The sequence below is a fragment of the Cariama cristata genome, unplaced genomic scaffold (assembly GCF_000690535.1).
Source record: "Cariama cristata isolate BGI_N322 unplaced genomic scaffold, ASM69053v1 scaffold367, whole genome shotgun sequence".
NCBI classification, from domain to species: domain Eukaryota; kingdom Metazoa; phylum Chordata; class Aves; order Cariamiformes; family Cariamidae; genus Cariama; species Cariama cristata.
Window position 1 is genome coordinate 116,352 of NW_009625912.1, and position 55,399 is coordinate 171,750.

The 55,399-nt window shown below is 38.8% G+C and overlaps 1 protein-coding gene across 4 annotated transcripts; it reads left to right on the plus strand.

Annotated features, from left to right (window-relative positions):
- Window positions 1-11,547: 11,547 nt before the first annotated feature.
- On the plus strand, window positions 11,548-44,071 carry ITGB6 (integrin, beta 6). 4 transcript variants are annotated; one of them, XM_009703783.1, is made up of 16 exons: window positions 11,548-11,614; window positions 12,065-12,141; window positions 12,890-12,969; window positions 15,726-15,930; window positions 16,826-17,072; window positions 17,933-18,098; window positions 18,653-18,814; window positions 19,574-19,669; window positions 25,077-25,166; window positions 30,149-30,283; window positions 30,502-30,919; window positions 31,861-32,083; window positions 34,626-34,723; window positions 39,491-39,610; window positions 41,708-41,874; window positions 43,762-44,071. In XM_009703783.1, the coding sequence occupies exons 2-16, from the start codon at window positions 12,081-12,083 to the stop codon at window positions 43,861-43,863; spliced, it is 2,370 nt and encodes a 789-aa protein (XP_009702085.1). In that variant the 5' UTR covers window positions 11,548-11,614; window positions 12,065-12,080; the 3' UTR covers window positions 43,864-44,071. The 4 variants fall into 4 exon arrangements, with proteins under 4 accessions (XP_009702085.1, XP_009702084.1, XP_009702087.1 ...); XM_009703782.1 differs by lacking the exon at window positions 11,548-11,614 and having other exon boundaries at window positions 11,955-12,141; XM_009703785.1 differs by lacking the exons at window positions 11,548-11,614; window positions 31,861-32,083; window positions 34,626-34,723 and having other exon boundaries at window positions 11,955-12,141.
- The last annotated feature ends 11,328 nt before the right edge of the window (window positions 44,072-55,399 follow it).

The window sequence follows — 55,399 nt, forward strand, 5'->3', positions numbered from 1 at the left end:
AAAGTTCCCACACTACAAAGTAAGAGAGGAACTTCCCTAGCTTCAAAGTCCGGAAAGACAGCTGAAAAATAAAACGAACAAATGATTTTTTGGATTGACTTTGTTCTGGCCCAGAGTTCTTCTGTGTAGCAGTAAGCGTCTGATGTGCCCAAGTTAGGAACCAGTTTGCTCTTGACTGTGTCTATAGAAAATGGGGAGGGAGGCACCTCCTGTGTGTTAGCCCAAAAGTCGTGTTTGCTGTTCCCTGGCATTTGCTTATAACCACATTCATGGCTTGGCATGGTCCTCAGGTGCAACCACAGCACCAGTGTTTCACCTGTTTGAATTATTTCTTGGTCTCTCCTGTTGCTTTCTGACATTACTGAGCACAGCTATCATCCTCTGATGTAAAAGGGCATTCAGATGCCTCTTCCAAACTAACGTTAACTCGTTAACCTCTTTACGCTTATGTATATTTTTCATGCAGTTGTAAAATTTTGTAGTGACCTTATGGTAGTTAGACACCCAAACGTCTCTCCTGATTAGGGTCGGCAGGGTCTTGCTCTAATTGAATCTCATCTATCAGATCAGTATCTTACTGTAAATCAAAAGCAAGAATAATGTTGGAAAGAAACGCATCATAACTGACTGAAGTATATTAAATAACTCACGGCTATGACTCAATGTCTGCGTTTCTTCCCTAACACAACACTGTATTGTAGACTGGCTTTGAATAGATTTTTCACATAATTTCAGGTAATGATTAACTCCCAGTGACTAAAATATCTCCAGAACTGATGAGACATCTCACATAGTTATTCAAGTTCAAAAGTGTATTCAAGCTTCCGCTGTACCTCTTTTGTTCAAAAATACATTTATTTTAACTGAAGCTATTTTAAAACTGCCCCATAAATGTAAAGTCAGCAGTACTATTACAGCATAATTTCAAGCTAAAATGATTGTTTTCCAGGCAGGTGCACGCACAGTATGTGCATGCAGTTTTATTATTTATTCCATTTATAAAACAGAAGCCATTTTAGCGTCTGTGGCAATGCAATCATCTCTGGAATGAAATACAACTTTGTACCAGCTCACATTGCAGGATAAAAGACTATAAAGGAGGGAGCACTGAGAAGAACACAAACCAGGGGAAATCTATGTGAGCAGGTTTGTCCTGAAGGAAAAGCTCACGCTGCAGTGTTTCATTCCTGAAGAGGGTGTGCTAAAGCATGCAAGATAATAAAGAGCAGCAGATGTCTTAAGAATTGATGTTATGAGGAGTGTTGCAAGGCATTTAACTTTTGGGAAGAAAGAGGATTTTTCACACAAACTAGATGAACTCCATCGGAGGAAACGTGGTATTAATTTTCTGGAACCAAGATTGCTATAACTGATATCAATATAGTATAGCATGATTACATCATGTGGCATACTACAAAATAATACAGGATAACAATATATATATATATTGGTATGATCAGTAAAAGGATTGTAAGCTAGGAAATAGGAGAGAAGGTTGGGGGCACTTGTAACTTCCATGCCTGGTTCTGAAAGGAGAAAGTGGTGAATATATGAGGGAGACAGAAATATCAGATGGGTGCAAAATGGACAGGAAAAATCAGTACTGACACGGGTGGGATGTGATGTTGATAACAATATATATATATATCGGTATGATCAGTAAAAGGATTGTAAGCTAGGAAATAGGAGAGAAGGTTGGGGGCACTTGTAACTTCCATGCCTGGTTCTGAAAGGAGAAAGTGGTGAATATATGAGGGAGACAGAAATATCAGATGGGTGCAAAATGGACAGGAAAAATCAGTACTGACACGGGTGGGATGTGATGTGAATGGCCTGGATGTGAGGAATAAAAGGGATGTGAGCAACGTAATTAAAAAAGCACATTATCACAGAAGATGAGCTGAGATGTTTGTGTACAAAAATTGTGTGCAAACAGACACAGGCTACAACTGCAGCACATGGTATGACCCTGAATCTCCAAGAATAGCAAAGGATGGTGGCTGGGTAATCTATGGCTGAAATGCACTTAAACAATGTGTGGGCTGTTAAGAAAACTAGAAATAAAAACAGAGGTACAGAGACATCACTCGATAACAAAGAAGTCACCTACAGAGGCAGAGAGAGGTGGTGTAGGCAAAATGGAATTTGTCAAACTAAAGGTCCTCTAAAGGACCACTAAGGAACTGATACCCATATATCTAATGCAGATGACAGCAAGCATGAAAGAGAAACTTCTAAGCATTGTCTCATTGCAGGAGAGTTTATCTGCTCAGAAATAGAGTATAAAGCAAATGTTACTGATAACGGTTGAGCCAGTTATTCCAGGGTGTAATAGCTGGCAGACTTCATCACTAAGCAGTCACTGGACTACCATGATGCTATTCTAGGTGGTCTTTGTTAAGTAGTGATGACATAAAGCAGCTGGTTGTAGAAAATAACCTCACTAAAGTTATCCCAACTTGATTAAATTGAAAATAAGTGGAAGAATAAACAAGAATAGGCCTGTTACTTTCTCGGAAGTTGTCCTTCTGAAGTGTTGTACCTAAAGAAACTAGGTAGCGGTCAAGTGGATGAAGGTTCTGAATCTGAATATTAGGATTTCTTTAATTTAAATAATATTTTAAAAATCTGCACTTTGCACTGTAAGTAGAGTGAAGGGTGTTAGCACCTTATTGGATGAATAAATGTTTCCAAAAAAATATGCTTACTATCTGTAAACAAAACTTAAAAGACTGAAAGTTTCTTCTGCCACACAAATAAAAGGGGGTCTGGCATGTGGCAATGATGGGGTAGAGGTTAAAGATTGTGTAGATACTGCCCAAACCAAATAAATTATTTTTCTTTTTTTCTGTGAAGAGGCTCATGTAGATCATGGAGAAAAATAGAATCAGGATGGTAAGAATCTGTAGAAATAAAATCTAGCATATACAAATTTGAAAAGTAAATCCAGAGTACAGTAGGCCCATAGTGGAACAATGTCTGTTATCCATCCTAAAATGCTGAAAGAATGAGCAAATTAAATTTCAATTACAGGAGCAAGTTTTTCTTAAAAGATCAGCCAAATCAAAGGCGAGAGAAGAGCAGAGGAAAAGTGACCTCACATCTACAGCCTCAATAACCTGACCTTAGTAGTATGGAAATTTTGTACATGTTTTTGAAAGAAAGAATAAATAAGGGTGTGGAAATAAAATGGAGAAAGTGGGATGAAAGCAATAAATGTTTAATACAATGTATTAGGGCTGAGGAAATGTGCATATGATACCATCTACTCTGGAAAGAGGATTACTGGGCTACCTAGAGATTAGGTAGAGATTTTCAAGCGTCACAGTTTCGGCTAGTCTCTGAAAGTATTAATACTTTCATTGCTGCTAAAAGTGGCATGGTCAGATGAAAAAAATATCCGTATCATTATATACACATTGTGGGGGAACTTGAGAGCTGGAGGTGTGGGGTAGAATTTAATAGCACAGGTGCCACAAACTGAGGTGGAAATGACTTCTGTTACAAATTGTGGCTTGTCAGTTGGGCAAAGAAAGACCATAATGTCTTGGTCAGTTGTGGAAGGATGCTGGGAGAGCTGGAATGGAGCCATGGGAAGGGAAAAATTATCCTCCTTAGATACGATGCAGGAGACTTAAGGAGGGATAGGTGCGGACATCATTGTAGGAGGCACTGGTCAAAGCTCTTCTGGAGTACTGTGAACAGTCTGTCACCCATGATTAGGAAAGAGCATTGAAAGAAATGCAGAGTAGTAGTACTGGATGAAACAAAGAATGAGGGATATACAATTGCTGTCTATAAATACATCAAGGGGAGGGGAAAGAAGGGCAGGGCAAGTACTAGGAAAGGAAAGAAGTTATTTAAGTTACCAGACAATGTTGTCATTAAAATAAATGGATATAAATTGACAGTTAGCCCATCCAGGCTGGAGCTGAGGAGGTTTCCAGCCATGAGAAGAGTGAATTCTCAGAGACAGTCTTCTAGTAAGAGTGACAGGAACAAACCACTGTAGGTGAGGGTATCACAGTAAAATGGAACTTACTTGCTTGCAAATTGGATAATACCGAATTCGCCTAGTTCTTGCATATACCATAAAGGTGAGTAGAGCCACTTTCTATTTGCCTCTCTGCCAGAGAGTTAGAGTCCCAGTGGTCTTCTGATGGATTTTTCATAAGTTTATTAACACAGCGGTGTAAGGTGAAAGGATGTATCTTCAGTATCTATGAGATCCTTTGCAGCGTTGTGCCCTCTGCTTTGTACTATTGAGACAACAGTATTTTTTTAAATTTCTGTTAATTTGTTGGTTCAGATAGACAACATGACTCTATGGCCTCCTGTGACATATTGACATGCTACAAAATGTTAAGATTTTTTTTTTTTTAAATTGGTTTAAAATTATGGTAATTCTGTGTGCCAACTGTCCGACCGAAGCACAGCAATGTGTTTGCAAACGTATAAGAAGCATAAGGTAACAGTGGATCAAATATTATTGATAGTATTTACATGATCAATAATTTTTAACTCCTGGAAACATTGTTAGAGAAAATCTGCCCTGCCTTATCCTTTTGATATTACTTAGCCAAAATACTTGGAATTGATTTAGTTTATTTTATGTTTATTTAGAGATGGTTCTATTTACATGTTCTTACTCTTGCATGGTTTTAGTTAGATATATAATATTGACTGTTCTTACCAGTTCTTTAGGAAGAAGTGTAGAAGCACTAATAAGGTTGTTTTTCAAATGTTTCTGTTTACATGTGAGTGAGCACTGTTGTTTAAATTTCCTTCCTATTTCCATAAGAAACACATACAAAACAGTAAGGCGATGTTTTAAAAATACAGTAATAATTTATACTGACAAGGATATTGGAAACAATTGCTGACATTTCAGAATCATGTAACTGAGCTTATAACAAATACACTAGAAGTAATGTTCTGTTTGCTGTGACAGGAATTTGAAAAAAGCATGTTAACAAAAAATTATAACTCTGATATAACACAAATGACCAAATTGTTTAGCAAAGATATGAACTTCTCCAAAGGTTCTTACACGTGTAGCAAGGCAAAATACTGCTAAAAGGTAGCAGGGCTGTTTGTTAGTATCCGAACACCTTTTTCCATGTAAGTTTTAAGGTAATCGCCTCTCCGCTCCAGAGCAGCAAAGCAGCCATAAGATGGCAGCACTCTGCACGCGAGGCTCCCGACCCCTCCGTCCCGCTCTGTCCCCAGCAGGAGCCGGCACCCGGGGCGGGGGCGAGCGGCCTGCAGCCGGACCCTCTGTGAACACCGGCCCTGCGGCCCGCCTTCAGAACAGCTCCTGGAAAACGTGGCTGGTTTCAGGCAGTGCCCAAGCCCATTTTCCTCAGTTTTTAAGCAGCTGTTTGGGTGCTCAGCTAAACATGCTTCGCTGTTTTGCTGGTTCTAGATTAACCTTCTTCAAACCCTGTGTTTCAGCAAAGCGCTGGACTTCTGTAGGCCTAAGTACAGCAAAGTCAGCTATGAGACAAAGGTATTTTCTGTGTGTAAGACCAGAGTGGAATCACTTTTTACAAGTAATTTAATCCCAGCTCAGCAGTTCAGCATTTCCATCTGTATGAATCAGGCCTGAATACACTGTGTTTACACAACCCAACCAGCTTTTTCAAAAGCAAGTCCTCCCTCCGCGTTGCTGCCCAGCCCAGCGTGCTGCAGGACCGTGCTAAAGCTTCGTGTTTCTCTTGGTGCCGCTGCAACCCGCCTGCCTCAGGGCTCACTTTGGGCCTTCTGTAACCGGGACAGCAGGTCCAGTTTGCCCTTAGCATTAGTCTGAATGGAGTAAGTTACAGGAAAGCTCTTCAGCTAAAGTGCAGGTCTGAGGCGGTGTGGAGTCAGCGTGGTTCCCGCCACCAGCATGCTCAGCCTCACACCCCCACTCAACGGAGGTGCTTGCTGTGGTGCCCCGGTGCCAGGCTTTTATAGCATGGGGAAGAAAATGTGTACCATGCAACTGCGAAAAGCAAACAGAAACTGAGGCCAGATTTGCTAGGTTATGTGGAAATCCCTGGCATGTTTTGAGTGCCGTGGGCTGGCTGGCTGGCAGTCTTGCTCAAATGCCATGTGATTTTCCTACCAGTTCCACTTGAGCCCTTCTGCAGTTCGGAGCTTTGATTTATTTTGCTTTGAGTGTGAAAGTGTATTCAAATCTGAAACGCAAACAAATCTTTCAGGGTGCTCACCCATGTGAAGGAAACCGAGGACAAAGGTTTGCTCACACCCTTGGCTGGAACCAGCCAGGTCAGAGCTGTGGGCAAGGTAAATACGAGTTGAAAACTCCCTGGCTTGCCTGCCTGCTGTTCATCGCACAGTTTGTGAGCAATTCCTCCTTCTTCCTCCTCTTCCTCTCTATTTGTTCAGAAGCAGGTTGTTGACTTCACTCTCTGCCCTCAACTAACAGCAGCGCGCTGCTCCGGAAACAAAAGGAGACCAGAGCATGAATCATGGCCTGAGTCATGGATCCCCAACACCTCGCTTTGCTCAGAGCTGGAGGGGAAAAATTCTTTTCCTCTGTGTGGTTCTTCAGCTCCTGCGACCTGCTGGAAGGAGCTACAGACGCCTCTCATCTTCTTGTAAAGCTGCTCTCCATCCTGCGTAGCCATGCTTGCTAACAACACCTGGAGACTAAGAGAGGCCTTTGCCTTTCCACGCATCTGCCCACATCTTGGGTGGGCTCTGTGGCTTATCCTACACAGCAGTGTTTTGGTCCTAGGCCCCTAATGGGGTATGATGTTAGTACACCCCAAAACATGGGGGCTGGAGTGAAGCAGCTCAGTCGCCATACGTTCAGATCTTCGCTTACCACAGGCTCCATGTCATTTGTACAGGACCCGAATGCTTACAGCGGTTTCTTTGGATTGATGCCATTTTCTGTTGGAGCAATACCCATCTCTCACCGTGCTGATTAACCAAGAAAGAGATAGCAAATAGTGTCAATTGGCATTTCAAATGTATAAATCCAGATGCATTTATTTATTTTACATAGTGATTTGATAGGTAATACTATTGGTTTATATCTAGAAAAAATTTCAAGTTAAAAAAAAAGTAAAAATTGCTGATTAGTCGCATTCACCACCACTGTGAATTTCCCCATTAAACGCAACTGTTTGTTAGGGATTGTTGCTACCTCTGCAAATGTTTTTGCCAGCTCTCTCTAAAGTATTGCCAGGACCCATGCTGCAGCAAAGGTAGACACAAGGCACTCCCAGTGTCATTGCTGTATTTGTGTGTGGTTTCTATCTGTGCCGGATTGGTCTGTTTGCAAGGCGTTCATACTGCTATGTGGCTACTCGTGTCACCTCTAGGTTCCTAGAGATGAATCTAAGTTTCAAGCTTAGAAACTTTTTTCAGGCTTTGTTGCTTGGCTAGTTGACAGGCGTCTTCTGAAACATCTGTCATTGCTCTTCTTTGGAACTGGGTCTATCAGGCTGCTGAGAAATATACTTCTGGGTAGACTTTTTCTGAAGAAAATGTCATCCATTTCTGCTGGCCCAAAAGTCCGGAAGCACTTGACTGTGCAGCTACAGAACATATGTTTTCTTTGGGAGAAAAGTACTTTAACCGCTCATTCTGTAGACTTTTGCATATTCTTCAGTTACTATCTTTTGGGTTAAAAAGTTTGACTGAAACTTTTAAAGTCTACTTTGATTCCCCATTAGAGATCATCAGAAGCTTTCTAGACAGATTTGATTTTTGAAGCCAACCAGGGAGAGAATAAAGTCACCAGACGTTTCAAATGCAAAGCAACCTGCCTCTGACCGAAGGAGTGTAGCCCTTTGTCTCGTACAGATGCATTGAGGAGGTGAATGTCACTGTATATGAAGGAGAGAAGGGAGACCCCACCTCACTGCTTCCAGTCCCACAAAACTGTCTGATGAAGGGCAAGAAGAGAGAAATGTTTTCTGAAGTGCAGGAGACGCTTCCCCCCACCTTTGTAAATATTCAGAGAACTGTCTCAGCCTGTGGGACATTCAGACTTCAAATTGCTCCATATTTTTCCAGGCTTTCAGAGTGAGAGTGTGTATGAGAAGAGCATTGGGAATTAACAGCTGGGTTGTGTGTGAGGCTGAGAGATCGCTTACAAGAATTTCTCCTCCATATGGATAGCTCTCCAGCTTCTAATTAAAAGAGATTTTCCTTGCTCTGATGAGCTTGGGGCATACTGATCTCTTATGTTGACTGATAAGCTTTCACTGGAGCTAACATACCTCCTCTTCCACGTTTTGTCTAGCACAAAAGGAACTAATTGTTGTTTTCTCTTGGGCTGGTCTCCCTCTATATGTAAGTATGCTACATCAGTTCATGCCCTAATTGCAGGAGAGGCTGGTATTTTTTCTAAAATGAAGTAAATTTTAGATTTGAATGAGCCAATGGTGAGGCATGCTTCTGTAGGCAAACACTTCCCATTCTGGAACCTTTACAGACCCATCATGAGGCTGACATGTGGATTCAGCTCAGTATGCCAGAAAAGATACACCGTTGTTCTAGAGAAAAAAAAAGCCACTACTATTAATGAAATGCAACTTGAGTCTAATGTTTTTTAGTTTGTTTGTTCTTCCCTGTCCCCAACATTAGCTTGCTTGCTTTCTGTACCTCGATACTCAATGTTAGTTACTTGCCAGTGAATTTGTTAAAGGTTGATTGAATGAACGGAGTATCTTTCTGTGCAATCTTCATGTATTACAAGTGCCATGTATGGCGGAAAATGCACTAAAGATTTTATCCTATACCAGTTTTATCTTTTAAAGAACCACAGACTTGCATTGTTCAGCATTGCCCATGCTGAAAGATAAACAGCTGTTTTCTGTTCTGATGTGTCATTATAAAACCATGACTCTGATTTAAATGAGATCAGAATTTGTTGCAAAATGAATACGTGTAGTGGCTGACGCAAACAATAATAATGGTGCTCTGTCTGTACTATAAACTACCTTTTTGAAATATCTCATTGAATTGATGCCTCTAATTTGGGTGAACGAAACAAGACTCTGTCTTACAAACATTACAAAGGAGAAACTTGCTGTCAAACCGAGCAATACCAGGACCTCAAAGGCTTTTACGTATCCTCCATGTGGCTACTCTGGGTTGCGATTCTGCTCTTCTAGCACGTGTGATGGTTAAAGCCAATACAACATTAAATTAGTAGTGGAATTTCCTGGTCAACTTACCTTTAGATATTACACAAGATACTCGGTGGTGTTTCAAAACAAGAATCATCTGTCAGCTTCCTGCCTACGTTTCCTTGCCTTGCCCAAGATCTACTCTTGGTACATGCTGTCTCCCTTCCTGGACCTCTCTTAACCCCCTGTGCCCCCTATCAGTGAGGTTTTTATTCCCACTCTGTCCAGTCTTGTGAGTTTCTCATTGTGTGAGTTTTTAAAAATCAAAACTGACCTTGATTTTTCTCTCTGCCCCGCACCGCCTCCTCGCCGTGTGTTTTTGTTGTTGTTTGTTCTGCTACTTTCTTTTCCTTGTCTGCTCTCTCCAGACAATCTGGGGAGGTCTGTTCTTAATAATTTGCAGAAACTTAGTTATTTTATTCAGGCAAGACTTATTCAGATAGTCTCTGGCAGCCATCGCATTCAGAGGCAGGCACTTAGCCTCCAGTCATGCTGTCCTTGCCAAGACCTATATGAAATATTACCACACAAATAAATGGGCAACTGATAATATCAAACAAAATTTATAAGTTTTATGTAGGCTGTATTATTCATTCTCTTTACACTAAAAAGTTTGATATCTTGAATCTAAGAATAAGCATTTGCTAATTGCTAATTGTCAGCCGTTCAGCTGGCTGGTCCTTAGTCTGGGACACTGCTGGTATCTGGTACCTTTTGGGGCTGAAGGACTGCCACCAAGTCCTTTGAGCACATGCTTTGAAGTGTTGTTATATTATCAGGGGCTAGTAAGAGCTACAAAGTGACCTTCTACTTCGAAAGGGAGAGCACTGGGGTTTTGAGCTCCGCAAGGCTGTAGACGCAGCAAGAATATAAAGGACACGTACACAATGTGAATTAAAAAACCAGGACATAAGATGTTTTGATGGCACTTACAGGACGATTTTTTTCTTACTATGAGCAAACATTTTCAGTTGACTCCACTTCTTTTTGACCTTACCTAGTTACAGTGTCCTCGCAGCGTTGCCTCTTCACCAGCTGAGGGAACATAATCTAATCAATGCTTTACAAAGTGCCTTACAAAGGACACTCCAAGGTGTAGAAAGCAGTTGAAGGAGACTTAGGAGTGTTGTTGTAAACAGAAATGTTAAGATACGGTTCCATAACAGCCTAAGCTAGGCTAAATTCAGCCTAATGTATTCCCACCTTTCCTGCCAACTCTGCCTGTCTTTCCTGCTCCCTCCCTTGACCTGGGCACTCGCTCTGGACTGGGTTCAGAGGACCCACCCAGGTGAAAAGTAGACCCCACCTTCCCCACGTAAGGTGACTGGATTTTAATTGGATCAGTCTGACTCAGCTCACTGTTTGTTTGGGCATGAGTACTGGCAGGAGCAAAGGGGTGGGAACACAAGGGCAGAGCAAAGGTAGGCCTGGCGTAATCCAGTTTGAGCTGCTATGAAACTACCCACAGACTGTGTAAATACTAGTAAAATCGGATGTGCCTGGGACTATTTCCAGGCACTAGAATGAGATTATCTATGCTATTAAACTGTTAAAATGCTCCCTGGCATGAATTTTTGACCTCTTCCAATTAACACTCTCTGCAAACAATTTCTGGGCGCAAGTTGGTTGCTAGAATGGTCCCAATAGGCAATTTGCAAGTATAAACTCAGGTCTTTCTGTGCCAGCTGGCCTCAGTGCCCAGGAATGTTTCCAGGCATGTTGAGTGTAACCAGCATAGACCCATTCCCACTGTCACATCTTGCCCCAAGACTGCAGCTACTACCAGTCTGAAAAGGGAGGTCTGATCCTGCCACTTCTCTTGGTGAGAGCAACCTAGTCCTTATGAGTTAACTTTGGTACGATTTCTGACTGTAGAAAAAGAGGATACATGTTTTCAGGCCAGCAACACAACTGATGAAATATAATTTTATGCTGCACTGTGTAGAGTCTGTTGCAAACCCTTATGATAAGAGAGCGCTTGTCCTGAACAAATGATTTTCAAAACAGACAATAGCAGAGGATAAAAGATGGGAAGAGATGAAATCTGCAAATAAGAAATTTTATTTCCTTTAATAAGGTTGTAAGAAATGCATATTTTGCTTTCATTCCAGATTGGGGGAGGAGGAAAGAGAGAGCAATATCTTGTTATATTGTTGTAGCTGTGCTGTAGAATATTTGGCCACTTATGCAGTTAAAGCTGGCATGATTTTTTTTTTCCAAGTCAGCTGCAGAACTAGTAATGCAATTATTCCTCCTTCTACGCATTAAAAAAAATCCACAACCGCAGCATTTCCTTTTCAGTTTGCAATGTTAATAAAATAAATGTACTCTGTATCTTGAATTACTGAAGCCAGGTCCTCAATTATAGTAAGTGAATGCTTTTTTTTTTTTCCACAGTTGCCTTTACAAGTTTCCCTCCACATCAGGAAATCTGAAAAAATGGGATTTTTACATCTCTCCAGGTATACTCACTTGGCAATCGTAATGATTCGTCTACCTAACGCACTCCCTCAGGGAACAATTAAAGGCATTATTTTAGAGAAGCCTTTTAAGAGTTGCTGTACACACGAAAACCTGCTCTCTTGGCTGGGCTGCTCTAGGACCCAGAGTGACGGGGATTGACAGAAATCTTCACCTGAATGAATTTTCCCCTTATACCTTATAAGGAGTCCAGGAAAACAAGGAAGTGATAACCGTGTTCACGTTACTTTATGCACAGCTTATCCTCTTTACCTGCCCAGGTAGCCCTTGTTTTCACTTTTATTCATGGTCTCTTCTGGTAGGCTTGAAGTTTCCTCGCGATCCGGTGTAGGTGACATCTGAAAACATACCCTCCAGGAATGTATGATTTTTACGACATTCTAGCTTTATATGGACAATAATTAACACACTAATATTTTTTTGTCACGCAGCCAGCACTGAAAACGAATGGGGATTGAATTGCTTTGCCTCTGTTTCCTATTTCTGCAAAGAAATAACTATGCGCAAGGTAAGGCTCAGGGGTAGGGAGATCCTTTTCAAAACCATTTTTGCATTGCTTTTTGCTTGAAGTTGACACAAAATATATTTCTGTCTCCTGTATTTAATCACTGCTTTCTGTTTAATGACTTCTGGTTTTTGGGGTTTTTTTGACAGACTGCTGTAGGGCTACCCTGCAAATTCATCTAAGATTTATGTGGTCATTACTTAGTACAATATGTATGAGAGAGATGGGCTTTGAGCAATTTGGGTTATACTAATCACTGTTTGATCCACTGAGAAACTTAATACCATGCATGTGACTGTTTCACTGGTACTTGCACAATAAATTAAAATCATATCAAGTATCTACACACCTGAGTGAAGCAATTTTAAGCATATAGAGTGAACATAAATCTGTTCTTTTAATATCCTTGGTTATGTTGGAAATGTCTTACCTGCACCGTACCAGAAACACACATAGCACCTTATCAGGTGTGCTGGAAAAACCAAGTGGCATGTTCTTAGTGAATGCGATCCGTAAAGCATGCAACAGTAAGTATGTAAATTGCCAGCAATTGTGGGTTTTTAATTTTTATTAGAGAGTTAATCTTCTACCAATAGAAGTACCATTATGAAGGAATTTTATCAGTAATCCTAAATATGGCTAAATGTGTGTATTTTTCACCTCCCACATTCTCTAAATGACAGGATTCTTCATAAATTGAATGATTAAACACATCATTAATAGGCTTTTATCTTCTTGGATTTAAATTTAGGGATCTGTTCTCAGGAAAGTGCAGTGACTTGTGAAGATTGTTTGCTTTCCGGACCACACTGCGCTTGGTGTTTTCAAGAGGTAGAGTAAATGATACAAAAAAATTTCAAAGTAAGACTTGAACTGTTTGTAGTAGCTCTGAGTGATGAAGTATTGACTTAATTGGGTCAGCCCGTGGTTTTGTAATGCATGCAGCGCTTACTGAAGCCTTCATGGGGATCAAAAGTGGAATTCAATCTAGCCTTTATGGTCTATTATTCATTGTTGTTGTTTGTTTTTTTTTTTTTAAAAAACCCAACCTTCCTCATCTAAGGCAGAAATAAAAGTGCTGTTAGAGGGGCTCAGGTCATCAGCCTCAGGGCTGGCTCACCCACGGCGTGGATGATGAAGCTCCAGACATCAAGTCAGAGACCAGACTGCATCTTACATGTTACATGCCAAGCCAGACAGTGTAAACAGAAGGTGCTCCAGTCAGTTTGCGTATACACATGATTAATCTGTGGTTGATTTTAAGTATGATGATAGTGTCAGTTTTATAATTAATATGTTATAGGTGTAAGTGTTTTGGCTAAAACATTGGGCTTAAAAAAAAAATCTGGATTTGTTTGCTATATATCTGTTGTAGACTTGCATACTTTCTGTGTAACCCTGGGCAAGTCACTTAACATCTCTGCTTTTAAAACTTTCACCTGCAAATGATGCTAAATTATATCTCCCAACTTCACAGTAAACATTATAGGTCTTAGTTCATTAATGTTGGCAAGATAGTCAGCTATCACAATTAAAAACTTGCCAGAAATAATAGAGAAATAAAATAAGTATTTTTCATGATAGTTTCTAATTTACACCTTTGCTGTTAAAAGTATTTCTTGCTTTTTTGAATAGCAAAATGATACCTAGGATGGGACTAACATACTGCTTTATGAAATAGCTGACAAAGACCAAACAGCACTTTTTAAAAAAATAAATTTTCTAAAAATAATATAGCCATCTGAAAAAAATGTTACCATGAGAAAAAACTCCACCCACATTAGTGTGTTTGCAGTAGATTTTATGTTTGTACTTAACAACCAAACCAGGATTTTCTTGAAATGAAATCTGATCACATCATTTTGACTAATGCCCTGTATTTTCAGAAAACAAGAATGAAACACAATTTATTGATTTGAAAAACCAAAACAAAACAAAACTGTGGAACTATTGAAAACTTCAGAGTAGTAAACATGATTTTTTTCTTTTTTCATAGGCTCATTCACTTGTTTCTTAGAGAATGACACATCAAGCGTGCAAATTTCTAGGAGCTTTAGTGTCAGAGTAAACACAAGTGCCTCCAAAGAAACCACTGTTTTCTGTAGGATAAAACCATACCTTGTAATTGTATTTGAAATATGACTTTGCCTCTTCACACGTTTTGAAAAGTTATAAAGCATGTAACTAAAGGAGATGATATGGATGTCCCTGTGAAAGTTTTGAAAGGGTACATGATCTTTATGCACACCGTATTCAAGAAACTTGTTGGCAAGAGTTTTGCCTGAGCAAAGACAACAGATTTGATCTGAGGATAATAAACCACTGTTCCCATCAGGTGTCTCAACATTGCTTCCACCAAAATACGTAAGATCCCTGATAATTTTCAGGCATGAGGCGTGATATTTTGGTGGAAAGAGGGGTCCTAGTTCTGGTTTTAATAGGTTTAAAGTTTATTTGTTTTGCTTTGGATGGAAAGTTTTTCACCGAATGAATTCAGAGAATATTTATGACTTAATGACTGAACCCCAGGTTTATTGCCCAAATTCAGGAGAAAACAGTGGCCCCATGGTATAGGCCCATGACCATCAGCCAAGAATTTAATGTTTCAGTGCCGGTTCTGCCAGGTATTGCCCTGGTTATGGTCAAAAGGTCTTGCAGGCCAGAGCAGTTTCCAGTTCAGGAGGCAGCTGACCAATTTTGAGGATCTAAACTCTACACATATCTCTGGGAAAAAGAAGCCTCTTTGTAAAACTAACCATTAACTTCACTGCTACACAGGGATACTACCTACCCTGCAGCGGTGTGGTGGAAAGGAATGCATGTCAAGTGCTTTGAAATGAGTAACAAAAGTAAAGTTCAAGCTGTCCAACTGGTATTGATAAGCTTGTGATTTCCTCCAGACTGGAGAAGGTCAAGTAGGAAGCTGGGCCAAACGTAACCAGATAGACACGGGCACGCCGGGAGCCCCGCCGGCACTGGGGAGCGAGGGAGGGAGACTGTGGTGCTTTTGGGGCACCAGGCAGTGTAACAAGGACTTGGTACCTGCTTCAGTGAACATGTTAAATGAGTGTGGAGGAGAGAGTAGGTCAGAAAAAAAGCAGTGAACACTGGGTACCCCACTGTCAGTTTGTCACAAGATTTGTAGGAGTTTTTTATCTGCGAGACCTCTTCTGTTATTAAATGATGTTTTTCCATCAGCAGTTCAAAACTGTTTAGGAAAGGTTGATAAATTTGCGGCATAATCCTGTAACAGAAAAAACGGGGGCTTGTAGGGGCTTTGTGTTATCATTCCCAGTACTGCGAGAAGCCAAATGCAATGTGGCACAATTCCCATTCCCCAACAATAGAGCAGTTTCTCCCAGGATACCAAATCGGTGTAAGTTACATTAATTATACACCTGTGTGACATGATCCATGAAGGGCAGATTTAGATTTCTGTGCCACCTAGATCTCTTTCTACACTAGTTTGCGCTAACTTGCACCTTTGCTTCTATTCCCTGCATTGGATTGACCTTTCATCAGCCAGGTGCTGGTGGCTGGTCAATAAATATATTTAACTCATCCCTTCCTTCTCCTGTTTGCTTTAGAATTACACAGACTCGGCTGGAATTCACAGGAGGTGTGATACCCCAGAAAACCTTTTGTCAAAAGGATGCCAGTTGAATTTGATTGAATTTCCTGTTTCAGAAGTAGAAATTCACAGAAACAAGCCCCTAACTGTAGCAACCCAGAAGAACAATTCTGATATCACACAGATTTCTCCTCAAAAATTAACTCTCAGGCTGCGACCAGGTAAGTCAGTTCATAGACGTGGGATTTTTTTTCAGCCAATGTGATATACTGAAGCTTCTCAGACTGAATGGTCTAAAAAAAATCTTGATAGAATAAAGGTAAAAAACCTATGTTGAGTTCAAAATTATCAGCAGATGAAAACTAGGTTCGACTGAGTTCAAAATACTTCCAGAAGTGCTGGGTACATCATAAAAGTAAGGATATGGTTTTTTAGTTCTTCTATTCTCTTGCCATTGAGGTGGCAGGGAGAGAATGGACCCCCCCCCCCCCCAAGCCCTGCTCCTGTGCCTCTCCCCCGCAGGTCTCGCAAACAGCATATCTCAGAGGCAGCATAAAATCTTGCTTTGAGGATTTACAAGGTACCAGTGACATTTATGGAAATGCTCCAGACCTACTTTGGGGTCCCTGAGATGTGAATTTTTCCTGGAGAAAATTTGGAATAAAGAAACGTAAGAGACACCCAGTTAGGTCATATCATAGTGTTGTAAGCGAGAATAAAATCTGTGTTTTCTTTACATTTCTAAAGTACATAGTATGTCCCATAAGTGCTACCTTTAGTTTCAATTAGCTTCATATCTACATTTTCTAAAGCTGCGTACTGCTGAAATGATGTTCTCGTATTTTTTCAAATTATAGCAACCAGTTGTAAATCTATGCTTATGGCTTTACTGAAGAACAGTTTAGAAAAACAACACTAGAACTGCTTTTAATTTTTCAGACCTCCGTTTGAGATTTTTGTTGAAAGAGGATTTTTGAAGTTATTTTGTTAATTCTACTGGTGATTTAAAAATACTAGATTTTCACCATATATGTAAGTTTATGAAGAAACTGGCATTGCTCATAACTGCTGTGTAGAAGTGCTAATATGTATCCCATTTTCCCATGACCTTAATAGGACATGAAGAAACAATACAGATCAAAGTCCGCCAAACTGAAGATTATCCAATTGATCTCTATTACCTCATGGATCTTTCAGCCTCCATGGATGATGATCTGAATACAATCAAAGAACTGGGTTCAACTCTTTCTAAAGAAATGTCAAAACTGACAAGCAACTTCAGACTGGGGTTTGGATCTTTTGTTGAAAAACCGGTTTCACCATTTATCAAAACTACAGCTGCAGAAATAAACAACCCTTGCAGGTAGGCAGGGAGAATACCTACATCTGCATGCCAACATTAAGTCATAATATTAATCTTTAGGATAAAATTCAATTCAACAGCCTCACTGGCATCTCTACCCTCTTCCAGCTGTAAATGAGTCAGTTTGGGAAACAAGATCTGTTTCTTTTACTTTCACACTCTAATCATTATTCTGCTGAGTCTTATGCTATTTGGAGAGAGGAATCTGGGAGTCATTCTGCTTTAGCTTTTGCTGCTAGTTACAGATGTGCTTAATGGGTTAACACACAGGTATGCAGAATAATTATGTATTTTTCTTTAATTTGCTATAATATATGTATATAGATAAGAATTTTATTACATTGCTATACTAAGAAGATGCAAACTCAAACCCAACACAGAATAGCAGTTTCATTTACCCATCAATGTTGTTTTCCTCATTTTTTTTCTCCTTAAAGTCTAGCAGTATCCCCCAAAACCAGGCCGCCTAGCCCTTTGCTAACCTACGTGGAGGAGCAGCTGTGCTCTGCAGCCTGAAGCAGGACTGCAGCAGCTTGGTGGTACTCTCTGAGTGTCATTGAGGGACTACAGATCCTTCTGAGTATGGAAACAAGGTGCAGCAGGGAGCATGGCAAGGACTGCATGTTGTTAACTGGCTGAATTACTCTGCTCTAGGAGGCATTTCCCAGACTTTATGCAGACCTGTTTGCATTGCCCACCTCACTGGATGCTCTTTGATTGTCTTACGTTTTTCACTAGGTCTATCTCAGACACAGAAAAGAGATACATGACCAAAAACTAATCCAGACAAGCCTGTGAAGTAGCCATTGTAGTGATTTTTTACTCTGTATTATCCATAAGCTGTCTCATTTATCTTGTAGAAGTGTACCATATGAGTGCTTACCCACCTTTGGATACAAACATGTTTTGCCACTAACAAATGATGCTGAAAAATTCAATGAAATTGTGAAAGGACAGCAAATCTCTGCTAATATAGACACTCCAGAGGGAGGATTCGATGCAATTATGCAGGCAGCTGTTTGCAAGGTAATTGAAACTTCTAGGTATAATATTAATCATTCTGTATATTACCACTTCTAGTATTATACGGTTGTATTTCAAAGCAGCAGATCGTTATTTTTCAAGCTTTTTTAATGCAATCCAAGAGCATCATTAGATTTGTGTAAAAATACTTCTAGCTGTATCAAGTAAAACATGCATATTGTAATATTTGAGTGTTTCTTTTTAATTGCCAGGGATAAAAAAAAAACCAACCAAACAACAAAACACCACAAGTGTATAATTACTGGGTCTGTTTTCTTGATTGTTTTTTTCTTTAATTTGATTAACTACATTTAGAGTAGTAAGCAGATTGACATGAACATGGCCAGCCATGTTATTAAACACAGGAATGGGGAGACAAAATGTTAGCCAAAGACAATGGAATGAACATCATCTGTTAAGAGATGCTGTGATGTTTTTGACATTCCCTTGAAAATGAATCCCTTCATTTATTGAGGTGCCATTCTCTAAATCTTTTGCTGCTTTTCTTTATTGTAAGTGCAATACAGCTTGCTAAACTAATGTATTTTAAATGACAGGAAAAAATTGGATGGAGGAATGATTCTCTACATTTGCTGGTGTTTGTGAGTGATGCTGATTCCCATTTTGGGATGGACAGTAAACTGGCAGGGATTGTTATTCCTAATGATGGGAACTGTCATTTGGACCACAATAATGAATATTCCATGTCAACTGTTCTGGTAATTTACTATGAATTTTGTACAACTATTGCATTCTGGAAATTTAAAGACTAACATGAGCAACTTAGAAAAGTAATGAAAGTATACCTTTATTACTGAAACGTGTAAAAATTGGGGAATCCAGATATCATGTAATCTATTTTATTTGTAATTGCACATGTCAGTAAAATAGAAAAATGTGTTTGTATAGAGTTAGGATAGATTATAACTAGGAAGAAAGAAAGCACAAATCTTATTCCTGCTAACCTGGAAAACACAGGGAATGGAGCTGACTAATATTTCCTTCTGCAGGGAAGGCAAAATTTTTATTAATCATGTTCCCTGTAAGGGTGTGAATTCAGGAGGAGTTCAGGGATTTGTAGGACACTGTTCATGTAGGAGAACATACCAGCTTAAGATTCAGTGTTCAGAAATGCTGAATATACACACTATGGTGGTCAGTGTGCAACAAATACCCAGTTGCTCTGGTGCTGTGCTATTCTTTGGATTATATATGTGTATCAGAGATGCTACTGAGCCTAGTGTCCCAGTATGGAGACTGGCACTGTACTTTTCTCAAAGGGGTTTCCTTAAAAACAATGTGAGGAAATTATATACACTATCTTTTTTTTTGTATACATGTAGTGCATAATTATAGTTTATACTATACAGAGAATACAGTGTTAATTATGATCATTTGAATGTGTGTTTCATGGGAGATAATTAGCAACTGGATGCACATGAAAAACATTTATGTGGCTCTCTTCTGTTTGTTTGCAGGAGTATCCCACAATTGGACAATTAATTGACAAACTTGTGCAAAACAATGTTCTATTAATTTTTGCTGTAACAAACGAGCAAGTTCACACATACGAGGTGAGCCAACTAAAATGTTCAGTTTGCCAGTATTTGTTTTAAAGTTCACCCTTTTTCACAGCTGATACAGTAATTCTAGTGCTAAGGACTGAATTCTGCAAGATATTTACGTAATAAAAATAGCTAGGAAATTATATATCAGAGGAAGCTCTTTTACTTAGGAAGTGCTTCTTCATGCATTGATTTTGATGTTCTTAGGTAAGTTAAATTGGATTTCAAGTTGAATCACACTTATTTTTTAAGTCAACGATTGTCAAACTAAGCATTTCAGTGTAAACAAACTATTCAGTGTAATCATTATGATTAGCCTTTTGTATTTTATAAGGCTAGAGAAGAGCAGTTGAGCCTTTTCTTACCTTGATAAGACAAGAATACACTCTGAAAAAGACAGTTGTCTTCATGCTCAACTCTGAGATCATGTTTGGGGTTTTTTTTCAGCTGAGCTGAGAGTTTTATCCATTTTTCTTTGTTTCTTTGTCTCTTTCCAATGAGACAAATAAGAAACTAGCGGCAAGGTTAAAAATACAAAACATGATGGACAAAGTCCTCTTCCCTCATGTATTATTCCTCATGTCTACTGAGGGAAAACACTTCATTACAGAAATTTTTGACATTAGGACTCACAGAATCCTGTTCTGTGAAGTAATTTCCTGCTCTGTGAAGTCATGTCATAGGAAATGGGAGCCAGGAGAGAGGGGAGAGCAGAGGAGCAGTGGTTACAGATATGCGAAATTCATATTTTTAATAAATTGAGTATCATTCATACCTGCAGCTCCATCAGTCATCTGTGCAGGTACCTGTTTTCAGCCTTGACAGATATAAGCCCTCCTGAAGCCCTGTGCTGCTTTTGGCCTTTTGGTTATTCTAGCTGTGAGCTGAGGCAAAGCCACCAACAGCTGCTTAACTGTTTTTTGCAGTGAATGTGAGCAAAAGCCCTCTAAAATAAAATAAGAAGGATACTGGCAATTCTCATTTCCTTTTCTGTCCAGTCCTGCTGCTAGGAAGAAATCTTCACATGCAAAAAGAAATTCTAGATAAGAATCAGTCAGGATAATATGGGGTTTTGCAGCCTGAGCTTGGCTGCCTGGTCACATAAAGCTGCATGAAAAGGGACAAGGGGAGAGGAATTGTGCATCCAAATTTATTCAGGTTAGTTGAGAGGGAGCCAATAAGGGTGATCCTCCTGATACAATAAGCTTGGCTTTCCAAAAGAAAAACCTTTGCACAACATTCCTCATTGAAAGCCAAAAGTAAAGGAGAAAGAAGAAAGGTGCTCCTCTGGTGTGATAACCACATGGAAAATAGGAAAGAAGTGGTAGGGGAAAAAGTCCTATGTTACAGCAGAGAGGGCAGATGAGTCCTTGAGGTACTCACCAGTACGACGGTTTTCTATTTCTGCTCTCTGTGTAACCCAGGGAAGACCTCCCAGTGCTTCTGCAACTGATTCCAGTTGTAGAGTTGTCTTGAGTAAGACTATTACTCCAGGTGTTTGAAAAGAGTTGCAAGAGTCACATCTTTCATAAACTGATTCTCAGATTACAGTCCTGACAAGGGAGGAGACACTCGGCATCTTGGAGGACTGACTGCCTGGCTTTTTTAAAGACTGTATTGAATACTGAGCCAAAGGGTGAAAATTTAGATCGACAATAGTAGAAGTCAAGCATTTACAAATGCAGTGGGATTTTATAGTCATAGCATAGATTAGTTAAAATTTGTACATCAAAAAACTTTTACTAGATCTCATTATTGCTCAACAATTTCTTAATAGGGGCCCAATTAATGACAAGTGAAAATTTTTCCCTGATTTTAATAGGAGCTGCATGAATAAGGGCTGTTCTAGGAGGTAGTTTGGAAGTATCTCTTTGATTTGCAGAACGTTATTTTGTCCAAAGAAACTTTTCTCTTACTTGATAGCATTATATTTTCCGTTGGAAATTGCTGGTGGCCACCTTCAGGTTAGCCAACAGTGTTCTTATCAGGGTGTTTCTATTTCAGTATCCCTGTGTCAGTGTTAAACCAGTATCAAAGTTATCAAGTGGCACCCTTTGTTCACTAGGAACACAAAACGAAGTTTTATAGCTAACAAAAAATGCAAGCCATTGTTAACCCAGCTGGTGAATAGTTTGTTCTTGTTACTTTCTTTGTCAGGAAAAAAAAAGTGCGACTATCTTCTATCTTGATGGTATATAGTAATTCCGTTCAATATGTTCTATCTGCTGCTTTCATCCTTTAATACTGCTTTTTGTCACTTATTTGGATAGCTATAGTCATTATGGTCTGTTTTCTGTCCTGTAGATGATGTGGAAAATTGGTGAAAGCAAGTACAAAAATCATATATAAGTCTTACAGTGCAGTTTTTCCACACTACAGTATACTTTCAAGGGTATATGTAGCACCTGCAAACAGGATGATAGTGTCATGTTTTCATCTGCGTGATTCAAATTTGTAATATAAATGTAAATAACCAGGTATCCATGCTTAAGAATGTAAAAAGAACAAAGCAAGACAATGAGAGGTATTCTTGTGTTAAGGCCACTGCTCAGGTAGCCTGGAAGAGCTGGGAGAGGACCCAAAACTGGCACTTGGGCACCACTTTCAAACCACTCTTGGTGTTTTACTTCTTTTTAAAAGCCTCAGTGATGGAGATTCTGCAATCTCCCTCAGAAAACCTTCTCAAACTTAATTATCCTTTGAGGTGGAAGGCCTCTCCCCAAATGTCTCATCTCAAATCTACTTGAATTCAGCATCTCATTATATCAGACCCCTAAATTGACCATTGCTATTTATAATTCAGTTCTTAGGGACAAACGTACGTCAAAATGACTGTGAGGACCTGGAAAGCATGTCTTTAAATAGACTTGATAGATTCCATTAGTCTTAAGTGCAGTGTTCAGACTGTCAAATATATATTTTATATTTCTAGCCCTGTGTAATCCCCAACAATTTAGCCCAAAATAATTCAGTCATTTAATATTCTTGATCCTCTTCAACTGAATTTTCAGTTTATCCACTTACATATATGTATATTATTATCTAACACACAAACATTACGGATTGCACAAGCACAGAATATGTATGCTTGTAATACAGCTGCTGTTAGTTTTGATCCATCCATGCAACCAAACAGCTACTGCGCAGCAATCTGAAAGAGGGGGAAGGTTTAGGTCTGATGCTCTCCCTGACCACAAGAACTTAAAAAGCAGTCACGTGGAAACATTTATAAGGCCACTCAAAATTAAATGCAAGAGCGGGAAGGAAGTTCCTTACACTAAGACCTGATAATTTGAGATTTCTTATAAAGAGGATTTTTTTTTCCCTAAAAAAGGTCTTTTAAAATATATTCATATATGGTCTAACTTTTTGCGTCACTAGTCTCAGCTGTGTCTTATCAAAGCAGCAGAGAATGTTTTTATTCTACAAAACCTATTCACTCAAAAACATCTGTGAATACTACAATAATAATGATATTTTGACAAACTGTGTAAATTCTATTTCAGTACAAAAGAAAACACCAGCCTTTAAGGTTTCATGAAGTAGTTGTTATTATTGATGATATTATTTGTTTTCAAGCAGAATTCTTTGAAAATTTATTCAAACTTAGATAAGGGAAAAGCCTCCCTCTTTAATCCTAACTAAGCAGCACTTCTTTCCAAACAGAAATTGCTCTTTTTTGGAAAAATTATTTCTTTTTATATCACAGGAGAATACAGCTTGAAAAATGGGTTTTCAGACTGCATTTCACTGCTGAAAATTGAACAAAAGATACTCCAGTCTCTACACTTGTACAGAATTTCAAATTATTTTTATAAATTTGGCACGACACTGTATTTATGATGAAAATTCTTCTATCATTTACACTGCTAAAAGTTAGACATAATCCCACTGAACTCAAATAAATAATTGTCAAATTTCACTAACATGAATCAGAGTATCTCTATAAAATGGCAGTTCAGCTTTTAATGAACATTTGCTAAAAGACTAAATTGCATTACATCTTTTGGATGTTTTACAATAGTAGCACTCCAAAAGCATTGGTCTGCCTCACCTTGTTAATGGTTAAACAGAAATATTTACTAAAAAGTAGGATTTAACCAATGGACTGGAGATACACACTTAGACTGAGCTTGCAACGTCATCCTTGTATCACCATGCAGAACATTTTTGTTCAAAGAGGAAAGATAAAATGAAGTCTTCAGAACAGTATATCCCTGCTGTTTGTTTTGCATACCACAGATTAAAGGGTGCTATACTTTAAATTCCAGGGTTATCGTCTTTTCTTATAATTATCTCCCGAAAGGTCCATGTGTACAAAATGCAGAGTTTCAATATTCTAAGAATCCTTGAGAGAGCACTAATCATAGGAGGAGTCAGGAATGCAAAGTCACCAGCTGTAACATAAAATGCAGTTAATCCCACTGATTTACAATAGCACTTTAGAAATCTAGTGAATGATGAGTATTCCATACATAATATATAAAGTAATCACAGGGCTTTTAGAGATGTGAAGTATAAGAGGAATAGAAGGGTATCAAATAATCCGTGTTTATTAATAGGTCTCTGGAATTTTTTAAATTAAAATAACAGCATTGATATGATAAATTGCAAAAGAAAATGAATGGTTTTTTTAATAAGGAACATTTACATTTTCCAAAGGCATGGGTACAAGCAAGAGAAGTTCATGTAGTTAACAATTAGGTGAGATAAATTTTAATTGAGCATATTTAAAATCTAACTGCTGGATTCATGTTAGTGTCACAATGCAATTTAATGCAAAAAGAAAAGAAAACTTATCACTGAAATAAATTGTTAAATTGGCACTATATTATTAACATAAAGACAACATACAATCAATCATAGCCACAGACCACTGCGATACATGTAGGGTGACATCAAACATAAACCAGCAGCAGTTTTTTAAGGGCCTTTGTTCAAGTTCTTGTAGCCCTTAGTCTAAACTTCTTAACTTCTGTGCTCAAGCCGCTCAGTTGCTTGCAAAGACAAAAAAGTGCCTGCTCTTACTGAATGTAGGGTCCAAGACTCTGGAATAGTACAGCAACAGTAGAGCAGCTGAATCTGGTTTTGGTTATTTTTATTAGAGAAAAACACAACTGTTAATAGAATATATCTTCCTTCTAATTTTGAAATATTAGAGCTGAAAAATACTACAGTATCAAACTTCCAAGCACACAGAGGTGATTTAGCAATATATGTCTCATTAATCTTCAGTGAAATTAGCACTTCTCCATAGGATTTTTTCAGTAGGATGTGTTACTAAGTCTGCAAGGGTCCTTGAAAATGTCACTATTATTTATTTTAGTTGGCTTCAATATATTTTGGGTTTTTTTCCAGATAGTACCTCCTTGTCACCTAGTCTTTTTTGTGCTTTAAATCCTTTTTATATTTTCAGAACTATGCAAAGCTTATTCCTGGAGCTACTGTTGGACAACTACAGAAGGATTCTGGAAATATTCTCCAGTTGATCATTGCTGCATATCAGGTAAGATGGTTATAATGTGTTTTCTTCCTTCATGTCTGTATTTTCAAAATTAGATTGCAATTTGGCAAAAACAAGTGTCTTTTTGATTCTTTTTATGCACTGATTACAAGAACATCATTTTTATGCTTAGATGCTGACCTTAACAGGAAAAGTTTTGTTCACTCTGAGGATTCAGTGAGCACAGAAAGAAAATTCCTACAACCTTCTGTCATTCCTTAGTTATACTGGAATGCTAAATTCACATCAGTGTCTCATCTGTCTTGCCTTCCTCATAGTCCTGTATTTCACACCTATTCTTAAGCCTTCTTTAATAGAGGTATTTAGGTCTCCCAGTTCAATACCTCGACAGGGACTCAAGTCTCTTCCAATCAGTAGCTGTCACCAGAGCAGATGTACAATCGCTCTGCAGGAATATCTGGGGAAGAAGGCACTACCCTGTGCTCAGTGCTCCTCTGTGCTTTAGCAATTTGATGCTGCCCCTGTGAGGCTGTTCCGTGGTTTTTAAAAAGCAGAACGCAGGAGCCAAAATGGGTTTGTTTAGATAATACCAAGAAATACTGTAAAGATGACAGGAACATAAACACAGCTCTGCTCTTCAGAGCTTTGTTTGTAAAATGCATCCTGGCTGCCTGGTTCTCTTCTGTCAGGGGAATGTTTTTAGACAGTTTTAAATGTCTTTACACAGATATATTAATTTACATATGTGCTGGTATACCATAGATTTCTGTCTCCCATCTGAGCCCCTTTCTATTAAAAACCTGCTCTACCAGTCAGCTACAATGCCAAATAACTCTTTGCAAATAGCTTCTGTCTCTTTCCTCATTTTTTTTTCTGCTCTTCCTGCTATCACCTGAATGAGATGATCATCAATTATGCCCAAAATTATTTTGGTCTTGATGATAGGAAGGCAAACCAAACTCTTCTAACTCTCATAACTCTTATAAAAGCAATGCAATTGGTGAGTTACGATTTTTAAAATTAAATGCAAAATACCAGAAGTTTCTCTTTCCTATGGAAAATTAAATAAGCAAAGAAATTTAACCTTAATCTTGTGGTCTAAAAATTGTAATAAATATGGGGGAAATCTTTACATGAGCAAAACTATTACTAAACATCCAGTGGCATCAGGATTTCACTTCTGGAGTCCAACCTGTTGTTAGTCACATCTGGTTCCTACCAGGATTTCTTGAGGCTGGCACTTTAATGTATAGACAGAGATTCCCACATTTAACAGCTGAAATACCATTTTGTTGTCCAGTAAGTAATGGAAAAACATAAAATAATTGTCCCAGTGCTGTGTCCTGCTGCTTTCGCTGTAACATTGTGTTAAGTTCAGAATGATGCTTCCTCTAATTGCAGTGTCATGGCACCTTCGGCCATGCTGGAATATTGGAAAGGTGCAGAGTGCATCCTTGCCTCTTCCTCTTAGTGTCTCCTTATGTACCTATTGTCCGTGATTTTTTTTTCCTAGTTTCCATTTTGAACCTGCTGATACTTGCAGTCTCCTTTGCCTTCTGTGGCACAAAGTTCAGTTGCACTGTGCTACATTTTTCTTTTTCCCATTTTAAACTACTCCCTGTGTTTTAAAGTTTCACTGAGTGCGCTTTAATTCTGGTATTGCAGAGTTTGGTGAATAACAGCTCTGCATTCACCTTATCTTCCTGTCTTCATGATATCATAATATTTTATTACTAAGACACCTTCCACCCCTCCAATCTTCTCTCCAGATTGGACAATCCCAGCCTTTTAAGTCTCTCCTTGGCTGCTCCATCCCCTTGGTGACTTCAGCTGACCTTCTCTTTACCGTCCCTGACTCCAATGAGTCCTTCCTGAGATGTGGAGACCAGAAAAGCTTGCAGTATGCAAGACAGAGCACACTAAGGTTTATACAGAGGCAAAATGATGCCCTCTGTCTCGTTCTCAGCGTCCTTACTTGTTGACACCCAGGACATTGTTGGCTTTTTAGCTGCTGCATGCTTTGAGCAGATCATCTCCCAGAGCTGTCAGTGGTGACCTTGGTGCAGCTCCTGAGTTGTTTCAGCTGGTCCTGCTTTCAGCCGTTCTGTGGGCAGGTTTGGAGGGGGCTCTGAGCTCGATGCTCGGTCCCCTCCCGTAGTGGCAGGAAGGCAGCTGCAGGAGCGGTGCTCCTGCCTTTGGGCCATAACTCCTTGTGTCCTCATTCAGCTACGGCATGTCTGGACCATGTGCCAGAGTTACTCATAGGTTCTTAAAATCCCACATACATTTCAAGATGTACAAATTGTACGAGTAGCAACATGTCACACTCAAAATTTCCTGCAGCCCATTTTATTACACTTAACCTTCAAGGTTAACAATCTTATTGCTTCATGACTGAAAATCTTCCAAGCAGGAAACACTGAAAACCACCTTATTTGACATAAGTGAAGACATATGAATTTTTTTGGACTGTGAAGGGGGAAATGACTGTAGACCTATAGTTAAAAATCACATGCAAAACAGAAGATCTAATTCCATTTTTGTCCCAAACTTTTCATGATACTCTCAGCAGTGCAATTCAATGCCCAGTGTCTCTGTTTCTTTACCCATAAAAAAGGAATAAATAACTATTTCCCCCCCAAGAGTACAGTTAGGCTAAATCTTTTAACACTTTTCAAGTGCTTTTGGGTCTTTGTTTGCTGTACAAACACAAGGTTTTCTAATACCACTTACCCTGTGTTGCTATCTAAAAGCTTCAGAGAGGAAGTAAGCAAGTTAGAAAGTCTGAGCTGTCAAAATATTTGTTACAAGTTCTCGTGTCCTTTCCAAGTATGATTCATTTTCTTCTGTAAGCATATTTCTGCCTGCTTTGTTTAACACTGAATTCTGCATAATTTTGTATTGCAGAGCTATAGGCTAAAATGCATTGCGACAGATACCAGGCCATTTGCTAAAGTCATTTCAGGATTTTAAAATTCAGAAAAATTCCACTCTTTTTTTTTTTTTCTTCCAGTGCTTGGTCCTTCCACTTACAGGGAAATTAGACCAAAGAAATAATATATTAAAAAAGGACAAGTAACACAAAGGCACAAGTTGGTAACACTGTTTTGTCTGTTGTTTCATTCAGAAAAATTTTTGAACCACAATGTTTCTCTGTGAATGGCCTAAAGCTCACTAAACTGTCTGCTGTTTGTCCCTAATCTATGGCCAGGCAGCTTAGTAGATTTAAAACACCATTAGAAGTCCTCACAGATATTAAGATCTAAGAAACTGGAGTTTTTTGCAGTTTATGTGTTCATTTTCAGCGGCGTAAAGTGTGCCACGCTGTGAGAGCCGTTTGACCTCGCACAACCGCAAGGCATGTTCAAATGGCCCAGTAAAGACAGCAGGATTCAAAGTATTACGACCTCGTGTTGAGCGGCATTTAATTTTCTCACACAGTTGCACTCTATTTGAGCCTTGTAGTTTTGCAGCTGGTGGAAGAGGGACTATTTGGTGATATTTCCTGTAACGTTAGCACATACCAACATTCATAGTTTTATCTAGAGGTTTGCTAGATTTGGTCCTTTTGTGAGAGCCCAGCTATTGCAAACAAATTGTTATCTACAACTCTTTGTATTGCTTCAATAGCAACATAACCACCTAACTCTAAAACAAACATGAAGGGAAAGTTGGACATATCCAGAGCTATCAACATTACTAACCCGATGCCCAGGGCACCATTTTACTGCTCTGGCTGTGTGCTGGAAAGAGCTCTGGGTACTACTTGAATGTGTCTTGCACGACATGTGTTGCTTTGGTTTCCTGACAAGGTTTTCCAAATGAAGACAGTTAAAAAAAACCCACCAAACACAAGCCTAAGACAATTTTCCGGGGAATCCAGGACATATACAAAGGACAGGGATTTGTTTATGCAGGTTTGTACCTATTCTACTTTTAGTTTGGTTTACCCCACCAGACCTTTACTCCAGTGAGTCATCCTGATGCCTTTGCTAGAATGATTCACTGAAGTAAGGTCGGCAAGCTCCTCATGCTCTGATTGAAGTGCAGGGGCTGTTTTGTAAAGCAATTAAGCTGGCAAGAGCACAAAGCCAAGTCAGTGAGACTTTTGCTCAGCAATTGATGAGGTACCTTTGAAAAATTTCCATTTACTGGATTCACAGTCCAATGAAGTCATAGGGAATTTCCTCGTGGTCTGTCATAGGCTTTGGATTAAGGTTGTGTAAGCAAAGTTACTACAAAATATTTTAAAGAGCTAAATATAAAAAACAGGTATGAGATAGTTCAGGAAGTAAGTTTTTCACTTAATAAATGAAAGTTTGGTCAAACAAATGGATTTAAGAAATGAGAAAGTTGTTGAATACAACTTGAAATAGTACTGACAGCTCATGAAATGAATTTCCATCAGGAGAAGAAAGGAAGGGAGCGAGCCCTGTGGCTGCGGGAGCTCACCGTGGGGCTCAACCCTGGCTCTGGCCCTGGAAACATCGGGCTAACTCATGGAGGCCCCGCACCAAGGCAAAACTGAGCTTGGAGCCTGCCCTGCCGTGAGAGAGACTGTGAGGTTTGATTCTAGCAGGAGAGATAAAGAGGGAGCAATATTGACATAGGCTGGCTAATCAGGAAAAGCCCAGTGCTAGCAATGCAATCAGAGACACAAATCCATTCCTCAGTAAGAGCAGAGCTAAGGGAAAACTGTATCAGTCAGCAGAGCACTTAGTGATGAAAGATGATTTAATAAAGCATTGAATTTATTGTCCTGCAAGGGCAGGAAACAAGCCCCATGACAGCGGATATTAAACTGGTACCACCATTGCTTTCCACTGAAAGCCGGCTCTGTCGGCACTTGCTTTGTTTTGCTCGTTCCCCATTTTTCTTGCAATAGAGAAGTCTGTAAATAGAGTGCCAAACCCACGAATTTACTCCTGTGTGAATCTGGCTAAGTTATAGGTCACGTTACACAGACATGGAGCATTAGCAGCGCTTGGCAGTGCTATTGTCATCTCATGCCTTTTTTCTTTAAGGAGCTGAGGTCCGAGGTGGAGCTGGAGATCTTAGGAGAGACAGAAGGGCTCAATCTTTCTTTCACGGCCATCTGTAACAATGGGACCTTTTTTCCACATCAGAGGAAATGCTCTCATGTGAAAGTGGGAGACACAGTAAGTAAAGAACAAATTCTCAAAAGACATGTAGTCCAGAGAATTTAGGACACCAAGGTAGGGAGTTTGCTCTTTATTAAACAATCTTTCTCCAAATAAATTACAAAAAAGTAGGTGGTATCTACAGCCCTCATGTTCTGTCCTCTACATGTGCTTCCAGAGCACCCTGCAGAGTCACCTGTGCTGCAGCTCTGAGCAGCCACCATCTTCTCTTCCAGGTCTCTTTCAATGTGACTGTAAGTCTCTCCTCTTCTGAAAAAAACAGAAGGCATATTGTGATAAAACCAGTGGGGCTCAGTGATACGCTGGAAATGGAAATTCAGCCCCAATGCAGCTGTAACTGTCAGGCAAAGGCCGAGATGAACAGCCCAAAATGCAATGAAGGGAAAGGATCGTTCGAGTGCGGGGTGTGCGTCTGCAGCCCCGGGTATGTGGGGCCACGCTGCGAATGTGACGAGAGCTCCCTCGGTGCCAGCTCTTGCAAGGGCTCGGCAGAGCAGAGCTCCTGCAGCGGGAGAGGCGACTGCTACTGCGGGCAGTGCCTCTGCCACCCATCCCTATACGGAAAGGTGTACGGGCCACACTGTGAATGTGATGACTTCTCGTGTGGGAGACACAGAGGACTCCAGTGTGCAGGTATGGTCCCGTGATGCTATTTTTAGTGTCTGTATTTTAGAGCTTTATTATCTTGCTCTTAGCTATGAGCTTGTGAATCTATATTTTCATCATATATTCAGTTGCAATCAAGTCTGTATAAAGCGTAATTTACCATTTCTGAATGATCTTTAGACTTAAAACAAGAAACAATTTTTAACCCTGTTTTCAAATTTAAAAATGAGACACCTTTAATCACTCCATAGCTAGTCCGAAGTTGGCATGGCTTTATCGGAGCATATCAGCTACCATCACACTAGGTCAGACTTTTAATGGCTGGAGATGATTGTAGCTCTAAGGAAGCTTAAGTAAGTATATTGGCATACATCGGTGTTAGCCAGTGTACAATTTCACTCTGACATCATTATCGAAGCATAGCAATCTTAATTAATTAGCCTTGATTAATCACTTTTAGGATAATTCTGATATTTTTATAATTTTAAGCCAGTAACCTCAATGATTCTTGGTTTATCTTAGTAAGATACAATCAGAATTTGAGAACTTGTATTTATAATTTTTTTCCTGGGCTATATCGTTATAAATCAGAAGTGACCCTATTGAAACACTGGGAATAGCACTGAACTGGCAGGAACGAGCAATGAGATTGTGCTGAGTAGACAGGCTGAAATTATGCTGCTATAAATGAGAGGGGATTTACCCATTAGGTTGTGCACTGTCAAGAGATAAGATCTGTGTGGAGGACTCCAGTGAAGAGAATGGAGCTGCACTGGCTTACAGCCAGTCTAAACGAAAATTTGATCCTCTGACTTAAGACTGAAAATGCTGGGGGAGGAAGAAAGATGTTTAAGAGTGAGAAGAGTTGGAGAGGGGAAAATATCTGCTGTTAAGGAGAATGATTTTAAAGGCTGTTATTCAGATTCTTCTTAAGAGAATGATTTGAAGTATAATAAATGTTTTTCCAGGCAATGGTGACTGTGATTGTGGGGAATGCATGTGCCACAGTGGATGGACTGGTGAATACTGCAATTGCACAACTGACACCAGCGCCTGCATTGCTGAGGATGGGACGCTGTGCAGTGGGAGAGGCGAATGCGTCTGTGGGTCGTGTGCTTGCACCCATCCGGGGGCTTCAGGCCAAACATGTGAAAAATGCCCTCTCTGCGGTGACCCTTGCAGTTCCAGGCGGTAATGTGCTGGTTTTACATCTCTGATGTTTGTATCATCCAGGTATCTATTTCCTATACTGCCTCAGCGGTGTCCTTACTGCCGCTACTGTAAAGTGAATTTACAGCCCAGAACCCGAGAGCTTTTTTGTCCTTTGAGAGGGGTAGTCGTAACTCGTACATCAACCCTTTATCAGCATTACTCTGGTACAAAAGAATTTTATGGAAAACAATTTAATCACCTTCAGGCAGCACAAGTAAAACTTCACACTTCCACTGCTGTCCCTGGCTGTACAGCTAATCAGACAGGTGGCCTTATACGATAACATCAGACAAAACCAGATGAACTTCCTTCCAGTCCACAGTATAGAATGAAAACATCCCAGCATAGGTGCTAAAGCAAAAATGAGGACTCACAGAAAAAAATTGGCATTTGTATTACCATTCTCAGGCATATGAATTAATAAGGTCATGCTGTCTGCTCAAGCTTTACACATGTGCAAATTCATGGTCCAAATTCAGTTAAGCTTAGCTGAATTAAAGAGGCCTGACTATGATAAACTAGGTCATGGACTGGGGATTAAATCAGTGGGTAGCTGTATGTCATGTATAAGTTAATGATAAATTGATTGTAAAAGGTGAAGTGTCTTCTGTTCACTGAGCATACAAAATTTATGCAGCTTTCCTGCTGTGATGCGTGGTGTATGCTACGGTGGCATGATAGGAAAAGCAACCAAAAATATGTGTGACATAAAGCTGACCACTCTAAGTACACCCATGCTTATGCTTGTATTACGTGAGCTCTTGCAGGGCTAAAGTCAGACCAAAATGAGCAGTCTTCAGTAGAAATTTAAGCTAGAAGTTGAATTAGGCTTCACAGAGTATATGTTATTAATGACCCTGGTTTTGCTTGCTGAGCGCCGAGTCAGTGTGAGTCACATTAATGTTTCATGACGATGTCATGTCTACTTATTTAGAGTTGAGGCCCATTTCTCTTCTATACTAGCTCTCTACCACTGTATTTTCATATCTGCCATTGCAGTCTACACTACATCTGAGATGAGAAGCTATTCTATGGCATGTGATTAAATCATCATTTGTTAGTGCTAAATTTGACCTACAAAAGCAAGCCTATCAGTTTATTCAAAGCTTTAAGTAAAAAGAACTTCTGCATGCAACTGCTCTAAAGACGAAGGACAATGCTGCTGCTTTGCTTTGCCCAATTTGGCAGAGAATAAGAAATATAAAGTTACACGATGGGCATTAAGTTAGCCTATTTAAACATTTATATTGTATGCAGCGTTAGATCTTTTTGCTCTGTTTCACTGTCTTCCCTTGCAGAAACACAAAAGCCAAAAGAGAGAGAACATTGGGAATACCTGGGTAGAGTAACCAAGAGAGCTGAAAGACCAGGTCAGAGGGGATGGAGATCAATGGCTAGGCAGCTGAGAAAAAGAGTGGTAGTATAAGAAACATTGCAAATATGACAAAAACACCAACAACACTGAACTTGTCTCCATGAGATAGAGGCTATCCCATTACCCGCTCACTTTTACTATTCGCCATCTCCAGAGTGAGTGAGAAGGTCGTCTTCGTCCCGTGAAGATAATCTCAGCAGCCTCAGCATATTCCCATGGATATATGTAACTCAATGCAACAGGAGATTGCCAGGGGGGGATGTTTTGTTGCAGTTCTTTTCTTTAAGCAGTCAGTTCTTCAGGCTGCTTCTCAGAGTCTCGGCCTCTCAATCTGGCTGAAGCTATTCGTGACGAATCAGCAAGATACATTTTGCATCAAAAATTTTCATATCTGAATTCTGTTTGTTGTTTCTTTTTTCCATGAATAAACTCTGGATTTACTGAAATCCTCATTGAATTTCTGGGACGATTTTCAGAGTCTTCTAAAGGAATTGGTTTAGACTTCGTGTTTTTAAATAATATTTCAGTTATTCTGCCATTAAATAAAGTCAATAATTTTCCAATAAATTGCATTAGTATAGTTGGGATCTAAGTAAGCGGTTCCTGAGACAAGTAATCACATTCAAGAGACATCTGTTGAGATACCTGAATACTGTTTTAATACATTAATCAATAGACTTTCAACAAAGGAAGGTATGTAGTAGGTGCCCCAGCTTGATCTCTCTGAAGTCCATTTCAGATATTGTTCATCTGATAGGCATTCCTTCAGCTAGTATTTAGTGCAAGCTTAGTTCAGAGTATTTATTTTTGAAAACGAATGTTATGTGTGAGTAACCCCATGTCTTTGATAGACCTACATGACTAATGTTGCCTGGGGTTCTGTCTGGTAGCTAATAAGCTAGGAAAGAAAAGAGGACAAGAGGGAGCTTATCCACAATACCTTTATTCAGGTGGGGTTGGGTTTTTTTTTTGGTTGGGTTTTTTTTTTTGGTGGCAATACCTATCATATTTCTGAGAACTACTGTATCCATAGCACAGGACCTTTTGTTTAGCTTCTTTTTAAAATGCAGATGCATACGTACTGGCTTTTATATTGTTGCTTTGTGACAGGCAGAGATTGATGAGCTGCTGAATTATTTTCCACAGGAGCTGTGTGGAATGTCACTTGGCTTCTGATGACAAGTCACTGGGAGAATGCAGTGAAAAATGCAAATTCGTTGATGCAACTGTCAGCACCACAAAGGGTTTGTCTACTCAGTCTTCCTTTCCTGTGTGTGCGTGATTAGTGACAGTTTCCACTTTCAGTAATTTTATATTTGAAAGTTGCCTTGTTTTTCTGCCATGGAATTGTATTAAGGCTCATAAGACAATTCCTGTCCATCTACAGTTCTTCGGTGGTAAGTAGGAAATGAAGATCAGGGCTGCTATTACACTTCCAGGTTAATTAACTCATTGGATCATGCCTACTTTCTAAGCAGTTTATGTAAGAAAGTATAGAATTTAATAAATACCAGTCCTGCGAATCAGTGGCTGATGAAAGCCCCTGAGTTTAAGTCATGCCTGTACCATGAGTTCCAGTGCGGCTTCTTTTACCAAACAAATGCTAAACCTGATTCCAGTCCTTATGCAGACGCGTGATTACAGTTGGCAACTAGACACAGCCCTTTAACCTGTGGCAAAGATATTTCTAGTATTCTAAACACTAAGCACATCTTTCAGTTGCTCGCTTTAATTCAAAACTGTCCTCCATCAATGGGAATGTCTGGAATAGGAATTATTCTTGAATGAAATAGTACCCTCAGAAAAAAAAAAAAAAAAACAACTTAAAATGAAATAGTGCATCTTTTTCTTTCCTGTAGAGGAAGGTGCTTGCCTGTTCAGTAGACAGTCCGTATTTATTCTAACAGCAATTCTAGTCCCAATCCTATGGCAAAATGCAATTGTTAGATGAGGCAGGACATAGGTATGTTATATCCACATCACAGATGTACAATAAGCATTAAATAAGACAAATCTAAGAATTAGGATGACAATGCAGAATGCTGTATGCACATCTAAGGTTTGTGTCTGCAAACTGTTGGAAGCCCATCCAGAACTGCATGCATGCAGAAATTTCACCGATGTACATCTTTACAACAAAGCTACACCTTTTGTTTTTGATGACATTACTCCATAATACAGAGCTCAAAAGTTCCAAATATTGCCCTTGTCAGGAAAACTAATTATAATTTTGCATTTTTATTAAAATTATTATCATGCTTTGCCTTTCTAGACATCAATATTTGTTTATAAATATAAAAATGTTTTTACAAGCTTCAAAAACATATAAGCACTTTTATTGCATCATCTCTTCAGTTAGTAAAGTTTTCAGGTTGCTATTGCCAGATGACAGATATTTCTAGCTAGGAATATATAAGACATTCTACTTTCAAATATAATGAATACTAATCAAGAGCAGAAACAGTCATTTATATGGCTCTGTTCACATAGACAGAGGTCACAGGAATGTGAGCATGACAACATCATCTCCTGTTCCTGCTTATTTCCTTTTTTTCATGTCCTGTGCTTCCCTGATTGGGACTGTCAGCTGCTTCTTTAGATTTAAAATTTATTTGCAGCAGTTACAGCAACTGCTGTAGTGAAGGCTGGGTAACTGTTCCCATCCTAACCTCTCTCTCTAAAAAAAAAAAAAAAAAAAGAGAAGCTGTTCCAAACTGTGTTTCATCTTAAATGCTTGTGTAATATCTCTAAGGATTTGTTTTGACATGGAGGTAGATACATTAAGAAGTCCTCAGTGGAATAAAATAATCTTCAAAATAATAACAAAAAAATAGCCCTAAAATCAGATCTGTATTACCTAAACAACAAAAAAATTAATTACAAAGTGTTATAACTAGACCACCACATAATATTTAAGACAGATTATTGAGCAACTTCATAAGCATAATGCTTCTTTCTGGTTTATATTTCAGTTTGTTTAATGCTAGAAATAGCTCTAGGTTAAATAAAATAGCACTTTAAAGATTTACTTTCTCTTTCACATATGTACGTTGCAACACAATGACTGAAACTGTGGAGCAATAAGAAAAGTGTAGGCTTTACGTTCTCCTGTTTCCTGGGAATACCTGTTTTAGGCTCTGAGCCGTGCCCTTCACATCCTCTGCTTCGATTCTGTGGGTGCCGGGGGTTTCTCGCCCTGGGCCCCACAGCAGGGTCACCGGCAGCCACTCCGCTGGGGATTCAGCAGGGCACAGGATGGCAGGTGCTTATGGCTTCACAGTTACTGGCCTTATCTCCACGTCAGGCATTGCTTTTGAATATTTATTTTCACCCATTTCTAATATTTGAATATTAAATCAGGCTAATCCCCCCTTTGCCAGATGGGTGCAAGAGTAGCCCTTGTTGCTCTACTCACTACCCAGGAGGAACACCAATTTCTAAAAAGTGGCTCCTGTCATCACCCCGGCCACAGGGCACCAGGCTGCTCCTGCCACAAGCCCAACAGGGACAGTTACACTTTCCTTGGAGAAATGGACTTTTTCCGACCCCATAGTGTTGACACTGCACAAATTCCCAGTGCAGCAGCAAAGTGAATGCTGGAGCCTGAATTAAACCTCTGTATCAGTGCCGCTCTGTTGTTCTGACTCAAAGTGAAATGAAACTGTTCAACAAAAGCATTTCATTGAGCAAAAGACAAACAAGAAAGGGCATAATGACATTTAAATTTACAGTATTTTATTTTTTGTTGAATCTTTTCTCTAAGTATCTGTTAGGAGTCTTTTGCACTTCAAGGCTTCAGCTTGCCACTGTTACCCAATTCTTCTTCCAGTATGATTCCAGTGATTTCAAATACCGTTGAAATTAATGGAATCAGGCTGCAGGCAGAAGTGGGAAAAGTATGATGATTCATTGCAGAATGGGTAAAATTACACAGCTGTAAATTACAGAATTTTACCTACCTAGGCAAATTTTTGTGCTGATGAACTGAAAACAATCTATGCAATAGTCTCTCTTAGTGATCCCTCATCCTAAAAATAACATCAGAGAAATAAAAATACTAAGCATAAGCTGAATTCTGAATAGCTTAAACTGGAATCTTTGCTTTCATTTCTACATCCTTGCACGTAATCAGATTTCTGCTCCCCTTTGTCTCAAATAATGACATTAAATTAAAAGGTAAGATTTAAAAATAACTAATATATTTGCAGTTACTGCCTGCTGGATGATATTTGAATATGCCTGCAAGTTTTTCTCTGCCTTCAGGATAGCTAACAATGACCCTTTTCTTCTTCTTCTTCTTTTTTTTTTTTTAAAAAAAAAAAAAAAGCAAGGTAATATTCTTTGGATCTGCTTGCTTAAAAGAGTTGGGAAACAACAAATATTGCAAAACATGTGACAGTGTTACTGGAATTGTGACCTGGCAATGAGTGCTGTTAATTCAGTACACTCAGTCTGCAGTTTGTGGCTCTTCTAACAAAACCAAATCTTGTTAAATCAGCAACTCTTGTCTGCCTGTCGCCTTCATAGATAACAAACACATTGCTCTGCCACCAAGGACAGGCAACAGGTTAAATACAAGATTATCACAAATCAAGAGCATGTTTAATGTTTCCATTAAAATCCAAGCACATATGATTCTCTGTTTATAACAAGCAGAGAAAAGGACTGCAGGGTAGTCAATTATTTATACTTTCATAATTTCCATGGTGTTTAATATTCTATAAGAGCAAACCTTATGATAATAAGCAATATAAAAAAAAAGTGAGCACTTAATTCTTTATGTACAGTAGATTTCTTTAAAATCTATATTCCTGTCTGATTCCTACTTTATATTTCATTACTCTTCATATTAAAGTTTGAGGACTTAAGAATTTTAGCACAGTTTCTAATGAAATTTCAGTAAGGGTTTTGAATGGGTAAGAAATAATGGAGAGTGACAATTATTTTTAAAGAAATGTTTGAGAAGCTTACTGTTTTTTCTCAGCTCTAAAAACCAAACCCAAGAAGTTTTTCTAAAAATGTTTTGGAAAACATACCTAGATTTCCAATGCTATTCAAATAATGGGTTATATGGAAACATAGTAAGTGTTCAGCTCCAGAGGCATTATTGCACACAGTTATAAGGTCAGATATTTTTGCTTTGTAAAAATATTGTATAATGGTTATGCTCCAAATTACAGCATTTCTGGCTCTGGACCTGTAGTCTCAATTTTCAATTGTCTTATTTGCTTTGTATCATCCCTGCCAGCTTCCTGCTGTCTCCCTGTTCCCTTTGAATGAACTTTTCTCAGCAGAAAAATTTTCCCGGTTAAGAATCATCTGGAAAAAAAGAAAAATTGATTAAGTTTTGTGCAAATCTGCATTAACTAGAGAGACAAATAAATGGGGGCAGACTCTCATCTCAGGTCACTTTTTATCTGCTTCCTCTGGAATCACATTAAAAAGATCCCAGAATCGCAGTTTTCTGTTATTAATCTATATTTAGTGTTGTGACAGTACTAGATGCACTAATCTTTGAGAGGGCTATTGTAGAAGAAATAAATGGCAGCCCTTTTAACAGTATCCATTGCTGTTTGATGTATGTATATCTACTTCTGAAACATAATCTAGACGCAGTAGGAGTAGCTGTGAACCCAAGAGAACATACTGTTTACTTTGTTCTATAATTGGGGACTATTACATTTCCTAGACAGCTGGTGGTTAAGCATCCTGGAAGCACTTTGAATTCATTGAAATTCACCGTATGCTAGATTAATGAGGTGCACTAGATGGCCAGTGCAGATTGACAACACCTGCATCAGTTCTTCAGAAACATAAGTGAAAAATCAGAAACAAAACAAAGCTTGGGTTGGAAGAAAAGTAATTAAATTTAGTATAAATTCTGAGGGTATTTCTGCTTTCGTCTTTCACTCTTTACCATCCAGATGAGGTTGTACAAACATGATGCCAGCAGTCTTTCTTGTTAAATTTCATTTGATCTGATGAATGACTTTTTTCCACTCCCTCTGCAGATTATTCAGAGGATAAATCCATTCCCTGCTCTTTGCAGGGGGAAAATGAATGTATAACCACATTTCTACTGGCTATGGATGAACAGGGAAGGACAGTCATTCATAGCATAGAACAGAAAGGTAAGCAGTGAATATTGCTTTTTGTACATGAAATCTGTTTTTAAAACACAGGCATGGTGAGCTGTCTAGAAACTGAGCTCTTGTAAGCTGCACTGCACCTCCTTGTGTTTGTAGCTCGCCTCTGCCCAGCCAAAAGAGCACCTCCTCAAGTACTTATTTAATGCAGTAGTAAAATAAATACTTGGCCTTTCATGAAAGATGGGCAGAATGATCCCTGGGCTGTAAGAGTAAGTTAATTCTTCTAAAGTCCTGTGCAATTCTAAGACGATGATAGCAAATATCATTTGCATTATATGAGAAAACTATAATTCACTTTGAAATGACATATCTTTAATAGATGGACAAATATCCAAAAGACTATCTGATTGAGTATACCTGATGAAATGCTGAAATATATTTATAATTACATTTAGTGTTGCAGTATCATTAATTTTTGAATATTTTGCATAACTGACAGATATCCAACAGATCTGTTTACATTCTTTCATTTCAAATTATTTATTTATTTACTGTTTCACCACTGATTTTTCATTAAAGGACAGGACAAGACACGACAGGAGAGAACACAGACACCACTTATCAGCTGCCAAACAGTTTAGCTTCCAGGCAACAAAAATGCTGATTTTTTGGACTCTCCCAGTGCCTCAGTGCTAAATGTTGGTTATGTTTTAGGGAAAGCCACACACATTTGAACTTCCTTCTGTTGGCACAAATGGCGTTTATTTTGTAAACACTTTGTGTAGCCTTTCTCTAGCATACCTGTGAGAATGAAAGTGATTTCATTGTGCAAAAAAGCAGCTTCTACCCTAAGAAGAGTAGTCTGGTTTTGTATAGGTTACTATTACAGCAAAGATGGTTGTAAAAAAGCTAGTACTAAAGAAGCACATCCTTGTGTAAACTACAACCCTCAGACTCAAGAACTTAAGGGTAAGATTTTCTCTTTATTAAATACATTTACTATGCATTTGAAGTAGATCTGGAAAAAAAAAAAAAAGTGAAATAAATATCTTAAGGAAAGCACAGTTCATTAAACGCTGTGTAGTGGCCCTCCCATAACTCCACAATAACCAGCTTCGCTGTCATCTGCTCTTCTGCTCCTGGGCCTTGAAACTACTGTGCAGCAGCAGCTGTGATACATGTGAACATAAACCGGGATGAGACCTCCAGAAATGCTCTAGAAATTGCTTTAATTTATGGAACCGAAGTCAAGATGGCACCAGTAGCCAGAGCGTTACCCCACTGCTCAAACCAGACCCCTCAGAATTAGTTAAACGATGACATCAAGCAAAAAAGTAATGTGAAATACAATCATGTAAGCCAAATAAGACTGAAATTAATTTTTGAATGTCCTTAAACCATGGTTCCGCAGAAAATTCTGTAAAATAGTAATGCTCACCAACTTCCATGAACAATACTTTTTAATATTAAAATAATCAAACTTCTTTGTGTTTTGGCGAAGCAAAACCTTCGTTTTTAATTTTGACTGTCTCAAATTTTGTAGGATAAAATTTATTGCAGAACTTGAAATGCAAAGTTCCTTCAAATTGTTCAGTCCAGCATTTTCAGCAAGTCTAATGGACTTTTTCCTCATTGTTTTCGTGAGTGAAATGCAGTCTTCTCTATTTTCTCAATATGCTTGGTGACTTTACCCTGGATTCCAGATCTCACTGGAATCTTTTCCTCTGTAACACACTGAATATCAGTTAATCAAAGTACAGCCTCAGCTGTAACATTGTAAAATTCATAATCTTGTCAGCTCAGCCCTGTTTTTTAGAATTATATTGACACAGATCTGAAAATAATTTTCTAGCTTTTCTCTTCAGAATCTGGGTCTGTATCCAGCAGCTGCTAATCAACACAGTAAAAGAGCAGTGGAAGAAGTTCACAATTAATTTTTTTAACGTATTAATGCAATATTTTTCAGCCAGTTTCACGAACGCTTTAGCAAGATAGCAGGAGGAAAATAACATGGACTTGAAGGAAAAGGCATGCACAGCTTGCAGCAAATGAGAAGCCCAGCATGCCTCTTGGCTGCTTTTAATTGCTTAAAATGTATTGATTGGATATCCACAGTCATAATTGGTTTTGTTTCCACAGATTGCCCACAGCTTCCAAATATCCCGATGATAATGGTGGGTGTCACCCTTGCTATCCTTCTCATTGGCATCGTTTTACTTTGTATATGGAAATTACTGGTGTCAGTTCAAGACCGAAAAGAGGTGGCCAAGTTTGAAGCAGAAAAATCAAAAGTTAAATGGCAAACGGTACGTTAAATGCATTGATTATACATGAGGTTCTTTAATTTGGTTGCATGATCCACAACTGCCTTTAAAATTCTGTATCTAGGTTTTGTTCTTTTAAACTGATAGATTTTACTGGTAGGTTTTCACTACATTTAATATTCTATAAAGTAAAATTATGATTTTTTTTTAGGGATGAAAAATAGCTTGAGGTCCTTCTCCTGGTTTAATTTCTTCCACATGTAAAATGTGTAGATGACTTTTTTTAATTAGTTGTTTTTTAATTAGTACCTCGCCCTTGATTAATCTTAGCAAAGTTGTTTGCTGCCTATGTAATTATCAGAGGTGTACCCCCTTCCCAGAAACAGAGCCTTTTCTAGGAAAGAGGGATTATTGATGGCCACTGTCATGATGAGAGCCCACTCACACAGAGGAGCAATGAATGTAAGCTGTCCAAAATGTAGGTAAAAGGACAGAGAAATTCAGGCCTTATCTTCTATTTATAGCTTGCAGATGTCTAATGCAAGCTTATGCCACATGTTCCCTTTTCTTCTTTCCTTTCTGCCCTTGACTTTTTTGCTATTCTGCAAAAGCTTTAAGACTTCTGAGGCTCCTTGAAAAAAAGCATGTTGAGTAAGCATTTCTGGTGGGTGTCAGGAGGACAGGCAATACGCTGCCGTTCACCCCGCTCCATTCTCGTACAAAGCCCTGTGATTGCAACATTTCTGCAAGAATGGACACTGCTGGCCTTTCAGCTTTTGAGATAGGAAAAACCCGTTACTTATAGGCAAGGTCACTTCAGAATGTTTTCTTAATCCTTTGGGAGAGCTACATATGGTAAGAAGGAAGGGAAGGATACACTTGATAGAAACATCTTAATTTTCTTTTCTGTCGCAAGAGGAAATGGTAGGAAGTGAATGATGAGAGGCCAGGATTAAAAGCCTGGGTGGGATTTACCCTTCTGCCAAAGCGTGGTAATCTGTGTGGCTCAAGCGAGATGACCGTGACAAGTCACACCTCACCGCTGAGACCCTATCTGTGCTTTTAGAATGGTCCAACAACAACATTTGATACACAAGTTATGTTGAACTTGATAAAGCATTGCTTGATGATGTGCATTATTTTAATCTGGGAGGCAGATGCGAAGGGAAACATGTTCCTGACCATAGACTGGTTTGTGCTGCCTCACACAGACCAATCTGAATTTCAGTGGCTTGGAATATAAGTGAGCTGCTGAAGGCTATTCTAAATTGATCAAAGGTACAAAATGACGTCTGTACAAGAATAGGCCAGAAGTCCTCACTAGGGAAAAGAAACAGTGGGAGGAGGGTGTGTTACTGGTCTGTAAAATGATAACTGGGGAAACTGAAGATGGGATGCTTGTTCACTGGCTTTTCCCATACAAGTACAGTGAGATAGCAGGCTCCAAAGAACCCAAAAGACATCATTACACAACACCTGCTTAGAGCGTATGATTTATTTCCAAAGATATTTGGGATGATAAAGGTTTGCATGGATTCAAAATGTCTGTAGACAAATCCATAGAAGGAGGACATCCCCTCTGACCCAGGAGGTTTGTGAAACGTGTCAGCTTTTCCATGGGCAGCCTGCATCGCCCGCTGTTGGGAACACGTTATGGGGTCAGGCAGATGTCTGGCCCAAGTTTCTCAATAAGTACACTACAAATCATCTTCTTCTGCACATTGGGAAGCAGAGTGGTACTAGCTGGTGCATATATGGCCTTCATCATAACGCTGGATCAGGAATCATGGACCAAAATGATCTCTTTGCTGAACAGCTATGCTCAAGGCAGTGGCGTGCAGCTACATCTGCTTGCAGCTGAAGCAGTGGCAAGATGAGTTAAACATTGCATGACTCCCATTTCTTCTGTTTCTGTTTGATTTTTTTCAGGAAACAAATCCACTGTACAGAGGCTCAACAACCACTTTTAAAAATGTGACTTACAAGAACCAAGAAAAGCAAAAAGGGGCCATGGCTGCAGATTTCTATTAGCACCTCTGACACTACAAACTTAGATTTACTGGCAGGAAATCTAAAACCACTTGTTTCCTCTCAGCTGATTATGTGATATTTGTTTGCATGTTGCAGTGGTATAATCATTCTGTTAGAGAAAAAATATCTTGTGTTGGGAAAACTATAGGTAATGTATTAGTGGTAAAGGTTAGTAGAAATATTTTCTAAAAATACCTTTAATATTAAAGCCCCCCCCATCTTAAAAAAAATAGCATCACAAATATTTTTAATTTTCTCATTAATACTGAGGATTAAAAATTATCATATGTAAGCCTATTTTTGTGAAATTAGGTATATACAATAAGCTGTATACTACTTTGTTCATACACACAATCCCATATATTTGTGTTTAGGAATGTATTTGTACCAGTCGATTTGGGGGGCTGGTTTAAATTTAAAAAGATAATATTTTTCATGAATGCTGCTTAAAATACTGAGGTTAGAGGTTCCTCAATTACCTGTATGACTGAATAGTTTTTCATCAGAAACAAGTAGTGTTATTGTTATTATATATAGTGCATACAGAAACATCTCCTCTCTAATTCTTTCTTTTCCCGTTTCCCTCTTTCCTTGTCCTTGTTGCTGTTTGATGTTCTTGAAGAAACCAGTCCCTGGGGTTGTCTCAGGGAAAGCTAGATCAAGCCCTATTCACTTGCAGAGTTGTTTTCTGTTCCAGGCATAGACTACCTTTTTTTCCTAAATTCTAGTAGAGAGGATCCAGAGCAAAAGATAAATATTTGTAAATTAGAGACCTCAGTAGAGAACCTTTAAACCATAGGATTACCAAAACTCCTTTTCACCATTTACATCCTGTTTAGGCACTCAAAATAAATCCCACTGGACCATTACATGAACCGTTGCAGGAGCCCTTTACATGTGGGGAAAGTTCACACACAAAGACTCAGTATCACACACAAAGACAGTACTCTTTTGTTGATATATCCAAAAAGGTGAGGTTTTTTTTCAATGCCCAGCAGCCAAACCATTTATTCATGTGTGAAATTATGTATTCAGCTCTTTTGGGCTGTTTAATTTTGGTTTTGATTTTTTTTTTTCAAACTCAGCAACAAATAGATCTATGGATTCCACTTCATATTTATTTCCATGACATTAATGAGGATTTTTAAATCTCAGTTTGAGCTAGTTTCTAATAACTTGCCATAAATTCTTAAATTGTAATACTGTTACCATGTATAGCATTAGGGAAAAAAAAGCCCCAACAAAATCAGCTAACATGCTGGCATAAATAATTACGACACTGGGCTATTTTGAGGTAACAATAATGTACTTTACTTTTTAATATCACTTTTCCTCTGCATTTTTTAGTACTCTGGAACAGATGGTCAAAATGTACATATGAATGTACTTTCAAAAGAAGACTTAGAAATCAAAAATACATCTACACAGTCACAGACAAACAATTACATACATTCCCTATGGTAAATCATAGATTTGATCTAAAAAACTCGATGTCCATTTTGTAATAAATATTTACAAAGTATGTGCAAGTTCAGTCTCTATATCCTCTACAAATCCTGGATGTGAGACTGATATATTATCTAGCTCTGACCCATGCCTGTTTTAGGGCCTGATCCAAAGCCTACTGGAGTAAAGGTTACAGATCAGGATATAGTTTCAGTGAAACTATTAGTTTTGGTTTACAAAGATTGTTTCGTTTAAACAAACTGGTTAATACTATATATTAGCGGATGAGAACCTATGGTATACATTTCTGTGCAAAGAGAAATAAACAGTATCGGATGCCTTTGGAAATAAGGTGGTGCTATAAGCACATATTAAATACGAAATTATTGCAGTGTGAAGGAAATGATGGCTGTCATTAAACTGGAACAGATTAATTACAGGTTCACATCTGTATTCTTCAGTATTCCTGCATATCTCATAGTGGAAACTGTGCACAGACAAAGACTTGCATCTGGGGCCATTCCAACCGCTAGACTCACAATGTCTGTGCAAGTTACACGTGGGACCAAATCCTGTTTCCCTGGCACATGGGTAAACTTGTGGGAGGCAAAGCTGGCCCCTGGATTCTGTCTCAGATTCCACTTGGGTCAGGATTGCCTAAGGGACTAGGGAAATCTGGATTTAGCCCATGCAAATTATCTGTTACTCTTTTGTTTCTCATGTAGGAGTCATCAAATGACAAACTTTCTCTGAAAGAAATGAAAGCATTTTTATTACTTTTAAAGTAATAAAAATATATACTGTTTATTAAATACCTTTTAAGTTGTGTTTCTAAGAAGGCTGATTCTGCTGCTCAAAATTAGGGTTGAAATCCCTTCTTCTGTAGATCACCCATTTCAATATTGAAATACATTTCAGTATTCAAACGTTATTAACCAAGTGATGTTCGCATTTCATATCAAATGCTTGGTGGTCTACATTCCCTGTTCCTACAGGAGATCTCTTTCACAAAGCTACTTACTCTCTTCCCATCACTTGCATCTTCTGATCATCAGCAAAGATCCAATTTGGTTTGTAGACAATGTTTACAGTCCAATTACTCCTCCTAGCAATCTCTCTCCAAATTATCAAAGATGTATAGAAATCTGGCGGTATGCTTTGCAGTTTCCCTGCTGTGACTGACTGTACTATAAATGTTCTGTACACTTTCAAAATCATCAGGATGGAAATTACTCAAATAATTAAGAATTCATCAAAGAAAATAGAAGAGCTTGGCAAGGAAGGTCTCTATTATTGAGGGATATCAAAGAACTAGGCTCATTCATATGAGCCATCCTTTTAACAGCATTAATTTAGAACATAAATTTTGACTAAACCCCCAGATTTCAAGAACTGTCAAGATCTTACTTGGCATTCACCCTAGAAACAAGAGTAGTGTTCATCTTTTTTTATTAACTATATTATTTTTATCTTGTAGCATTTGTACCAAAGTTCATCTTTTTCTTTTTTTTTCTCCACCAAATGATGAGTGGGTTTGTGTGTGGTGAGTGGGATGAAAAAGTCTTTCTGCTGTTTTCATCAATATTGTTTTGACCTGAGGCTGGACCTTGAGAGTGGCCAAAACATTTTTTAATAATAATACTTCTATTCACTGAAGAGTTAAACTGAATAAAAGAATAATCATTAGCGATTTTATGGTATTTGTGTATCTTTTACATTCTGTAGAATGGTAATTTCAGTAATGTGTGTTAAATGGATAATTTTTCATTTGATTTATAAAAGTTGCATGTTAACATGTATTCTATATGTCCAGGTTGCATTCAACTTCGTTTTGTAATATAACTAGTGGGTAATGAGTCTGGGATACAAGACTCAGATGTCAAGTGCAATACTCTCCATGTCTTGTCTGCCTTTATACAGAAGTTCAAGTTTGTTTTGCAGTGGGCATAAGGGAGTTATTGCCCTGCAAAACTTATCACACACAATCTAAAAGTAAAAAAAGAGACGTTTTTTATCTTAGTCTCTTTGAATGAAACACGTAAATGCCTGAACTTGTTTCTGTAAAAAAGGTGTTATTTAACCTTGAATAAAGATTGTAAAATTGAACACACTTTTATTATACTTTTATTATTCTTTCTTAATTTTCCATTTTGGCACACGTCTTTATTGTTGTTTTCACACAATTTTTGAAGAAACTTAGCAAATTTCTCATGCTTTGGTATACCCTAGAGCTTATTTTATAACTCCTCTCCCCTCCCCCCCTTTTTAAGACACCACATGAGATTTAAGGTCTGGATTTTCTTCTATTTGTGATCCTTTTACTTTTCAAGGAAATGAATTAGTGGATGAATGCTGTAAGCAACCTATTTCTGGAACTCTGATTGATTACATATGGCATTCTCTTATACAGAGATCCCTGAATTGCACAACTTACTTGAAGTTAAAGATCCATCCTTTCTGTAAGTGTAACAGCAGTAATATCTTTTTGGAACTACACGGCAAAGTGCGTATTCTCTCTTTAATCAATCCTTTTTTCCCTCTAATGAAAAGTCATGTATTTTGATGTCTGCTAACTTCCTGCTCTGGGGAAAAGAACATTCCTCTGCACCCTTGACAGAAATGTATTTAAAGTCTATTGTATTCTCCAGGCACACAGTAAGATCATGTTCTGTTGCGTTTTGCAGTGGATTGTGAAAACTGAAACTGATACAATTGCATAATGTGTACTCATGGCATGTAACTTAGAATGCATTCTACCCCCCAGAAGTCTATACTTTTTCTGGTTTTGTTTGTTTTCAGGAATAGTTCATGCTTAGAAACTTTTCTTCTGTGTTTTCACCAATGTACATATCAGCTAATATTGACAGATAGCAACAAAAGCACAATAATGACAGGTAGTGTAGATAAATATAAAGGCTTTGGCTTTTTGAAGATCTTGGTGGATGAGAACTTTGTTTCTTGAAGCTGGCTCAGTCTCTCTCTTCTACCAGTCATCATGCAAAAGCAAAGAGAACCAAAAACTGATCTTCACTGCAACCTCTCCCTTCCTCATGCTATTTGCACTACAGTTTAGATTTATTTTTAATCAAATCGGACAATTTAAAACAGTTTCAAGATATTTCTGTATTCAGATATATGAAGTTCTCAAGGCATGATGTATTTTTTTTTAAAAAGCCGTTTTTTCCACAGGGTAACTTTTCTCAACAGTGGGCTTTTTCATTACTGTTTCCACATTTAGAATAGGTGGGAGTGTAAATAAAACCAAGGTCTTTATGTATGAAGAAACAGGAAATTTCTGTTTGGCGTTCAGCAGTTGGATGTTACCTGTGTTCGGAGAAGCATGTACCACCAAGTTTAGGCTTCAAAGTTAATAACTCCAGTTCAAAGGCAAATTGTATCTCCTGTTGATCTTCTTAGGTGAGAGGTTAAAACTTGCTTTCTCTAAAGCTCTCAAGTGACTTAAAAATCAGACCTATAATTATAGTATAATTACCACGTAACAAACTCTCATTTGCTTCTATTTTAGGTTACAGTAGATTTGAAATAGGATAGATTTAAAAAAAAAAAAAAAAAGAAAAAAGGAAAACACACCTCCCCCAAACCAGACAGGGAAAAAACAAACAAAAAACAATGACAAAAAAATCCCCAATAGTCTCAAAGGTGGTAGAGAAATTAAGCCTGAAAATTTATCAAACCAGGAAAAGAACAGTTCAGGCTAACAGTCCTAGAAATCCTTAAAATCATAGAATCATAGAATCGTTATGGTTGGAAGAGACCTCAAAGATCATGAAGTCCAACCGTATACCCACCACCACCATGCCCACTAAAATCACTGAATTGTTACAAAAACTTTTGACACCCCACCAGTGTCTGCAGGGAGAGAAAGTCCTCTGGGGTAACGTGTCGTGAGCCAACACACAAGGTGACAATCAACTGAACCGCAGTCAAGCAAGAGAATTTGACTTTTTACAGACAAGTGGTCTGTACCTCTCGTATTCATCCTACAGTACTTGCAGCTACTGCTTCAAGCTGTCTGCAACAGCAGCTGCAAGAAACCAGTTCAACATCTTCTTCCCATACACTACAGGTTTGGGATTCCTGTTCTGATGCTCTCTGAGTCTGGCAGATAAAGAGCTTTATCAGAGAGAGAGGCTTCTCACCGAACATAGTATTTACTGTGGGTGATTAGTCAGCATCCCAAAAGAGCTTGTGGAAAGGCTGTCCCTTAGGGCCTGTCCACTAGTGGCACTCAGGAAATTCATTCCCAAATACATCTAGGCGTTTATTGTGGGCTGCGTAATCCATGTGAAAACTGTGTAGACAATGTTCACTTTGAATTGGACTGGTCTTAATCTAGTTAATCTTTATTCCAAAATAAGAACAAGAGTGTCTGAACATGTTTAATTCAGTTTATGTGATTGGCTGTACAGTGACCGATTTAATTAATTTAGATTAAATTTTGAGTTCTTCCATGTTGACATTCTAAGGAGATAAAGGAGGAGAAAGATGAATAGCTGGGAATTTTCCTGCCATTCTCCATATCAAAGGCCATGATACCTGGCCTGACTGGTTTAATAGCTTTTGTGGCAAGTCCTTCCCACTGGTTAGAAGGTCATTAGAGCCTTTCAGTGACTTATAGTCGGAGCATCTACTCTACTGCAATTAAAGCATTTAAGTTTTTTGACCGCACATTTGCATCTGATGATAAACTCAGCCTCATGATAGTAAAGAGAATTTCCCTGCAGAAAAATGATGCTATTCTCCCAAAGGTGTCTAGCTCTTTCACAGGAACAATTCACCAGCAAATGTTATTCTCCTCCTACCCGAAATAAGCCATGACTAGAGATCATTGGGTTTTATCAGTCTAATTTCATTTCTCATGTTTGTTAACAAATTTTCAATTTGGGCATGAAAGGATGGAAAAAAAAAATATTTTTCCTTTTTTTTATTGTCTTACCAGCATAAAATTCAGAGAAGAGAGCAGAAATTTTAACAATTCATTCCCTGGCTCCTACCCGTATGTGCGTGAATGAAGACAGATTCTACCACTGTGTGAAGCCAATGGGAGCTCTGGCTTCCAGACTTTCTTAAATCCTGGTTCTTAAATCCTCAAATATGAGACCAACTGTATATCTGATTTACCACAAAACAAAATATTGATGGTAACAAACCCATAAATGTCTATGCATTTTTCCTGAATACAAAGTAAGGTATCTAATGCAAAAATTATTCCACCTGAGAAGAAATCAGTTAAAGGAAAGAGGCAAAGTAAAATTGCTGTGAGTTTCTCTGTGTGCATATACTCTAACGAGCACAGGAAATGTTTCCATTAGCTGCAGGATTTCTGATTTTTAATTTTTTTTTATAGTGGAACCTGCTTATTCCTTATTACCCTGATTTATGAAGCTTCATTCTGATAAAATGCAGAAGGGCTGTGCTTAAGGAATTGGTTAGCACAGGGTAGAAGATGCATATGGCCAAACAAATCAGAAATGGTTTTGCCTACAATTCTGTTTGTGTATGATTAAGATATACAGAGAAAACTACCAGACTCTCAGGTGCATTTAAACCATGAAACAAAAGCCGTGAAAGTTTCATGGGATTTATATTTATTCTAAAATGTCTGCTAAGCAATTAAACGATGGCTTTATTTGTTTGTTTAAAAAGTATAACATTTGTTGATCACAGTACATGTAATTTCTGATATTGAGTACAATGAGTCATAGGTTTGTTTAGTGAACAGTCTACAGTCTGATATTAACGCTTTTCTTGGGAACACACTAACTATTCTTTTGTAGCAAATCTTTGCAAAAATTGTCTTATTCTACTATTGATTTCACTATAATAGTACTAACAACGGAAGGCTCCCTTGATGGCAGCCATGTATATTCTAAGCATGCTGACGCTAGGTTCGCACAGTACTTAAGTATCTCAGTTACCTTATAGATGTAGGTGAGCTTATACAAAGGCTTGAAGTCATTATAAGCACAGAAATGCTTAAAATTTAAGCAAACAATTAGCTTCTTTGCCAGAGTTGAGAATTTAGGTTAAACACTGAGATCAGTTATATGACAAATTCTTGAAATGCTTTAACCTGTGGCTTAGCTGTACGTTACAGCTCTGAGCTAGTTAACAGGGATAGGAAGACTTTGAAAAATATCTCTAGGCATAGGCTGCCTAGGGGAACAAATTCAGATGTGGGGCAGCTGGGAGCAGAACTAGCTCAAAGCTGCATGAAGACTGCAGACAAAAATAGAGTTCTACTGAATATTTGCTCTTTGTGGATAATTCCCCTTTCTACAGTGCCAGTGTGATTCAGTTTTGCTCTACCGATCCAAAGTACTGACTTAACACTGGCTTTTCTCAGAATTTCAGTAAAAGGCAATCAAGGGAAAATCCAAGACTGTTCCCTGCACAGCATAGCAGCGTTCCTCCCCTCAAGGAGTGCAAGAGGGGATGTTCAAAGGGCAAGAGAGAGCTACAGCCACTTCCCTATTTTCTCAGTGTTCCCTGCGGAGATGCTGACAGCACGCTGGGGATGCTTGCAAAGAACTCTCTTCACCCTCTATTTTACCCATGTCCTTCTGGCCCCACTGCTGAGAGGCATTTGGAACTGCAGTGTGTATAATTTAGAAGCACATGTGTATTTTTGCTTTAGCTACAGGTGGTTAAAATTCTGTGAAACGCATGGTATTGGTGTGTATGTATTAGTGAAAGGAGGATTTGCTTAAAAGCTTTGAATATGGGAAAAATACAAGTAAGGTGGGCAGATTTTGTACACAGTACTGCATTGGGTAAGCATGGAAAGTGAACCCTTGTGAGAAAAGGACAAGAATGGCAAAAAAAAAGACTGTGCTACATGGAAGGATGAATGACATAGCAGGTATGGTTGTGCCAAGGATTCCAAAAGGAAAGGATAAGGCAAAGACAGACTTTGAGAAGCTACTGGGGACAGGCCAGAGGCAGCTCTGGCCCCATTAGCCAGTTTTGGTTTATTGCAAGTATTGCAGTATTGTTTTTTTCCCTTAAAGCTACATCGGATGGATTACATGGATGTCTGCCTGCTATTGAATTTGATACTACTGCAAATCAACAGCCAGTCTGACATGCTAGATTTATAGTAACAGTAAAATTTCTACCCAATATTAAAGCATCTATATTATAACAAACCGTTCCGATTCATGTCAAGTGAGCATTTACTGGGAGCGGAGGGACGGAGGGCTTGGAAAGGTGAGGATTCACAAGGGGGTGGCTCGTGTGGCACAGTAACAGCCGTGTAGGTAGTTACTCTCTCCACTTCGCGCCCATGCAGGAATAGCAGTTATCCAGCAGAGTTTTAGAAGCATACGGCTGTGTTAATGCTCTTGGTGTCACCCTTATAAGGGAGTTTTTCACTTTGGAAAAAGTTTCTAGCCTAAAGCTATGAGCAGCTAAGAAATAAAACTTAGTCAATTTAGAAAAAAAAGTGCATTCTGACTAGTGAATATTAAACTGACAGTTTGCAATTAGGGATTTCAGTTAACCTGAAACTGGCCAGTATAAGCTGTCCCGAAGGGCCGTCTTATCCGATGTGGGGTGACTGGGACTGAAACTGCAGAGCCTGGCAGCCGCGGCGGCTGCCTGGGAGCACAGGAGGATGGGGGGGTGTAACAGAAACGTACAGGTAGAGCTGCCAAAAGGGAAAGGGGTGTTATGGGGCTTGGTTGGGATGTGTCAGAGGAGGTAGGGAAGGGGGACGCAATGCTTGTAGTGCCTGTAGCAAGGTGTGACTGGAGCGGCAGAGCTGACAAATGGGAGTAGTTCTGTGTCTGGGGTAAAGAGGAAAACTTCTAAGTGAAAGGGAAGACGAACTAACTTGGGAGTTGACCTGAGATGCCTGGGAATCGTCATTTTTCACAGCTGAACAGGATCCAGGATGGTGCTTCAGAAAAAGATGGAATTGTTGCTTGCTGGGCACAGCTAATGCAAACAATTTTGGTTGTGTTTTTTCTTCCTATTCTCTGGTTTGGTATTCCCATTCTGGCTGCTAGGAAAATAAAATGAGACCTGCCCTCTGACTTCAGTTTATGAACAGAAGTTACTGTACAGTGCAAAGATGCTGAGTGCATGACACACTGGATCTATGTGTGTGCCTTGGAAAAGCAATGGGTTTCTGAGAAAATGGAGTTAGTGTGAATTTGGTGAGGGCTTGTATTTGTGGATAAGGGCCATGAACACGCACTGGCTTCATATCAGTGTATAGGTCTGATACAGAAGGCTAAGTTAATGTCTAAGCAAAGATAGGCGAAGGTATTGAACATCTGTGTAGAGTACCTAAACAGCAAAGGCAGATCAGCTCAGACAAGTGCATATATATATATATGGGTCCAAGTATACACAAAAAGAAAGAGAACAGATCATTGACAGAGAAATGAAGATAAAAGTATTTACCCAACAGAAAACGAAATAAAGGAGCCAAATCACTACAGAAAATGCCTTGAAGGAAGACAGGTAAACTTCAAATCAACAAACAAACAAATAATAATAATAATAAAGTTATATAATTTAATATACAAGATAGTATAAACTATGTAATCAAGTTTACTTCAGAAAGTGTTGCCAACCGTGTTGGTTTTACAAGCTACTGTGCCAGCAAAGACGTCTTATTACTGTAATTAAGTAGGTATAGCTTAGCTATAAACACCCAGGCCAGTATAACTGCAGCTGCACTAGAAAGGATTTCCCAGTTTAGCAAGAACAGAACAGAGTCAAGACAGTAAAAAACTGTTTAGTCAGAGACAAAGATCTGAATATCAAAGAAAAAAAAAAGGAAGCAAAGAAAATTACTCGGAATTAATAGGTTGTAAATTTGCATTTAGTAAAATATTTACAAACACATTGTTGATATGCTCATTATTAGGTATCTGTAATCAGAATGTGCTTACTTTGATCTTACTGAAATGAGCAGAAAAATCCACCTGAGGTCAGGCTCCTTCCCACAGCCCAGAGCAGCCTCATTTTTGCTGACTGGCACTTTTCTTTTTAAATGTAGCATCACAAACACAGTGTGCTCTCTCAGTGTGACCCAGAAGCAGGTTCCGGAGCAAGAGAGCCCTTTTCTGGAGTTCAGTACTCAAAGCAGTGGCCAAATTCTCCTAAAGAGATGTAGACAGTTCTGAGTGGCCAGGTTTTCATAAACGGCTCATTAACAAGCTCCTCTCTCAGAATGTGAAATTCTCTGAAAGCTGCAGCTTTCCTGAGAGGCACATTACAGTTCCTTGAGTTACAACCCTTCTTTCTTGCAAAGTTAGGTCACTTCTAGAACAGCTTGTTCAGCAATGTTTCCTGCTGTTTGTTCTCTGCCAGACATTTTTATTATCTGTTAAACGGGTAGAACCTCTCCAGTGATCTGCTTCTTTCTAAGTGGTGTGCTTCACTTGCTTCTCAGTTCCTTCTTCTACCAAACTACCAGTGAGAAGCTCCCGCCGAGCCCAGATGTTTCTGTTTCTGAGGTGGACATGGTGGAACAGAGGCTCAGTTCAGTTATGCTCCAACGCTGTATATTTATTTTTACACATTTCTGTATACATTTATATACCTGTCTGCTGTGCATAAAGAACAATGGAGAAACATGCTTATACATATTAAAAACGAACTGTCCTGCTGATTCCAGTAAAACTACTCTATCTTTAACCAGAGGTTCTGCTTTCAACTTTCCCTCCGCTACTCGTAGCTTCCTTTAAGACTGAAGCTCAAGCCAAGTGTGGCACCTCCTGCGAATGTTCAACTGAAGACTGAGGCGAACAAAATGCAAGAAGGCAATTCTTTTTCCCCATGCCAAAATGTGAAACGACTTCGGGTTGACAAGCTGACCTAGCTAAAGAAACAAATCTCTGAGTGGTGTCTGTAAAAGTGGGGACGCTCAAGGACAGAGCAGCAAACCTGTGAACACGGACCGTGCCATCGATCCTCTCCCACCTCCACTGTCTCTGTGTATTTCCTGGTTCTTTTTAGGATAAAAGTAGCTGGAGTGTAGGCATGAGAAAATAAGTGTTTTCAGACGGAAAATAAGATTGATAGAGAGCTTTTTTGTCCGCTGGAATCCACAACC

Excerpts from the sequence above, each read along its gene's own strand:
- ITGB6 (XM_009703783.1), top strand. The coding sequence starts at position 12,081 with ATGGGGATTGAATTGCTTTGCCTCTGTTTCCTATTTCTGCAAAGAAAT. Across the intron at positions 15,931-16,825 it reads AACTCTCAGGCTGCGACCAG|GACATGAAGAAACAATACAG; the intron begins GTAAGTCAGTTC and ends TGACCTTAATAG. Across the intron at positions 18,099-18,652 it reads TGCAGGCAGCTGTTTGCAAG|GAAAAAATTGGATGGAGGAA; the intron begins GTAATTGAAACT and ends TTTAAATGACAG.